This window comes from Oryza glaberrima, chromosome 4, assembly GCF_000147395.1.
Source record: "Oryza glaberrima chromosome 4, OglaRS2, whole genome shotgun sequence".
Taxonomy (NCBI): domain Eukaryota; kingdom Viridiplantae; phylum Streptophyta; class Magnoliopsida; order Poales; family Poaceae; genus Oryza; species Oryza glaberrima.
This window is the reverse complement of record NC_068329.1, coordinates 22,745,718-22,814,875: the sequence shown is the minus strand read 5'-3', so window position 1 is coordinate 22,814,875 and position 69,158 is coordinate 22,745,718. Positions and strand designations below refer to the sequence as shown.

The window sequence follows — 69,158 nt, the reverse complement described above, 5'->3', positions numbered from 1 at the left end:
CATTGCATCCTTATATTTATTTCTTCAATCCACAATTAACTATCTAAACCACTTTTTTATTTTAATTCACACAAATTATTTTCGTTGCTGGTTTTAGTATGAATATTTTGATATATCTCCGCGCAAAAAAGGATTTTGATATAGCTATATGCATGTGCATTGCCATTCGATTCCTTTTCCAATATGTAACAGTAGTCATTGTAAATATACTTTCATATTGTTTCTTTCTGTTGGGGCAAGAACTCTGAAAAATGATATTTGGGGTGGTTGATAAGCTCACCAGGTAAAAAGGTAGAAACCATGTAAAGAAAACTTCCTTCAATTTAGTTTGTATGGGCATTAATAAGTTACCTAAAACAAATACTAAGAATTTTGGGTCAAAAGGTATGCTTTCTCCACATAATTTTGATGTAAGAGTGATATGGTTCAACCCATAACTCTTTTTGATATGGGTGTTCAGTTGCTACTTTTCTTCTTTTTGCAGGAAATTTATTTGCAAAGCACTCAATTTACTGCTCTGCAATTGCTTCACAGGTAACATTCATGCTTTCAAGTATGTACTGTTCATTCATCTATGCACATATAAATGTGAATTTTATACTGCAGAAATAGCTCACCATTCAGTTTCAATAGTTTATGTTAATGTTTCCGTATAACATTGGAACCATGGCCCATGCATCCTTTTATTAGCAATATTAACTGCTCAGATCGGGCCGGGGGGTGTTATCTTCAGAGGGAGGAAAGTGTGAGGAAAAAGTTTTCATGGCATCGTTAGTTGTTCCCCTGAGAAAAACATATGTATCCACCTGGATATTTACAATTTTTTGTTTGCCAGAAAGTAAATGATGAGTATAACCCTAATCCTCTCATTTTAGTCCTCATTTTAGATAAGTATTCCTTATTGAATATAAAACTGAAGTTACACTGATGCATGAATACATAATTATTCTATGGGATTGGTTGTTATTTGTACTACTGAGTACTGACCATTCTCTCATGATATATGAACAGAGCATATGCTCCTAGCAAGAAATGTGGCATGGGTGAGTTTATTGTCTTGCTTTCACCATGTATGGAATGTGGCATGTGAGTTTATACTCTTTCTTTCACCATGTTGACTTTTTGCACATTTATAGAATCTTTTGGTATGATGCTTTTTGTCGATTCACATGTTTTATTAATTATTAACGACCAGCTGCATAGGAAAACTGAAGATGTACATGGTTGAAAAGCCTATAACATTATTACTATGTTCATTTATCTACAATCGTTTGGATTTAAGAGTTTCCAGGATAATTTACTAAGGTGGTTATCTCTGGTAATTAGTTTCTTGTCTTCATCTACTCCTTTTATACCAGGAAAAATAATTATTGGATGATGATAATATACTAAGGCCAACTGCAGATGTTGTGACTAATATTGCACATCTTCAGTGCATGCTTCTCTAGGGTGGACACTGTTTATTCCCGACAGTTTTTAATCACTTAGAAATAGAGTTATGGAATTCAGCAACATGTGTGATTTGATCTGAAAGAATCATCAAAGAGTTCATCTTCGTGTAAGCTTATATTATAAAAGATTTTATGCCAACATTTTATCTTTTCAAAACGTGTCTTGCACGTGCACGATTACTAGTCAATCTTAAAATTGTTAGTTTATTTTCTGAATGTATTCATAGAGATAGGATGCGTGCACATGTGTTCATATGGGTGAGTGTGCGTGTGTTGTTAAACATTGGCGTTTGTACTGTGTTTAAAAAACTGCTAAATTATATTACTATTTTATATACAAATTGTTTAAAAATATCATATAAATCTACTCTTAAGTTTTAAATAATTAAAAACTTAATTAATAATGTGTTAATGATTTTCTCATCTTACCTTAGGCTGAGTTCTTATCTCTAATTTTCCAACTTACCTCCCTCATTTTCCACGCGCACATTTTTCAAACTGCTAAACTGTGCATTTTTAAAAAAAATTTCTATACGAAAGTTACTTTAAAAAATTATATTAATCTATTTTAGTTAATACTTAATTAATCATGTGCTAAATGCTTCTTCGTTTTACGTGTTAGGGAGTAAGGTTCCAAACCCTCACTCCAGAACACAGCCTAATCTTTCAGCTGACACTACATAGAGTGGAGCTTATACTTGTAAGCCAGTAATAGCAGGTAAACCATACCGTCTATTGGATTCAACAACGACGATGTAGTGGCAATTGCTAGCAGAAAGCATCTTCCTTCAGACACGGTTAGTCTCTCGTCCCCTTGAGTCTCACTGTAGTTGAACTGCCTCCACGCAAGTTACTCCCTCCATCCTAAAAATAAATCAACCAGAAGGGAATGTCCAGATTCATTATCTTAAGAGGGATCGGTTAATTTTTTTTAGACGAAGAGAGTAGGCCTTATGACATATTTACATTCGTGTTCCAGCAGACTCATTTCCAATTTCCCAACCAAAAGCATAGTACTAGTACACTGGACTACTTGACGTTCAATTGAAATGCTTAAAAAATCAATAAAAAAGCATTAAGTTTCGATCCACCAATCCACCATACACCTTACCAGTCACCAACTAATCCACCAACACCCGGCCTCACCAAAACCCAGCTGGTCACCCGTCTGCTATTTAAGCGATCTCCCGCACTCCGTTTCCCTCCAAGAAGAGCACACAGCAGCCTCTCTATAGTCTCAGCTCTTCTTCCACCACCACCCAGCTCCTCCTCCTCGTTGTTCGCCACCACCGCTCGGAGAGATGGCGAGCCAGATCGCCGACGCCGCGGGGTTCGTCGCGAGCGACCCGCTGTCGTGGGGCAAGGCGGCGCTGGAGATGACGGGGAGCCACCTGGACGAGGTGAAGCGCATGGTGGCGCAGTCACGGGAGGCCGTGGTGAAGATCGAGGGGTCCAGCCTCCGCGTCGGCCAGGTGGCCGCCGTCTCCGCGGCCAAGGACGCCTCCGGCGTGGTGGTCGAGCTGGACGAGGAGGCCCGCCCCCGCGTCAAGGCCAGCAGCGAGTGGATCCTCAACTGCATCGCCCACGGCGGCGACATCTACGGCGTCACCACCGGCTTCGGCGGCACCTCCCACCGCCGCACCAAGGACGGCCAGGCCCTCCAAGTTGAGCTGCTCAGGTACAGTAAAAAAAATCACTAATCAAAGAGCCATTTTACTGTACGTACGAGTCGTTTTGTTGCTTCCGATGATAATGCCATCATGTGCAACCTCCGTGCGTCGGTGAACGGCCAGTTGTTGCAGTTATCTTGGTGTGCACGTACTACCTCTCGGTCTGATGCAAAGCTGCAGATTTTAGAACTGCGTGCCACTTGTTTTTAGCTGCTGTACTACACTACTACTGCCATGTTAGGTAGTACCACAACAGAGGACATGAATGTTGGAGCAAAATGAAAGATCTCGAATAGTTACTTACTCCCTCTATCCCAAAATACAAGTAGTTTTTGACCTCGGTTCAGTCTTCGAGGTGCTACTTTGACCAACAATATTTACAAAAGTAAGATGTTTTAAATAAAGAGAGTTGCATATTATGATAGCTCGCTTAATGATAAATATAGTAACATCAAATTTACATGATTAATCTTTTTAATTTATTTGCTATTAATGGTTAAAATTTAAAAAGTTTGACTTCGTACTATTCTAAAAATACTTATATTTTGGGACGGATGGAGTAGTAGTAGTAACTGATTAACTCCAATCTTGGACGAACTAACAGGTTAATTTTCAGTAGATATTTGTGAAACGTAATTAGTACATAGTCTTCTTTCACCCACAGTATACTGAGAGGTTGCAAAGCTGAAAGAATTGCTCTGTTTCACGGCCCTGCAGGCATCTCAATGCCGGAATCTTCGGCAACGGCTCCGATGGCAACTCGCTGCCGTCGGAGGTGTCGCGTGCGGCGATGCTTGTGCGCATCAACACCCTGCTCCAGGGCTACTCGGGCATCCGCTTCGAGATCCTCGAGGCGATCACCAAGTTGATCAACACCGGGGTCAGCCCCTGCCTGCCGCTCCGAGGCACCATCACGGCGTCCGGCGACCTCGTGCCGCTGTCCTACATTGCCGGCCTCATCACCGGGCGCCCCAACGCGCAGGCGGTGACCGTCGATGGCAAGAAGGTGGACGCCGCCGAGGCGTTCAAGATCGCCGGCATCCAGGGCGGCTTCTTCAGGCTGGAGCCCAAGGAAGGTCTCGCCATCGTGAACGGCACCTCCGTGGGCTCGGCCCTCGCTGCCATGGTGCTCTTCGACGCGAACGTCCTCGCCGTCCTGTCCGAGGTGCTGTCCGCCGTGTTCTGCGAGGTGATGAACGGCAAGCCCGAGTACACCGACCACCTGACGCACAAGCTGAAGCACCACCCGGGCTCGATCGAGGCCGCCGCCATCATGGAGCACATCCTCGCCGGCAGCGCGTTCATGCCGCACGCGCAGAAGGTGAACGAGGTGGACCCGCTGCTGAAGCCGAAGCAGGACAGGTACGCGCTCCGCACGTCGCCGCAGTGGCTGGGACCCCAGATCGAGGTCATCCGCGCGGCCACCAAGTCGATCGAGCGCGAGGTCAACTCGGTGAACGACAACCCGGTCATCGACGTCCACCGCGGCAAGGCCCTGCACGGCGGCAACTTCCAGGGCACGCCCATCGGCGTGTCCATGGACAACACCCGCCTCGCCATCGCCAACATCGGCAAGCTCATGTTCGCCCAGTTCTCCGAGCTGGTCAACGAGTTCTACAACAACGGGCTCACGTCAAACCTGGCCGGCAGCCGCAACCCGAGCTTGGACTACGGCTTCAAGGGCACCGAGATCGCCATGGCCTCCTACTGCTCGGAGCTCCAGTTCCTCGCCAACCCGGTCACCAACCACGTCCAGAGCGCGGAGCAGCACAACCAGGACGTCAACTCCCTCGGCCTCGTCTCCGCCAGGAAGACCGCCGAGGCGGTGGACATCCTCAAGCTCATGTCCTCCACCTACCTGGTCGCGCTCTGCCAGGCCGTCGACCTGCGCCACCTGGAGGAGAACCTCAAGAGCGCCGTCAAGAACTGCGTGACGACGGTGGCCAAGAAGGTGCTCACCACGGGCCCCGCCGGCGGCCTCCACAGCGCGCGCTTCAGCGAGAAGGCCCTGCTCACCGCCATCGACCGCGAGGCCGTGTACAGCTACGCCGACGACCCGTGCAGCGCCAACTACCCGCTGATGACCAAGATCCGCGCCGTGCTCGTCGAGCACGCCCTCGCCAACGGCCCCGCCGAGAAGGACGACGGCTCCTCCGTGTTCTCCAAGATCACCGCGTTCGAGGAGGAGCTCCGCGAGGCGCTGCCCAGGGAGATGGAGGCGGCGCGCGTGGCGTTCGAGACCGGCACCGCGCCGATCACCAACAGGATCAAGGAGAGCAGGTCGTTCCCGCTGTACCGCTTCGTCCGCGAGGAGCTCGGCTGCGTGTACCTCACCGGAGAGAAGCTCAAGTCCCCCGGCGAGGAGTGCAACAAGGTGTTCCTGGCCATCAGCGAGCGCAAGCTCATCGACCCGATGCTCGAGTGCCTCAAGGAGTGGAACGGCGAGCCCCTGCCCATCTGCTGATCGAACCAGTCCACCCGCGAACGCGACAAGATCCAGGAAGAGACGATACGTGCACCGAAATAAGAAAGGGAGGAATTCAGGATCCTGAAGGCTTCTCGTACGCTCATCAGCAGATTACGTTGTTTCTCCGTCCGTGTTTTTTTTTTCCTTTTTGAGCTTGCTGTATTTATCCGTGTTGTAATCGTGTGAGATTGCTGCTGCAATGCCGTGGCGCCTGCAGCGTTCATGGCCTTGGCTGGCAGCTTTCTGATTCCGTTGTTGTATTTTGCAAGTGAAATATACTAATATAGCGCTATCTTGATTACATGTGTTGAAATTGGTCATCTCAACTCTGAACTGGTTACGTCCACTTCTTTCGAACTGATGACTGATATCGATCGGTTGATGGCGGGAACTGCAACTCTGCAAGAGATAGTTTTGCTGGGTGTTGTCTGTCTGCTGTCCTCTTTCAAGGGTGAGAGTGACAGAAATCTCTCGTGTGCTCATCAGCTCATGCTTGCTGGACCAGTAGCTACTTGGCAGGTGCAGAGCACGATTTGATGCGAAACAGACGGTCAGTACTGTCGATCAGCCAACGCAGATTAAGAGGTCCACTCGTCCTACCTACCACCGGAGATACGAAGTGTTACTGTTACAAAAACAACACGAGGAAATTAGAAAATACGATTTATGTGTACGATCATTGTACGATTGCTAACAGATGGTGGATGTGTGTTAACAACCAAATTTGTTAATATCTTAATATCTTAATATAGAGTAAAAACACGAGATTCATGTGTTTCTTCGTTAGAAACGGCCAGAAAATGCCATGGGATTTGGCTGGCAAATGTTGCATCGTACAAGTATCGTATGCAAATACTATGCATACGATTTATGTGTACTTTTCAAATTAGGGGTTCTTTTAGTCGATGGAGAAATACTTTAGCCTGGGCCCTGGAGAGTTTAAGATGGACCATGACCATTGTTGGGAACCAAGGTCAAGAATAAATTAGGGGATAGGTTTCATTTCCAAAAAGTGAAGTGAACTTGAGATATATTGACAGACACTTGCCACCATTGTTTCAGTAAAAAGTATCATGTCTCTGTTACAGGATTGGGCTGCCTTATACAGCCTCAAGAGGTATACACGGAGTGAAAAAAAATATCCCGAAGAGATCGAAACCATAAGGTATACTCCCTCCATACTTATAAAGGAAGTCGTTTAGGACAGCGACACGGTCTCCAAAACACAACTTTGACTTCTTGTTTCTATAAAAATATTTATTAAAAAGTGATATATGTATATTTGTATGAAAGTATTTTTCAATACAAATCTATTTATATATTTTTTACATTTTCAAACTCAACAACTTGAGAGTTATTTATGATTTATATTCCCAAGGTTTGACTTAAACATTGTCCTAAACGACTTACTTTATGAGTATGGAGGGAGTATTTGTACATTTAGGTGGTCCCTAGGATCGATGGCACCAGCTTGCTAGAATGATTGGAACAGTCCCCTCGATATCTCCTACGAGAATATTCTTACCTAACGGTGCATCCGCTAAGCTTCTTTCTCATTCTTTGTGTACCATTCGCCCCCCTTATGGTATGCTCCAATTATATCCACCCGGCTAGCTAGCTCAAGTACTACTTGCCTAGTTGGCACAATGTCATTCCTGAATGGCTTGATCTTCTTCTAGTTTAACTGTTGGAGAAGTTGAAAAATGTTCACCTTCCGTTAGGATATGCTCAAAGGCTCAAAGTCATGTCTTGGTCGAATAGGAGGTACGGCTCTAGGCCCTACTATAAGAACCGTCGTATAAACAAAAGCTTTCTATGTTATACTCATGCTTTGCAACAGGATTATGAAAAACATGGACGTAAGTTTTTATGGGGTTCAATTTTATCTTCCAGTTTTTTCTAGAGGGTTGATTTTCTCGTGGAAATAATTCTTTTAGGTGGGTGGTTTTTAGGCAGTGTGATTTTTTTACGTGGTGGGAAGGTACAATGACGGTGGAGGGGAAGTGGTAAGGTAGGGTGGATAGGGTTCTGTCCACGTTCACAGTGCTAGATTATGTCTAATCTGGCATAGGGTTCAAAATCTCATTTCGCTATTTGTATCGAGGGTTAGTGATATGACCAATTTTGGTCCCAAATTATTTGAATTTTTAAATAAATTCACAAAAAGATGAAAAAAATAGTTGGGTGAAATAATTTCTAGGGTGGGGGTGGGGTTCCGATAGAACAAGAACTATTCTAATACTATGTTGCTATATTTTGAAACGGGGAAGTAGCTGATAGTTGGAACTATTTTGAAAATTACCGTAGTAACATACTCCTATAGTTTCTTCATCGCACCAATGCGTCATAGCTCATTTGATAATCCAGATGAAAGTCAAATACTTGATACATCTATTGTTTAGTCATGAACCATGTGACTGCATTTATAATAATACTCTTAGGACCAAAGAACCTTGTGTTTCTTTGGTTGGAAGAAATGGACAGACAATTATTATTCGTCCTACGTGCCAAATTGAGAAAAAGAAATGAGCTGCCTGAACATGCATGTACGGCAATATATTACTCCCTCGTTCCCTAAATATTTAACGCCGTTGACTTTTTAAAATATGTTTGACTATTCGTCTTATTCAAAAACTTTTGTGAAATATGTAAAATTATATGTATGCATAAAAGTATATTTAACAATGAATCAAATGATAGAAAAAGAATTAGTAATTACTTAAATTTTTTTAAATAAGATGAACAGTCAAACATATTTAAAAAAATTAACGGTGTCAAATATTTAGGGATGGAGAGAGTATTTGCTTAGCTAAATGGTACCTGCAGATACTCTGCTAGCATCCTATGAGCAGACAGATACTCTGCTCAGGACCATGAATCCATCGCCATGAACATGAGTACATGAGCACACCGAATATTCCCCCAATTCACGACAAAACTGAACCCCGACAAAAAACTCGATCAGTCGAGGCATCAACATGGCGACCGTCCAGCACTCCAGCCTCGCAGGTTAGGTACAGCGTACGTGTGAGATTCTGCTCTCACTTCGTCAAACAATGCAAGACGAGCTAGCGAGATCGTAGCACGATCCATCCTTCGATCTCCTGTCCATGTTCAGCCTCGCGTGCAGCTTTGCATGAGCACTTGAGCGATCGGAGCGAGACTGCCACAGATATGGATGTAGGGTGGTGGTGGACTGGTGGTTGCCGCAAACCATGATGCACCATGTTAATTGCTAAGCTAGGAGTAGATTGGTGCGTGTCTGCTGCTGCTACACCGTGCATGTGGTGCCGTTAGCAGTCAGCCTGTCCATGCATGCAGCGGATCCCGTGATGTCGCCGCAAGCCCCATATCGTGGTTAGTTTCTGTCGAGAATGGAAGTCAAATCTCGCATAGATGCTTAGCGCTTTCAAAGGGAACCGCGGCTTAATTTCTCATCCGTCTGAAACTCTGAATTTCGTTTCGTGTAATGATCAGAGATCTGTTGGGCTCTCTGCATCTCTGTACAGTTGGACGTGCAAACTGGAGCGACAAACGGGATGATTAAAATGCACATTGCAGCAATGCAGCTGGCAAATCATGGTTCAGGATAAATCGATAAAGGCAGATCGAGATGCTGAGATGAATCAGGAGGCGATGCTTCCTGAGCATCCTAAACAAGTAGAAAAGCACGTTGCTGTCATCTACCAAACAAAGCTATTTAAGTTTGCCCCCCTTGACAGTCCAGGGACGGTCGGTCAAGAATTAGATAGTGATGCTTCCGTCCTGCAGAGAAAGGGTTTGGTGAGGAAAGCATCCGTTTGACCTCAGGTTCGGAGGTAGATGGATGTACATATCCTTACCTGTGAACGTTGGTTCCAACTACCACTCCACGTCTCCACTAGTGCAGAGTATAGTGCTATTGTTCAACCGAACTGCCCTTTTTCTAACATGAAAGAGGGACTGCTCAACTGAACTAATACCACCAACGACTGAGCTAGACTGTGTGTGATTGACACCAACATATACTCGATTCCAATAATCCAATTCTCAAGGTTCATACAAACACAGTTGGTCACCGGTTACCACTCCGTCGTCGTTAATCGGGGTTACTACTTAAGTTAATATACTGGCGTGTAATTCTTTTGCGCGTTCACAAAAATACTCGATCTATGATGAGAAGGGCGAAAACCACATATATATTTGTAAACAATTTGAACACTACCTTCTGTTTGATTTTGCTATATATGTATCGATAAATTTTCTCAAAAAAAGATCGTCAAATTTATGTACAACATAATTATAACTTGCACTTATGTTACTAAATTGCAACTTTCACGTACAATTTCAATCAGTTAGATTTTTCCTCAAGATTCGAATAATCATGGAAAGAAAAATAACAACACGCACATGGGGTGAGAGGATTCGGTTCTACGACCTCCATTTCACGAAAATAACATATTATCACTGGTTTTTTAAAAATTACATACACGATACAATATAATTTATACTGTGATTATAATATATTTACAACTAATAAATTTTTAGGAGAAAGTATATGGATAGATAATATAAAATTTATGGATAGATAGTCTCAACTCTTTTTAATTAACTGACCAAACTGATAATAAAACCGATAACCAAACAATTACCCATTTTAAAGTTGGATTAATTGCGTGTGCCAGATTGATTGGAGCCGGAAACGCTGTGGGCCTGCTCGAGCGAGATGCCCGGCACGTGGTGGGCTGAGGTGTTGGGCCGTAGGCACGTGGGCTTCCGTGATAGGCAGGCCGATGCTTCCGTGGCAGCTGCAAAAGATGGATCCCTCGCGAAGTCGATCTGACCTCCTCACTTCCTCAGCCTCCTTCCCTAACTGTTCCACGCAGAAGCAAAGCAACGCCGGTAATCTCTCTCCGCCGCCGCCGCCGCCGCAGCCGCGCCGTTCGCCGGGGATCTAGGGAAGGATGGAGAGCGGAAGCTACGAGGGCGTCCTCCTGGGCATGGGAAACCCCCTCCTCGACATCTCCGCCGTCGTTGACGAGGCCTTCCTCGCCAAGTATGAACCACCCCAACACCCCTCTTCGTGTGCTGTAATGATCTCTCGATTAAAACCTATGGTCTCTGTAGTCTGTATGACTGTACTCTTCTGCCAATTTTTGGTGAAGTAACTGTTATACTCATGCGAGTTTGACAAGTAGAGCCTTTCTCACTGTGAAGAACAGTATGTGTGAGTTTGAGCATGCGGCTGAGTGGACATGGCCCTGTAAACTTGTGCTAAATTAAACATTGAGGACCGGAAAATTCCAGTATTTCAATTGTTCATCCAGTAACTATACCCTTTATATTCATTGGCAAATTTATACATGATGTGTATTCTCGAACAGCTCAGTCCCTGGAAAATGATGATATTTTTCCACTTGGGGCCTTTGGGGGTTTGGATGGGAGGAGGGGGTGATATATGTTCCACGATGACATGTTGCTTCAGTATAGATTCATTAATGGCCTGGAACATGCTCTCTCGTTTGCTTGCGCTGAGTGATAAAAAAAGTAGTTCGCATGATCTAACTGAATGTTTATCTCTGCGCCTTTGAACTCAATAGATATGATATCAAGCCAGGGAATGCAATTCTAGCAGAGGAGAAGCATTTGCCTATGTAAGTTTCTTTCTTCCCCTGAAACCTTGCAACACTGGATATTTTTTTCCAAAATCCTAACATTAACATGCCAAATAGGATGTGCCTTAGTGATTGCTGAATATTGTGGATTTGTGTGTTATGTGCCAGGCACAATGAATTGGCTAGCAAGGTCAATGTTGAATACATCGCTGGAGGTAATATTACCACACCATATACATTAACCTACGACTTCAATGTGACGAATTATTGTTTCATGGTTTATATTTTATTTGAATTTATTGTGTTCGATTCTTTCAGGATCCACTCAAAATTCTATTAGGGTTGCTCAGGTAAGTTCAAAAAATACTGAGTGCTAGCATTGTGTTCTTTATGTTCCCAGAAGTTACTACTAGATCACAGCACTCTTGATTTTATTATTATTATTATTATTTATTGCAGTGGATGCTCCAGATTCCTGGTGCAACAAGTTACATGGGTTGCATTGGGAAGGACAAGTTCGGTGAGGAGATGAAGAAAGACGCACAGGCCGCTGGTGTTAATGCAAGTTATACGTTCCTCTTTATGATTTAAATTTCTTCCATTTTTATGCCTCTTCACTCAGTTGCACCACTGCACATACCGCCTTGACCTTACCATCTTTAAACAGGCCCATTATTATGAGGATGATAATGCTCCTACTGGCACATGTGCTGTCTGCATTGTTGGTGGTGAAAGGTATACTGAGTAAAGCGATATCTAATAGAATCACCTGATAAGTTATTTCGTTTTATCTATTAGTACATTTACTGCTGATATCGTGGCACTTAAATCTCCTAAAGTTGCTGCTCTGATCCTGCCAAAAAGGAACAATTAAATGATTTAGCAGATAAAGATATATAAATGACTTCCTTCTGTCTGTATCAGGTCACTTGTTGCAAACTTGTCTGCAGCGAACTGCTACAGGTCTGAACATCTGAAGAGGCCAGAGAACTGGGCACTTGGTAATAAAAATGAGTCTTGAACTGTTTATTTTGTCAGTCCATCATTGTGTTAGCACTGTCCACTACTTACTGTGCAGTTTATGAGTTTCGTTTGATTGCTTTTCTCACAATAGTAAGGTCATTGATTGCAGTTGAGAAGGCAAAATATATTTACATTGCTGGCTTTTTCCTCACGGTATCCCCAGATTCCATTCAACTTGTTGCTGAGCATGCTGCTGCAACTAACAAGGTAAAATGCTAATTACTAAAAGGAGAATATTTTCTAGCATTGTTAGAGTATAAATGATTAAACTATTTGCAGGTGTTTATGATGAACCTTTCTGCTCCCTTTATATGTGAATTCTTCCGTGATGCCCAAGAGAAGGCTCTTCCGTGAGTACTGGGTTCCACTATATGCTTATTATAAATAACTTTGACATAGAACATTCAACATTGCATTAACAACTGCAGCACATTATTTTTCTAAACCCATGCACTTCATCCATGTTAGAATTTTTCCAATACAGTGCTATGTAAAACATGATTAAAATTCTTTTGATCACCAAACTAGGTATGCTGACTATATTTTCGGAAATGAAACTGAAGCAAGGACCTTTGCTAAAGTTCGTGGTTGGGAGGTAATAGTCACTTATCACCTATTATTCTGTTGTGTGAGTAAAGTATTTATAAATTGTCCATTAAAAAAAAATTGTAGACTGAGAATACTGAGGAGATTGCTTTGAAGATTTCGCAATTGCCTAAGGCTTCAGGGGCACACAAGAGGATTACTGTCATTACTCAAGGTTGTGACCCAGTAGTTGTGGCTGATGATGGAAAGGTAAATATTCCTTTTTTTTCCCCAACAGTACTGTAAACAGATGCCTATCTTTATAAGGAATGTATTCTATGCACATAAGCCTTCACGTGTACATCAACTAATAAATATCATAAAAAAATTCTAGAAAAAATTGTACATGTTCTTTCAATAGTATTACATCTATGTATAAAGTCTCATCTTCAAATTCATCATACATAGAGAGCAACAAAAAGACAAATTTCTGACAGACTTATAGTCTGAAAATTGTTAAGACTATTTTTTGTTATGCCTAAAATATAATGAATTTGAGGTTAATATATTACACATAGGTGTAATACTATTGAAAGTATATATGCACACTTTTTTTTTTAATTTTAGGTGATGTTTTTTAGTTAGTGTGCACGCGAAGCTTTTGTGCAAAGGATATGTTCCCGTCTTTATAAGATATTATGTGATATGCTTTACAGAACATAACATAAGTTCAAACCTGTTCTATTGTATTTGTTTGCCTTTTCTTGGTTAATGAAAGTACTGTAGCTAGTTTTTTTTTTCTTGAAGTTAGAATCCGTAACTGTTGATCTTCTCTGAAGTAGCATTCTTGTAGAGCCAACATTTGTTTCACTTATGGTGTTGTTACAATCTTAGCAACATCTCAAGTGTGTTTGTCATTATTAGTGACATGATATTTGTTGGAGTATACCCAATCTGCAGAAGCCTCGCCTTTTATAATTGTTTATCGGATAACCTTAAATATTTTCTTTTTGCTGCAGGTCAAAACATTCCCTGTTATCCTTTTGCCCAAGGAGAAGCTTGTTGACACCAATGGTGCAGGTAGTCAGTTTAGAAAATTATGATGTAGAAACATCTATATGTCTTGCTTTCACTGGATGCTCTTTGTTGGCTTAAACATTACATATACATCGTTGCTTTAAATGACATAACTGTCAGTAAACATAAATGATTTTTTTTCGTTTATCTAAATTTATGGATTGTTTTGCAGGCGATGCCTTTGTTGGAGGTTTTCTCTCTCAATTGGTTCAGGAGAAGAGCATCGACGAATGTGTCAGAGCTGCTTGTTATGCTGCAAACGTTATCATCCAACGCTCAGGCTGCACTTACCCTGAGAAGCCTGACTTCAACTAGAGCCATATTTCAGCATATTGAGAAAGGAATAACTATAGACGACGAGTGGTTTTTGACATTTCCACCACTACTCAAGGCACATTTCTAGTGCACCCTAGGCATGTTTGGATAGATGAGTATAGTGCCTTATCTCTTTGGCATGGCAGGAAAGTGAACTAAAAATTCTACCGATATGAAAGGATCATGCCCTATCTCAGTCAATGCAGAGCAAGACCTTGGATGTAAAGGCCGATTTAATCCATTATCTAAAAAAAATACAAATCGGGACCCTTCAGCGGCAATTCCACCGTGGCATCTCTCTCTGCATTTACAAATCAAGTTGCTGTGTCTGAATGCATTATAAGTTACCTCCAAAAGGGTCGTATTGTAGCATCATACTACCTCCGGTTCATATTATAAATCGTTTGATTTTTTTTTCTAGTAAAATTTCTTTAAGTTTGATTAACTTTACAGAAAAATATAGTATTATTTTCAACATAAAATAAACATATTATTAAAATATATTCAAAGTTAGATTTAATGAAACTAATTGTGGTCCAATATGATGGCGCCAATGACATTGGCACCGTCCCTTTAGCCCTCCCCGTGGAAGCTTCACTTATATGAAGGGGATGACACTAATTTCATTGGCGTCGAGAATCTATTTGTAAAAGAATTCGGACCTATTTATTATATAAAAAGGATCTATTTGTTATAAAAAAGATATATTTGTAATAAAAATATTTATAAATAAATCCGTTGAGGGACCTATTTATAAATATTTTTATTACAAATAAGTCCTTTTAAAAAATTTCAAATAGGTCTTGGCGTTGTCCCCCCTTCACATTAGTGACTTAGCTTTCACTGGAAGGCTATGGGGATGGCGTAAATGTAATTGGCACCGTTATGTTGAATCACTTATAAAATAAGTTTTCGAAAAGGATAAAAAGGTGAAAAATCCAGTTGGGTCCAACCAATTGCTAGTTCCAACAGGGAAAGGAGTACTGCATCTTCTTCACTCGAGCAAATCTTTACATGCATGCTAATCACACTTTAAGCGAAAAAAAAAAATGCCGGGAGTACCATTCATGGTCCATCTCCATCCTTGAAGAATCCAAATATCCAATACAACAATGGAACCAAAACAAACTGCCAACATTCTAACAAAGCCTAAATGCCCCTGTACACGTGAGAATTCACGCGAATTAATTAATTCTTCCGTTTCCTTGGAGCAACGAGTCCGAAACATCCAATCCTAGGCATGAACAAACGACATGCATCAGCAGGCAGCTAGCTAGCTATCTGCAAAACGAGATCAGCCTCCAGTGCTCCTGCTTGGAGTCGACATGGCAGAGGACGCCGAGGAAGATGTCCTCGTCGCAGGGTATGCACAGCCTCGCGTCGGCGCCGGCGCCGGCGGCGAACTGGTACTCCTCCCTGGCGCGGTCGAGCAGCTCGCGGAACAGCGGGTGGTCGAGGGACGACACCCTGACGACGTAGCGGCGCAGCTCCTCGCCGACGTACACCACCGTGTGGCCCCGGGGCACGTCGCTCGGGATGGCGCCCTCGCCGTCACCGTCGAGAGGAGCCCACTCGCCGGCCGCCGGGGCCGCGGCGGCGGCGGCGGCGCCGAGCTTCTTCCACGAGTGGAGAAAGGCCCTGAGGAATCTCCTCTTTGATCCCCCTCCCTTCATGCTGCTCGAAGAAGCCACGAGAGAATGTGTACGACTACTGTATATGGCAATGTGGTTGCTAATGGAGTAATGGCTATATATACAACAGCAGGGCCTGTATGTTGATCTCGTTGAACTCTTGTGGATTGGCCAATACTCATTTGCGGCTGTCTATGTGTGTAGGTTAGGGTGAGCTGGAAAGTGTGAAATCTTGGTCATGCAGACACATCGATCCGTTTTCTGAAGATAAACTGTGCTTGACACCCACCCAACGGAACACACAGATTTGGTGATTAATTAGCAACAGTTTCTTCTTGCACTAATTCCTTGTGAGGCTGATACTTCAAGTCGGCGATGGCGTGACGGCGATCAAGTTGCACGGGTTTATGGTCAGTGCATGCCAGTACAAGGCCGTGCCGGTGAGCCGGTGCGTGGTACGTACTGGACGGCAAAGGAGTACGGGCTTCTGTGTGCTTTATCGGCTGGGAAAGGAGTACGGGCAAAGGATTCATGCAAGTACAGGAGAAGATTCTCGGCGGCCTCTTCAATTCTCCTTCTCTTTCTATCCAATAATGGAGAGAATAACTAACTCCCCCTCGAAGTTGTCAAAGGAGTTAGTAGAAGAAGATCCTTGCACTCATTGCCTTTTTAAGAAGAAGGGGAGGAAGGATAAGGGTGATGTGCGAGGACAGGAGAAGAGAGGTGAGGCATGGGTCGCGGCCTCATTGGACGGGGTGACGATGGCATTCATTACGTTGAAAGGAAGCTCTGGAACGAACCGAACGGTGCTCCTCCTCGCTCTCTGGAGCAGTGGAGCCAGCCACCGACGGCCGATCGCGCGGTCGTCAGCTTCTGCTTGGGCGGCTGCACCGGCGAGGCGGCGGCAGAACGGTCGTCCTAAACCTTCTCCCGTCAGATGTAGAGGGACCCAGATGCTCGATCGTCATCTGGCTCGGCGTAAAGGAGAATCCACAGCCCGTTTGATCCTGGCTGATGGCCTTGTTCGGCCTGCTAGTCGGTCCAGTTGCGTGGAGCCCATTTAAGTCTCCGTCCGGTGTGGAGCCGAGAGCCCGGGCCCGCCTGGTCTTTGCATATACTACTAGGAAAAAGTACACCGGAGGTCCCTCAGCTTGTCATCGAGTTACAAAATCGTCCTCCAACCACAAAACCAGATATCTGTCATCTCTTTACTAATCGAAACCGGACACAGTAGATCCTTAAGTGGTATTGACCCTGATTTATCCTACGTGGCGCTGAGTCAAACGTGGGACCCACGTGGGCCCCACATGTCGGGATGGCACGTCATCCTCTCCCTTTCTCCTCTCTCTCTCTCCTCTCTCTCTCCTCTTCTCTGGGCAACCGGCCGGCGGCTGGGGAGGAGGCCCGGCCGGGGCGAGGCGGGAGAGGAGGAGGGTGGCGCCGCGACGGCGGCCGCAGTGGGGAAAGCTTCCGCCGGCGACGCCATCGCCGGACGCGTCGAGGCGGTCCGTGGACAGCCGCACCGTGCCGGAACTCACCACGCTGCCGCCGATACGTGAGCGGTCGCTCCCGTATATACCACTGATACGAATCCGCGTGCTCCGCTCGCCGGAGTCCACGGGGAGATCGGAGCCTGCAAAGCAAGCAACCGCCGCCGGCGACGACGACGACGTTGACGGCGACGAGGAGACGATGAGCTACCAGAAAGTGCCGCCTCCTCAGGATGGCTACCCTCCTCCAGGCAATTCCCCCTTCCCTCCTCCCTCGGATCCATCCCTCATCGTGTTCGTCTCGTCTGGTTGCTCGCCGGACCGGGAAGATCAGACCGCGGCGGCGGCGGCGGCAGGGTCTTTCTTGATCTCAACCTGTTCAGGATCCCCATTCTGTTCTGGGTTGATTTGGATGCGTGTCCGAAATCTGAATCTGTGACGGCGCAGCATCGGCTGTCGCCGAATTCCTGCACGATGATCTGATCGATTCTTAGGGTCGTTCTTCCGTGATTTTTCTGATCGATTCTTGGGTTGTTTGTTTCTGTGGATGAGCTGCTGTCCCCGCTGTTGCTCCTGCTGTTGTCCCCGATGAGCTGCTGTCCTCAGCTGATGCTCCAATTGAATTTTCTCCTTCAAATTCAGCAAGGGATTTAGATCCATCTCAAATATCAACACTGTATTGCCAAAGCTTCCTATTGGACAATAGTGAAAACGGAGAGCTCATTGAGATGTACCCTGACAGATGTGGAAGTTCGGAACAATCTCCAGATGTACCAGAAGCTTTAACTTGTCTAATGGCCAGCAGTGATGAGATTCAGTACCGGGCTGCTCCTGCTCGCGATGTGGAAGCTCGGAACAATCTCCCCGCTGCTGCTCCTGCTCGCGATGTAGTACCGGGCGGCGGGCGGCGGGCGGGTCTCTCGTCGCTACTCATGGCGCCTCTGGTAGGGGAGCACAGCGGCGGCGGCGGCTGGTACGACCAGAGGCGGGACGGCTCCTCGCCGTGGAGCGTCGCGTTGGCTAGGTGGTGAGGTGCAGCTGCTCACCGTCGACCATCGCCTGGAGGAGAATACCGAGGAGTGGGAGCGGGTTACCGCCAGCGGTGGGGAGATCGGCCGGCTCAATCTATTCGGCGGCTAGGAGGTACCTATTCGGCCACCGCGGCCGCCGTCGTCGCGGCGCGGCCCTCCCCCACTCCCGCCTCGCCCTGGCGGCCTCCTCCCAGCCGCCGGCCGACTTGCCTAGAGGAGAGCTGAAGAGAAGAGTGTGAAAGAGAGAGAAGAGGAAGGGAGAGAGATGACGTGGCATCCTGACATGTGGGTCCCACGTAGGTCCCACGCTGACTAAGATGCCACGTGGGACAAAACGGGTCAATACCACCGAAGGACCTACTATGACCGGTTTTGATCAGTTAAGGGACACCAGATATCTGGTTTTGCGGTTGTGGGACGATTTTGTAACTCGATGACAAGTTGAGGAACCTTCGGTGCACTTTTTCCTATACTACTACCAGTTAAGGAATAAGTTCATTTTCACTCCCTTAACTACTGACCGAATCTGATTCATACTCCTGAACCGCAATATCGGATATTTCGACCCCTCAACTATTAAAACCGGCGCAATTTGATTCCCTTAGCGGTTTTGGAAGGCGGTTTCGCTAACGTGGCATCTACGTGTCCACGTGAAGTTGACGTGGGGTTGATGTCACTGCTCCGAGGTTGATGTCGCCGCCGGCTGCAACGTCGAGGCCGAGATCGGCCACATCGAGGCAGAGAACCTGTACCTCTCCTCCCGGCTCCACCACCGCGCCATCACCCCGTTACTACCGCCGCTGGGGAGGAGCCCACCACTGGGTTCGCCGTAACCGCCGCCGATAAGGTTGGAGGAGGCGCCGGCCACTGCCGCTTCGGAGGAGCCCGCCGCTGGGGAAGAACGCCACCGCCGATGGGGTTGGAGGAAGCGCTAGCTGCCGATGTTCCGGCCCGCCACCACCGGCGATGAGGTTGGAGGAGGTGTCAGCTACTGCCGCTCCGGAGGAGCCCGTCACTAGAGAAGAACACCGCCGCCGATGGGGTTGGAGGAAGCGTTGGCCGCCGATGCTCCAACCCGCCGCTAGGGAGGAGGCGCCGGCCGCCGCCGCTCCGGGCCACCGTTGGGGTTCGCCGCCACCGCCGCCGATGAGGTTGAAGGAGGCCCCAACCGCTGCCGCTCCGGAGGAGCCCGCCGCTAGGGAAGAACGCCGCCGCCGATGGGGTTGGAGGAAGCGTTGGCCGCCGATGCTCCGGCCTTCCGCTAGGGAGGAGCCCACCGCCACTGGGAAGGAGGCGCCGGCCGCCGCCGCTCCGGTCCTCATCCGCCGCCGCCACTGCCGAACTGGCCACCATAAATGGGGAGAGAAAGAGAGATAAGGGAGAGAGAAGGGAGGAAGAAAGAAAGAGGATAGACATGTGGTCCCACATGTCAGTGGGTCCCCACGTTATTTTTGTGTGAATGACAGATGGGTCTCGCATATATTTTTTTATTCTAGTACACATAAGCGCCACGTCAGTAAAATCGCCTTCCAAAACTGCTAAGGGAGTCAAATTGTGCCGGTTTTATAGTTGAGGGGTCGAAATATCTGGTATTATGGTCCGGGGATACGAATCAAATTCGGGCACTAGTTAAGGGAGTCAAAGTGAACTTATTCCACCAGTTAACCAGCCGGAATAAGTTCACTTTAGGGCCCTCTATTTGTCGGTCAGTCCGATTTTCATCCCTTGACCGCAAAACCGGGTACGACCCGTCCCCCAACTTATGAAGATTGGGCAAACGAGGTCCCTCAGCAATATAGAGGGCACTTTTGGCCACCGTGACGCCTACGTGGCTTTTTTGACTAGGTCTTCGTCCCACGTGGCATTGATGTGGCGCTTACGTGACAATTCTATCCCTCCATACTGCCGAGGGACCTTGTTTACGCGGTTTTTGTAAGTTAGGGGACGGGTCTTACTTGGTTTTGCGGTCAAGCTGGGATGAAAAATCGGACTAACCGACAAATAGAGGGACCTAAAGTGAACTTATTCCTAACCAGTCTGACTGAGTGCACGTGCACCCAGGAATTTAAGGTGTTCGGCTGTTCGCTGCCAGCAAGCAACAGATGCAGGAAAACCGGTTCGTGCCCCTCGGCTGGAGATAGCGACCAGAAGGGGGTTCATCTTACGTTACGGACTCCCTCGGTTTAAAAATAAATTAATTTTGATAGAGATATAACACTAATACCATTAATCTCTAGACAGTTTTATCTAAATATGTTGTATTAAATTATTTCATATTCTTGGTTTATTTTAGGATGAAGAAATCAACATATACACCTTTCACAATTGACTTGGTCGTTATAGTAAGTAATTCCAAATTATATTCCAACTGTGTCATTTTCAACTGCACCGAAGCATGCATTCTACTCCCTACGGATTAATAATACTTATCGTTTTTTAAAAGGTGAGGTCAAACTTTGATTATGAATCATTTTCAAAATATTTGTCAGATATGGTGACTACATGTATTGATTAGTCTTAAAAAAATATTTTAATAAAATCATATATTTGTTAACACTTTTATATATATTATAATAAAAAAATAATGGTTAAAATTGTTTTTTAAGACCACGCCCTTATATAAAACGATAAGTATTATTAATTTGAAAGGAGTGACTCGTGTTTTTAAGAGCATTCCAAATTACATCATAGGTTTGATAATTACTCCTAATTGATGACGAGGGAATTTGAAATCGAACAAGTGGTGACCGCGAGAGGAGAAGAATGATTACACATCTAGGTCGTCTACACGTGGGCGGAAAATCTACTGGAGAACAGATCAATATCAATAGGAAGGGTGTGTTTGGCAAATGGGATATAAGGGCACTCCCAACCCTCCACCTAGGATGATATCTATGGCATTAACTACATTGTCATGTAGGATTTTTAGCTTATGTAGTTATGTGACACTATATTAATTAAGAGAGAGAGTGAAGAGAGGAAGAAACTAGGGGCCTATTTGGCACAGCTCCAGCTCCAGCTCCATCTCTCCTGGAGCTGGAGTTCAGCCAAACAGTTTCAGCTCCATCTAAAACAGGAGCGCAGCTGAGTGGAGCTCTCTCACAAAATGAACTAGAAAGGTGGAGCTGGGTTTAGGCAGCTCTACAATTCCACTCCAGACCCAACTCCTAGAGCTAAATTTAGGAGTTGGAGCTCTACCAAACAGGCCCTAGGTCTCATGCAAGACACAGCTTCAACACGAAAACCTACGCACTAGACACTATCAAGTTTTGCATTGGGAGAGAATAATGTCTTCATAATAGATGAAGAATAAATATGATTGGTAGATAAGAGAGATGATGTATTTATTAATGGCCCACTTTAAGAAACCATGGGTTGTAGAGTGTAGTTTCTATTGTGATGTCTTATTGACATGACAACATAGACACTGCTTATGGACATTATGGGTTGGGACTGCCCTGAGAGGTGGAATTGAAAAAGGAAAATGAAAGAATGGCTAGTATTAAATGAGGTGTGAAGAATGGATGGCTATGATGCAAGCCCTTTGGAGGATGGGATTTTATTTTCCAATCCCATTTACCAAACAAGCCATGAGTTCTAGGGTCGCTAACCAAATGTCAAATCTAAAACTTAATAACTCACGTGGGTTATGCATATATATTCCTACTTGTGTACAGCCATGCCATCCAGCCAGCGTCGATGACCTGCTTAATTATCACATATCCTCTCCATCTTAAAATAAGTTAATTTTTATGGCTAAAAAATTATCCTAAAATTTATCTTTAAGGTTCTTTAATTAGGACACTGAATAAGATCGATATCGTTTGTCTTGATAGGATCATATTATCTACTTCAGTATCATAGGATATTATGACACGTATCGGAATACTGACAATCTTATATAGCACAATTAGATTTAAAAATGTATAGTATTTCTTTTTTAAAAAAAAGAATCAACACGAGATTGTGCTATTTCATTATATATAATGGAAGGAAAATACAAACTCTGGGGGTAAGAACAAAAAAACTATACAGAGCGATAAGGATATCGGGAGGAGCTTCTGAAGCTTTTTCACTCCTGCCAGTGCCCAAGTTCTGTGTATAGTACTTCTATAACTGAAGAACATATATCATTGATAATGCAATTGATAAATAAGTACTACTTCTAAAATATAGAGTATATGCTCAGTGGCTCCCAACCGCATGCGCCTCCTACCAACTTTTGACCCCGGCGCCTTAATTTGTGTTGTTTGTGCGGACTAGGGATGGCAACGGGGCTGCACCCGTCGGGTTTTGCCATCCCGTCCCCGCCCTCGCAGCAACATAATTTTCCTGGCTTCATCCCCATCCCCGCACACGGGGGAGGGTTTTACCCCGTCCCCACCCCCGTACGGGTACGGGGCACCCGTCGGGTGCCAATACCCGATAATTTGGGGAGCAGCAGCTAGCAAGCATGGAGTCCAATTTGGGGTAGGAAAAGGAAAATCAACCGGAGAAAACAACAGATTTTAAAAAGATTTAAGATACACATGCACAGATCTATTTGATTCATTCCCAGTAGAGAGCTATAGATGCATAGTCCAAAGAAATACAAGGAAATGAAGAAGGCAAGCTAGCAGGAGGCTGTTGCGCCATGGAGCTTTTTCTTTGTCACACAGGACAAGCAAGACTAGCAGGTGTGCGGTAGAGCCGACCTCGCTACTGCAGTGCTGTGGGGGTGGGCTGCTTGGAGCCTAGGAGCCTTGGATGCGGCAACGGCGGCGCTGGCGCAACGCTTGTGCTCTGCTTCAAGCCTTGGATGCAGTGACGGTGGCGCGACACTTCCACCGCTTGGAGGCGTGGCGCTGGTTCTATTTCGAGGACGGCGACGTCGTGGATTTGTCGGTGCAGCACGGAGGGGACGAGAAGGCGGCGCCGGGAACCGGAGGACCGTGTGTGTTTTATTTATTAAAACGTCAATTTTATTATTTTTTTTGTTAGTACGCTTTTTAAAAATATTAAATGGTAAGTTTTATTTTTTTAATAAATAAATAGATAATTTAAAACCGTCTCGTTCTATATAGGTGCATCCATTAAGCTGAGCTGGACTGCTCAAAAGAACACACTCTAAACTGTTAGATATAATTCCCCAATAAAATAATAAAATATGTTATGTAACAGATCGCTCTAACAGTTAATCCATCCTCTAAATTATGCTTTTCTGTTGCAAAAGTTGATGTTAATTAGTAGGGGAGGGGGGGGGGGAGGGGGCTGGGGTCACGTCTCCTCCCCCTGTCCCATCTATATCAGTTTCAATCCTACGGAGTAATTAATAAAGTCATGACCAGTTCATCAATGGCCCTTTGAGCTGACTTCTCCACCCGAGAAGTAGGGTTCATTCCAATTTTGACACTTGGATTCAGTAATAAGGGCACCCGCAATTGTTATCTATAAGCTCTCTATAAGATATCCATATCAGCATATTTTTCTACTTGGAAGAGATTAAATGAAAAGAGAGAGTGAAGCTATCTAATAACTTGGATATAGTCTATAGAGAAAAACGAGGCAATGGATGAGAGAGCTATAGATACCCATATAGACATACTATTGAGGTGGTTTACTATTAATCTAATCTATTACTGAGATGTACATGTTTTATAAAAAGCACCTTACTTTACCATTGCGGGTGCTCTAAGTATTCTATTCACATCATAGTTGTTGATGATGTGGACACCTTAAGGACGATGTTGAGGTTTTATTTTTTCTATCGATTGCATGGTAGACGTACGCACATCACTACCCATTTCATTTTGTGCAAAGTAGACGTTACTCTAATAGACATCACTTCTAATAACCTTAAGGAAATTTGACTATATGTCACCCTTTGGACGTGTGATTTAGGATTTGCCACTCCCTAGAAGTTAATTCATTTTTCTACCACTATTTAGAGATGGGCTTGTTCTAAGAACTGTCACTCTAGAGCTAAATAATCATAAGATAAATGTTTTGTATTTTTTAATTATAGTGGCTAAGACTAAAGGAAGAGTCCACATGGTTATAATTTACTAGCTACCTCTGTCACAAAATATAGCAATTTTTGATATAATCTATTTGAAGACGCAGTTATACATATTCATAGATAGAAATGCTTATATTTTAGTACATATAGAGTACCAACTATTAGTTTTGAATTTCAAGCTGAAATTAATTACTAAGCCCATGTTATTTTCTGTTTCTAAATTTTTATTTTCACGATTCTCAATCTTCCAAATGATGTGTTTTCCTGAAAATAATTTCTCCATAAAATTTTGTTGGAGTACTCTTTGAAAGCAAGTCTTCAACTTTACAATAGTTTTCAATTATATATCTTCAAATAACTATAAAAATATAAGATAATTCATGAATGCATCAAATTTAATTATCTCAAAGGGGCCTAAGTTCAGAGCTCAAGATGAGTACAACGTGATACTCCCTATGTTTCATATTATAAGTCGTTTGACCTTTTTCTAGTCAAATTGTTTTAAGCTTGATCAAGTTTATAGAAAAATATAGTAGATTTTTTAACGCAAAACAAACATATTGTCAAAATATATTCAATGCTAAATTTAATGAAACTACTTTAATATTTGAAATGTTGCTAAACTTTCTATAAACTTAGTCAAACTTAACAAATTTATAATATGAAATGGATAGAGTATTTATTAAAAAGTTAAACGACTTATAATATGAACCAGAAGGAACATTTATTAGTACATTTGTGTTATAAAAGTGTTTGATATAGCCTGGTTATGCCTATGGTGGAGCATACCTAATGTGATTTAGGTGGTCTAGAGTTAGTGGGTCGAGCTGCACACTCTAACAAGTTGGAAAAGAAAAACAAAACTCAAGTGTTCGTGGTATCTCCAGCTGTATGATGTTTTATTTAACACAAACTCTTGATACATTTTATGATCATGATTAATTGATAATCCAATCCATCTAATCAATGATCAGGACTTTCTGCATTAAGTGAACGTTATCCCTGATTGTCTAGTTAATTAGTATAAGTAGAGATACATAACAACTTCTTAAATGTGAAACATGCACCTCATATATCGGTGTGCCCCTCCTTAACCTACACTAAAAAAGACACTCTAAATTAAAATAAATTCTAATTACACTAAATTCATATTAAAATCAAACTTCTTATGTGCCTATAAGGAAATTGCTATGCATACAACTCAACCATCCAACCCACGTATGATCGAATTCGATCAAAGGCTGCAGCCTCTACAGTGTATATGAACGTACTCTTATTTGATCGATTTATGGTTATATATCTCTACAGTTGTACATGAGTTGTAAAGCTGGATCGTACGTGTAGCAGTACTCTGTGTATAATTGTTATGCTCCGGCGAAAAAGAATATGCACTTACGACCACACCTCTGCCCAAATTTCATAATATTACTCTATTTACGTTACGTCGCTGACTTGGTGAGTGATTCAAAATTCCAACCTGCACGTTTACGCGGTAATATATGGTGACGCATTCAGCTTGCATATCCAACGGATTGTGATTGGAGTGAATTTTCCGCGGCGACCAAAGCAAAGTAGACGACCGATCAGGTCCAGGCGTCCAGGAAAGGATAGTTATGACATTGTTCGGGGTCGCTGATATGCTACAGTTTCCAACTACTTGCACGTTGCACCTCTGCTTGTAGAGCTCTTCGTCCATTCTCAAACCACGATCTCACTTGTATGTACTGAGAACAACTCATCATTTATTAATTTTAATTTTGAACAACTCGTTATTTATTAATTTAAATTTTTAAAAATTAGCAAATCACATAAAACTAATTACTCCCTCCGTCTTAAAATGTAACAATTTTTTGCTATGAATCTGGACACCTCATAGCCAAAAATTGTTATATTTTGGGGTGTCCAGATTCATAGCCAAAAAATATTACATTTTAGGACGGAGGTAGTAAGACTGTAGAGTTGCATCAAAATTTTAGGGTTGATCTACACAATCTCGAAGAAAAAAGGAAAGTACTTGCGTCAGGGAAAGAAAAATGATGCTCGACGACTTAGACCTTAAAGCCAACCCACCAATCTCGGTGGACCTTGTTGGTCACTTAGTCGTCTTATGAACTGCGGTGCGGGACATCCAACTAAACGAGCATCCTGATCAAATTATCTGGAAGTTCAAAAGCCAAGGCCAATACTCAGCATCGTTGGCTTACCAGGCATAGTGCCTTGGGGGCACCAAACACGATTTTCAACTCGCTCATTCGAAAAGTTTGGGCGCCGGGAAATGCAAATTTCATGCATGGCTAGTCATCCGAAATAGGGTTTGGACCTCCGACCGGCTCATGATTAGAGGATGGAAAAATAACGAGCTTTGCCCCCTATGCCGTAGAGAAGGCGAAACAACTCTACATTTTATTGTCAGTTACAGATACACAAAAAGAATATGGAGTATGGTAGCTGCCTGGGTGGCTTACCAACAGCTTGACCCTAGACAATAGGAGGTGACCTAGATCGTAAAAGACTGGTGGGAAGCTCTAGCAAATACAGCGGGAGTTCCAAAAAAGGAACTGCGTACTCTCATCCTCCTTGTCGTTTTGGAGATCTAGAAAGAGATGAATCAATGAATCTTCGAGCATAATGAGGTGCGAACATGGGAAATGGCAGGAGCAAATCGTTTACATGATCTTTTGTCTCACATTGTATAGTGTTTAGAGCTTCTCTTTTCTTGTCCTTAGGGGCTGCATTTTTCTCCCTCTATATTTAATAAAAAGGCACAGTCTCATGCTGTTTTCCCTTAAAAAAATTAGGGTTGATTTCAGGATTTTCACAAATGCCTACGGTTGTGATTTTTTTTAATAAATTTTTTTTGCAACTCTAAAAGGTGAATCATATGTTGTCATACCCACCATGATTTAATCATGGTGTTCATAAATATTATGACCATACAAGTACGATTTTAAAGGAATTTAGTGAAATCAGGCATATGCTGCTAGTTTCTATTTCTTTGAGCATATAGCGTGTGTTAGGGGGTAGGGCCGGCTCAGGAGCAGGGCAACGGCCTAGGGCCCAGCCAAAATAGGGGCCCCGATCCATGTATATACCCTGTATAGGTATTTAGCCCAATAGCTTAGAATTGATCCTTCTTACTAGATCAGGTGATGATCCAATCCATCGATCCTTCTCACTTATTAGAATTGATCTGTCCTTCTAATTTATTTTTTGTTCCCCTTTAAATTACCTGGATTAGGGACTTAGGGTTCTACCGTTTTGGGTTCAACCGTTCAAGGGATCAATATAAGTATACAACCATTCAGTGCACCATAAGTCCATATATAAGCTAATTAAATTAAGGTATACAGTGGATTAGTTTTCATTAGGCCTAGGCCCTTGATTATATAGATTTTTTCCTCATTGATTTTAGGTCATAGTACTTTGTTTCTACTGTGTTTTTTTTAAAGTTGTCAATCATACTATCGATATTATTTATTGAGAACAAATTACTATATTGCAACTTGCAAACTGCTTGATTTATTATTTACTATATTAGAAATGTTTATTTCTGTCACTATAGTATAGGTGCTTTATAGAGTATATATTACAAGTTAAAAAAAAAATAGCCTAAAGCCCTAAACTCCTGAAGGGACTATAGTGTGAAGTTCGCTAGGGCCCTCGAAAATGTTGAGCCGGCCCTGTTAGGGGGCGTGTTGAAGTGGTGTTGCCATGTTCAACTTTCCGAGGTCACATGACTAATGTAGATTATCCAATTCTAACTAAATTATATCGTATTAATTAGTGTTGAATGTATAGTGATATGTGTGCTCGTCCACGTCTGCCATGTAATAAAAAAATTCAGCCCACCCCTACTTTACGAAAAAGTGTAGATTTAACTGAAACTCTATATTATGTGATTGTTTGTTGATTTCTCCTGTCGAGAAATTTCTTAAGATTTGGAGTTTTCTTCGAAATTAAAGGTACTGTAGGTTTTTTCTGCAAGACTTGCCCGTGAATTTTATCGATTTATTTTCCCCCCTTTTTGCGAGGAAGACTTGACCTCGTGCTGTTATGTTGTCCTGCGTCTTGGACGACTCGTTCCTAACATCCAGTTTATCCCATGCTATATATACACACAGCGGCGTCTGCCTATTCTTTGTATAGATAGTATCTAAAGGCCCACTGCTCTAATCGTCTTAGGAAACGCGGTTCTTCGGGTGAAACTAAACTCTGCAAGGTACTTCTATTCAACGAGAACTAAACCCCCTCGCTTCGCTATTTCAGTTGAACTTTTTTTTTTGACATATTTCAGTTGAACTTTACTGAACTTCAGTTTGTTTTTCTAAATCAACTCTCTGTTGATTTATCCATTTATCTGCAATTTTGCATATGTAATAAAAGTATTGCGTTTTAGATGCTACAAAAAGGTGAAGAATAGTCCCACACATTCACCAAACAGTTAATTGTTTAAGGACATATAACTGCTAGTGGAGATCCAAGCTAGTTATCATTCTTTTGCTAAACAAATCGTATACGTACGTATATATGCTGGTACTTGCAAGGAAGTGTTCAAAAAACAAAACTTAATGTTGACAAAAACCAAACCTACCTCACACACAAACATATTTATTCAGTTATATACTAATAACCAATCCATCATATACCCTGTTGATATATCATACAAGAAAATTAGCGTGCCGACTGGCGCACATCATTTTATTAATTACCCGTTAATATTGTTTAGTGAGCTGATAATATAATAACTACTAAACTTAATACTAAGTTGATGTTGGATGTTTCTTACTTACGAATGGATGTAGATGTTATTAGAAGAAAGCGAATCCTTTTATATTAACAAAAACTATAGAGAAGGGGTCGCTTGAGCTAGCTAGCGGCTCAACGTTCCCCGCATTATTACATTAATTTATCATTTGCTATATCCAACTCATGTTTGATTTTTGAAAGTTAAATTTCCAAAATAGCCTCAATTGAGCACTACAATTAGCAACTTGTGACAATGCTTTGTGAATAGGATCAAAGGAATTTGACTTGTGACAGTGTACTTTGTAACTTGTAGGATTCAAGACTTTGGTAAGGACTAAGGAAGTTGAAACTTGTTAGCACTGTCATAGCCTATTTTATAAACCATAACCAAAATCAAATTTTAGAATATTAGAGTTGATTTTGTGTTTTTTTTCGTTCCCTTTTATTTTTAGCCTCGGCGGCCTTTTGATCTGATTAGATTAGAGATATGAAAAGTTTTACCGTTAAATTGTTTTGTTTGCTTTTCTTTATATTTTACAGATTTGTTAATCTTACGTGAATAATTATTTATGTGCGGTATTGACATCCTTTATTATGCGTGAGTGACACTATTAAATTATTTTCCCCACGTTTCAAATTCATCGTTGTATATATCTTCACATACATATATCGTTTTAACTGTTTTTAACAATACTTTTTCTTAGCAAAATATAATAATTGTAAGCCTATGTAGGATTGTATCATACTAGAAATTTAGGGTGAGTTGGCACGCTTAGTTTTTAGCCCATGGATATTGTTAATGTGTTACCTAGAGTATAGAATATGATAAAAACTTTGTAATGAGTATTAAACTCTAGCTTAGTGTGTAGCAAATCATATTATTCTAAAAACCTTCAAATTAAATGACAGCATTTTATTAAGAAAAAAATATCTTTTGATATGTGATATTTTATTTTGAAATGAACTTGTATAAAGAATTAGATTATGAATGTGATTTTAACGTTCAAGATTGGATTTTTTTTTTTGAAAAAAGTACGAATTACCCCCCTGAACTATCGCGGTCGGCCGAATTACCCCCCTAAACCCAAAAACCAGACATTATTCACCCTAAACTTTCAATACCAGACGAATTACCCCCCTCGATCCAATCCAGAGTGGTTTTGGCCTACGTAGCGTACGCGTGACAATCCAGTCAGCATTTTCTTTTTTTTAATGGTAGGGACCACCTGTCATATATATACTCCCTCATCTCCACTTTCCCCTTTTCCCCACTTCCTCTCTCTCTCGGCGCACACGGCGGCGCGTGGCGGCGGTCGGTCGACGCGCACGGCGGCGTGCTGGGGCGGGTGGTGGGCGGCGGCACGCGGCCCACTGCAGCGGCACGCAACGCTGGTCGGCAGCGGGTGGTCGTGAGGTGACGCGGGAAGACGGCGCGGGCGCGCTCCTAGTGCGGAAGGGCGTCGCTCGGCCGTGCGGCGGTGGAAGGCGAGCGTCGCGTGGCGCGGCCGGGCGTCGGTGCAGTCGGCGGTGGCGATGCGCGGCGGATGGTGCGGTGGCTGGCGACGGACGACCTTGTGTCGGTCGACGCGGCAGACGGCGAGGCTCCTGTGGCGCTAGGCGCGGACGCACGGCGACGAGCACTGACTGCCTCCCCGCTTTTCCCCTTTTTATTTCATATTCTTTTTCTGGTTCTTGTTCCTTTCCTTCCCCGGCTTGACGGTGGTGGTGCCGCCGGATGGCGCTTGGCACGGCCGTGCATCGGCGAGGCGTGGTTGAGCGACGGCAAGACGCAGCCAGGACGGCATGCGGTGCGGCAGCCGGACGGCATGCACAGCGGTCATGTCTATGCAGCGGACCAAAATGACGGCTTGTGCTGCTGCTCATTGGTTCTTTCGTTTTTTTTCCACTTTTTCTTGTTTCTTCTACTTCTGCTCGTTTTCTTCATTCTCTCTGGGTAGCGCTCCACAGTATGGTGGCGCGGCTGCTAGTGCCGTGGTCGTGCAGGCGGGCGGGCACATGGCGGGGGGCCGCCGTGGACGCAGGCTACGACCATCTCGCGGGGGGCACATGGAGGGGCTGCCGTCGACGCAGCCTCCGTGTCCAGCACTGCCGCGGCCTCCGCGTCCCTCGCCGCCGCCGGCTCTTCCCACGCCACTGCCGCCGCCGCGGCCTCCGTGTCCAGCGCGACGACGACGACGCTGTAGCCGCCGCGCTGTGTCCTCGCCGAGAGAGGGAGAGAGAGAGCGAGAAGGGGAAGAGAAGAGAGAGTATATGACAGGTGGGCCCCAGCATGTTTAAAAAAAAGAAAATACTGACTGTGTTGCCACGTGTACGCCACGTAGGATAAAACCGCTCTTGATTGGGTCGAGGGGGTAATTCATCCTGTATTGAAGGTTTAGGGTGAGTTATATCTGGTTTCCGGGTTTAGGGGGGAAATTCGGCTGACCATGATACTTCAGGGGGTAATTCATACTTTTTCTTTTTTTTTACTTGTGAGGTGTATAAAGGTATTTATTTTGGCTCTAAAAGAACTTATTTATTTTCATTTCTTTTGAACTTGGTCCTCGTGATTTATTTAGCTAAAGAGAGATAGATGGTTTGTTGTTGGGCTCAGCCAAGCTGACCCAACCCAACCTGGTTTGCTTGACATTTGTGTACCTCAGGCCAATAGACATGAGTAGGCTACGGGCAGATGTGTGCACGTACCACGACGATAGGCCTCTCGGAGTAAGCAAACGACATATCTGCAAACAAAAATTAATTATAAATAAAACTTTTATATACATGTTCTTAGCGATCTAAAAGCAAATGCTAAAAATAAACTTCGATAAAAGATAATCAACTTTAAATTTAAGATTAAAAATTTAAATTTTGATACATAAGCATAAGCGAAAATATGAGGCCCTACGCCTATTTGTGCAGGACCCAGTTGGATACGTGGCCCATCCGCTCGCGCGCTAGCCACTAGCTTCTGATTTTTTCTTCTCTTGATATCTCCCGAGTTCTCAGAAGAAAATTATGTAAGACCTCCATCCTTAACAATCCAGAAAGACCCCGTTTCTCGATTGCCACGTGTCCAGCTGTCCACACGAATCTTAAAGCACCCATCTTATACCTCTAGCTCAAATGCCCAAAATTTCCCATCCTCTCTCCTCTCCACTCCCCCACCTTTCCCTTCTTCCCTTCTCCTTGGCTGGAGCCCCATCTCTAGCGCGAACACATGCTCCACCGTTGCATCCTCCGCTCCTCGGATGGAGCCCCATTTCCGACGCGAGAACACGCTCCCTCGCCTCCTCCTCCTCTTTCCTGTTTTTAGCGCAGGATGCAACGTGTGTTTTTTTTTTTTTGGCAACCGATCAATTTTTCTTATGTATTTGTTTCGGAACCTAATTAACCTAGCGTAGCGACATGCAAAATTTCTTGTAGCTGATACTGTCTGAATTCTAAAGCTACATGTGCTGAATTTTGAAGCAGACAAACAACATATCTGCAGCTTTGATCATCAGGCACCTAAATGCTCTAACTTTTCAGGGGAAACGAGAACAAATTAACAAACACAAACAATTTGACTGGAATTTACAAGTTCATGTAGATTTGCGAATTGTGTTAAGTTCACAAGTTCATTGTAAATTTGCAAACTGCGTTACTTTCATAGATAAGTTGGAATTCCATATATAATCTACTTAATATTGTCTGTTCACCCATTACAACGCACGAGCATTTATGCTAGTATAGTAAAACATGCTTATATTTTAGAATGGAGCCAGTACTTTCTAGTACCTTGATATACCCTTATTTTAAGGTTTCAAGAGTTATCATAAATTAATTTAGTGGTAAAAATATAATGGTGTACTTCTTAATTAACACCATATTCAGAAAAGGCTCATATATACTTCTCAATACCTGTTGAAGACTGTAGAAAAATACCTGCAGCTTCTCATCAATGACCCTAAAATGCTCCTAAATTAACATATGCGTATTTATAGCTCTATACTTCATCTTTGGACACTACAATGGTTATGGCCTCTTTTTTTTTTTTTTGAAAGAAAGGCAAGAGGATTTGCCATGGTTATGGCATTGGTACTTTCATCAAGGAAGTCTAGATCTACTGAAGTGAGAGGCCATATTCTATATCATGTCGTTTGCATGCAACAAAATATATTTTACCACTCAGCATAAAATTTATGTTTTATGTTACAATTATCATGGTTTCCAATTCTACAGCTCGCGTGCATTATGAAGGCGATCCTGCAGCTTGGCCTTATCCTTGTACTTTCTGCGGCACAATATGCCCCTGCAACTAAAGTCCCTAGATCTGATTGCCAAAAGCAGTGTGGCCATGTTGACATGGAGTACCCATTTGGCATCGGCGCTGATTGCTCACTCAATCCAGCTTTCGACATCAACTGCACGAATTCGAACAACCAAAATGGTGTGTTCAAGCCATTCGTTGGTGACTTTGAGCTGCTCAATATCTCCTTGACTCATGGCACCATTCGGGTGCTCATGGACATCCCGACATACTGCTACAACACGTCTACTCAGGATATGGAGAATAGTACTGTTATTGGGTTCAATGGCACAGATACTCCCTACCGGCTTTCAGACGTCCACAACAAGTTCACTGTCGTCGGGTGCAGCACCCTTGCTTACATCAAAGACGACGGTGACAAAGGCTATCAGAGCGGATGTGTCTCAACGTGTAACGACGCCTCTGACTTAGAGGACGGTGCCTGTTCCGGCATGGGCTGCTGCCAGACCGCGATACCAAACGGAATGTACTACTATGAAGTTGGCTTCGACAGTAGATTCAACACAAGTCAAACCTGGAGGTCCACCGGCCGTTGTAGCTATGCCACGCTGATGGAGGCAACTGAATTCAACTTCAGCACCGCGTACATAAACTCCACCAAGTTAATTGATACATATGCCGGGGGAGCACCCATGGTGCTTGACTGGGCTTTGCGAGATGTGGAATCATGCGTGACCGCCAAACGGAATGAGACGGGCAATTATGCTTGTCTTAGTCGTAACAGCGTGTGTGTGAATTCCATCAATGGCGAAGGGTATTTCTGCAACTGCTCTCATGGGTACGAAGGTAACCCTTATCTTCCGGATCCAGATGGATGCCACGGTAAGTAGATTTTTTATTTTTTTATTCTTTTTGCATAAAACGCCCAAGAAATTGTTCGTTCAGAGAGAATAGACTATTACTTCAAGCTCTTAGTTGTGTGCTTATGCCCATTTTTATATATGCTGCAGATACCAATGAATGTTATCACAACCCATGCCCTTCAGGTGGCGTTTGTCATAACACGGTAGGAGGATACTATTGTTCTTGTCGGGCAGGAAGAAAGTTTTCCCAGGAAACAAATGCATGCAACCCTGATATCGGCCTAATAATAGGTAACACCTTGAGATCACTAGCTATCGTTAAAATTCTAATCATATTTGTGTACTTGTATGATCTACAAGAAGTAAGAAGACCCAAATGAATGTAAAATCAGATGACACGTTTTAAGTGAAAAAAACACTACTCCCTCCGTTTCAGGTTATAAGACTTTCTAGGATTGTCCACATTCATATATATATATATATATATATATATATATATTAATGAATCTAGGCACATATATATATCTAGATTCATTAACATATATATGAATATGAGCAATGCTAGAAAGTCTTATAATATGAAACGGAGGAAGTAGTTGTTGCACTCCGTCTCCATTTCTCTCAAAAGGAAAAAGAAAAACTGAAGGCAGCATTACTCTTATTAATTTGGTCATGTTGTTGTGCAGGAGTTGTTGTTGGTTTTTTTGTTCTGATGATCATTGCCTTCTGCGGACATATGATTATTCAAAGGAGAAAACTCAACAAAATTAAGCAAGAATACTTTCGTCAACATGGGGGGTTGCTTTTGTTTGAGAGTATGAAATCAGAAAAGGGTCTTGCTTTTACAGTATTTACAGAAGTTGAACTCATACACGCCACAAACAATTTTGACAAGAGCAGAATAATTGGACAAGGAGGCCACGGAACGGTTTATAAAGGGATAATTAAGGACAACATGACAGTTGCAATTAAGAGATGTGCACTAATTGATGAGAGGCAAAAGAAGGAATTTGGCCAAGAGATGCTCATATTATCCCAAATCAATCACAAGAACATTGTAAAACTCTTAGGTTGTTGCCTTGAGGTAGAAGTTCCTATGCTAGTCTATGAGTTCATCCCAAATGGAACATTATTTGAGCTTATCCATGGAAAGAACAGAGGGTTGCAAATCTCTTTCAATACCCTCTTGAGGATTGCTCATGAAGCGGCTGAAGGGCTTCACTTCCTACATTCATATGCATCTCCACCAATTCTCCATGGTGATGTGAAAACCGCCAACATACTTCTTGATGAGAACTACATGGCCAAAGTGACAGACTTTGGAGCATCCATACTAGCTCCATCCGACAAAGAGCAGTTTGTCACAATTGTTCAAGGTACCTGTGGCTATCTCGATCCTGAATACATGCAAACGTGCCAATTGACCGACAAGAGCGATGTATATAGCTTCGGTGTTATCATTCTAGAGATACTCACCGGACAAATGCCACTGAAACTCGAAGGGCCTGCGATACAAAAAAGCTTGTCGTCGGTTTTCCTATCTGCCATGAAGGAGAACAATCTTGACTCGGTGTTGCTGAGCCATATAAAAGGCCAAGAGACCATGGAACTAATCAGGGGACTTGCTGAGCTAGCCAAACAATGCCTTGATATGTGCGGCACCAACAGGCCATCGATGAAAGAAATCACCGACGAGCTGGGCCGATTGAGGAAGCTCTCTCTGCATCCTTGGGTCCAAGTCGATACAGAGATGGAAACAGAGAGCCTTCTTAGCGGACCATCTACAATCTATAGTGGTCTTGAGATTGAAGCAAGTAGTACCGGCTATCTTGGGGATGAACGTGAGAACCTACCGATGAACCCAGGAAGTACCTATTATGCGAGGTGATTAAAAGGCTAAAGCATGTAAAATAGCACTCCATTAATAACTTGTGTGCCATGCTAGGGCGCTAGGCGCTTAGGCCAATTTGTAGAACATGTTCAAATATTCCATTTCCTCTCTTTCTGAACCTGCTTAGTGGTTACATGTGTATGTATTTTCTGCTCAGCACGGCAGCATACATTCGATGCAACCACTACACCAACTTGTAATTGTTCTGTTTTGCAATCGCTTCCTGTGATTTTGAGACCAGTAAAATTTCAGCAAACAGGCATCGTTTCGGCCCGGCCGCGTGACATCGGGACCTCTGATTCGTGGCCCAATCAAATGAACATGAGGCCCAACTTACTAAACCAGCTCGGGCGATCAGGTCAGGCAGGCCCTGTTAAATTCCTCCTCTTCTATAGATCTATTCAGATGGGCCGGTAGAGTTAGCGTCCCCTCGTCCCCGGCGAATCGACCACACCACCACATCTATCGGTATCGGGGCGCCGAGCTGCCCCCGCCGATCGATCCGCACGACGCGGTCGTCGTCGCTCGCCGCACCCGCGCGCGCGGGCGTTTCTCCACGACTCCACGGCCACGCGCCCTTCTCAATCGCGGTGTCGTTGGTAGCCGCCGTGGGCCGTGGCGCCAGATCGGCGACCCACCGAACCGAGCGAAACGAGCGTAGCGATCGAGCGCGAGGGAGGCCGGGCGGATGAGCCGCTAAGATCGCCACGTCGAGCCGTCCGTGTACTGTGGGTTGCGGCGGCTAGCTAGTGCTAACGACGGGCCGGGGTGTGGGGCTGCATTGGTTGCGCAGCAACAGAACGACCGTTGCTGGGTCGAGGGCACGGGGTGGTTTTGGTGGTTGCCGATTGCCCGGTTGTCACGTAGGCCGACCGGTACGCGGCCAAACGTATCAGACGCGCGGCTGAAGCTGCCGGCCGGCCTATCGATCGTCGGTTGGCGCGTCGTCGTCAAAGGATGTTTGATTGGACACCGCGCATGTTGGCTTCCCATTCGTGCACCTCGTCCTAATTAAGACCCTACAAAATAACCTGTCCTAATCAATCCCCAGCTAAGTACTGGGAGCGCTATATGATGCGGTCTAATACTATAAGTAACCCAGTGCTCAAGCAGGTACAGAGTACTAACAAAGTATTGCATGCAAATGGTGGAAAAGTTAGGGGGGGCACACTAGGATTGATGTGGTGCGGATATGGGCCTAGCTAGCAATACTCCGACAAACCATAAACATGTGGAGTGGTAGTGGGCACTGAGAATGAATGATCATTAACAACTGACGTGACATTGACCGGTTTTAGTTTCACCTGTATGGGCACAAAATGAGCCAAGATATGGACATAAAAGATTTGAGTTTCCTACTCTAGTGTCCATCCTTGCTTGTTAAAGAAACCGCAGATACGACCTAAAAACGGTGTTGGGTCCCAATCGATCATGGGATTCATTCACCTAATCTGTACCTGATAGTAGGTTTTTCTTAGTCGTGGAGACCAAACTTCATCTTTGTTAATTGCTGATAAGAACGGTTTGTTTCCTGATCTGATAAATGGTAGACATGCCTTTTTTTGGAAAAAGTAGTCCTTAATTTCTTCGTCGTGTGTTGTCTAGATCAGATGCGTAGCATTTTCCATCAGATATTACTGCTCTGTGCTTGATGACTGCCAGGCCATCTGGCCCATCTTCTCCTATATCTAACGCGTCCAAATGGCCGTTCTATCGTGTTGCTTTGTACGACGATGGCATTTGGTTTCCGACAGTAAGCCGTCGATCCTCGTGTGACACTGACGGCGGCGAGGGCCTGCTGATCAAACAGAAGAAGCATCGTATATACTCCTATGTGATTAGTATCCCGGAGAAGCAACTTGTCAGACTACGAGTGTACTCCTAGTTGAGAAGGCGGCCGGCGGTCGGGGCAGACGAGACACGCACCGCCACGACACCATGCGCTCGTGTAGTCCTCCTGATCCAGAGGCCAAAAATTGGCGGTAGCCGAATGCTGGCCAGATAGGGTCACGTCATCACGTGGTCCTGTAGAGACTGCTTTGTTCTGGAGCCGTTTCCTCCCTGTACGTCGTTTCGTGCCCACAGATACGTGCACTTGCATTGCAACCCTTGGGGACTATATGGTCCCGGGCCATATGTACGTGTACGCAACCACAAGCCGTGAGACGAGCTTTGTTGTGATAACGTGAGAGGGCGAGGCAGCTAAGGTGGGTCAAGGGAAGACAGTAGTAGCGCCGGACAGACAGCACCGTACACGGTACACCGGTCTCTGTCCTGGACCGGGGGAGTCCACAAGCAACGACGCCACCTCACCTCACGAGCGCAGGCGGTCCACACAACTCACCACGTGACATGTCTGCCTCTCTTTTGTTGTTACCTGGGCCTTTTTGATCCTCTACTCCTGAGCCCCCACACACACACACTGCTGTCACTAGCACCTCGAAATCAATTAACCAAAGCATCTCGTATTATTACAGCAATTTAGGTACTCCTAAGGCATTCACACTGCGTCCGGTCCTCGTGCCGTGACCAAGGGAAAAAGACAAAGTAGACATGTGTAGGCTGAGCAGCGGAGAAAGCAGGGAACAGATCTTCACAGTGCTCCAGAGTGTGCTTACGGTGCCTCACCCCACGCACTCACTCAGAATTAGACTGAAGAACGAGTGACCAAAATTGAACACACGAACTTCAGGTAGGTATGACAGTAGCAAACGTGGCACATAATATTTGTTGAGGAACTATAAGGCTGAATGCCAACTCAACCCACTGTAAATGCCTCTGTTTGGCAAAGATTCCCTTCGCTCCTGCTGCCTGCTGCTGCTGGGCAGAAAAGAGCAGTAACCTATCATCAGGAATCTCTCGAACCGGACGCCGACGGCAGAGAGTGGAGCTCGAATCCTCCTGCCAATTTTGTTGGCAGATTCTTGCTTGCAAACCAAGCGAGGACAGAAAAAAGCGCTCGCTGGAGACGGGAACAATGCGGAGCAGATTACCCAAGCCGGAGGGGATAAACCGAGGATATGCTTGTGTGTGGCGCCGCTAAAACCGAGTTCCATATTCAGAGCATCATATCGCAGGTGAGGCACAGAATTCTTCCAAGGGAGAGAAGCGACGAGTTGATAAGGCAAAGGTTATAACGTGAGAGTGTTCGATAATGCCACACCGGATCGCTATCGCCCCCTCCTTATCACTTCGTTTTCTGCCCTTGCTTATAGGAGAAGAAGAACTGGAATCGATCGACAGTGGAGAAAAAGGGCTGTACTTTACGAAGATGGTCTGATCCGTCGCTGTAGGTGAAAATCACAGTTTCTCTGGGCTTAATTCCGCGTGTCAGTTCCGGCCTCATCCCTCGTACTATGGTTGTATTATCTCGGTGAAGACAAACAAACTTCCAGAATGCAGTCCTCACAGAACAGCAAACGGATAGAACTAGCTAGCTCGAGAGTTTTATCTATGGATCAAAGTAGCTCCGGTAGAAGATAAGGTGGGTCCTGTAATCTAACCCGGGGGTTAACAAAAATGTCATGGTTTATGTATCCACAAAGAACACATACAGAGAATCCACTGTGGTATGGAGAACCACAGAGGGTGAGAGAGAGCACAATGCAGAAAGCTATCAGCAATCTCAACTTGCAAAGTGCAAACAACCATCATAAAACTGGCTAAAACTAAAAACCGTAAAAAACCCATCAAAAGATTGGAGAGACCACTCTCATTTTTATTAACGATCTTAATTATACAAGCAGGGTTAGTATTCACAGCAGCACTCCCATTACACAAGCAAGCGTTCTTCTCTCAGGCAAAAAGCGGCAACTAAAAAGGGCTTAAGAAAGAGAGAAAAAAACACAGAGGCTAGCGACCTCCTCCTCCTCCTCACCACTCCTGGCTGGATGTATACAGTGTTACTACTCTCCACTCTCTACTTCTTCTACCAATGCATCTTCCTCTCTCGTAGGCGTACTCGCATTTACAAAGGCGTATACACAAGAAGCCGTATTATTTGGAAATCTGATACGGATTCTTCAGGTCGGCTGCACATCGCGTGCTCCTCCTCCGCTCACGATCCACGGGTGCCCTGCATTATGCAATTCAAAACAAGATTTAGTAAAATTATAGGCAGACAGAGACAACTAAGTCCAGAGAAATAATCATGCGTTTTGGAGAAAGAATTTATCAGGTGTTAATGTACAAGGTGAAGAAGAGAAATCTGTTTTGATGGTGTGACGCTTACTCAGGACTTGCTCGGCGGAGAACCTCCTGTAGACGTCGCGGCACATCATCCGCCGCATCAGGTCCTTGGCAGCCGGCGACACGCCGGAGAACAGCCTCGGCGGGAACCTCAGGTTGCCCCGCAGGACGGCGGCGAACACGTCGGAGGCCGTCTCGCCGCCGAACGGGAGCGCGCCGCCGGTGAGGAGCACGTACATGACCACCCCGGCGCTCCACACGTCGGCCTTCTCCCCGTACTCGCCCCCGGCGACCACCTCGGGCGCGACGTAGTGCGGCGTCCCCACGAGCCCCTCGGCGCTGATCCCGTCGCCGACCCACGCGGCGGAGCCGAAGTCGGCGAGGCGCACCCGCGGCGGCCCGTCCCCGGTGGCGTCGAGGAGGACGTTGTCGGGCTTGACGTCGCGGTGCGCGACGCCGCGGCGGTGGCAGAGCGCGAGGGCCTCGGCGATCTGCGCGACGACGGCGGCGGCGTCGGGCTCCGGCACGGGCTGGCCGCAGCGGAGGCGGACCCAGTCGAGGAGGTCGGGCCCCGTGCAGAGGTCCATGACCGTGTGCGTCCAGTCGTCGTCCTCGTAGACGGCGTGCACCTGCACGACGCCCGGGTTGCCCGCGGCGGCGAGCCGGGCCAGCTTGGGCTCGAGCGCGGCGAGCGAGCGGTCCAGGTCGTCGGAGAGGCGGGAGCGGTCGACCGACTTGACGGCGTAGGCCTCGCCGGTGGAGCGGGAGGCGCAGCGGTGGACGACGCCGAAGCGGCCGCGCCCAATCTCCTCGCCGATCTCGAAGTCGCGCTTCAGTTCCTCACTCATAGCACAGGCGGTTGGTCTTTTGCCTCGCGATCTTTTCGGAAAAACAGTTTGATCTGAGAGAGGTGCTCACCTATTTAACGAGCGCCCGACTTTCCGGCTCCCGCCGAATATTCGGATGCCACTGCGACCCAGTTACGCATAGGTCTGTCCTAAATTATTTTTGTATGGGTTTTATTTTTGTATGGGTTTGGTAGTGGATATTTGGATTCATATTAGTGTCCGAACGGGACATAGGTTAAAGCAATCTGATTTCGAAACAAACTCATATCCCCTTCCTTTCATATTATAATTCGCTTTTACTAATAAACTTGTTTAAATTTAGTTAAGTTTATTGAAAATTTAGTAACATCTATATCTGCCAACCCGAAAAAACCCAATTTTGATCGTTAACAATATCACAAAATTAGTTTTATTAAAACTCACATTTAATATATTTGATAATGTTTATTTTGTGTTGAAAATATTACTAAGTTTCTACAAATTTAATTAGACTTAAATAAGCTTGATTATAAAAAATGATTTCTGATATGAAAAGTAAAAACTCGCGGAAAATATTTCTATTTGGTGCGCGAGGAACAATTCAAATGTGGGTTAATAATAATTCAGTGCTAGGTTACCGTGGCCCACGGCGCCACCGTGCCACACACACCGGTACCACGTGGAACAAGGTCACTGAATCCAGGCGACACCTATCCCGTTAAGCACGCACTATTATACTACACCCGGATCCGTTCCTGTGTTAAGTGCCCGTGTGTCGATCTGGTCCGTCGGCCAGGCCACCTGGAGAGGTGCGACGCAAACCACCTCGACGGCTGCAGTACCACCAAACAGTACACCCGGCCCCGGCCGTCCTGGTAGAACGGAGCTCGGGTCATGCTCTTTCAGGGGAGGATTTCGGGTCCGTTCACTTTTTTTTTTGAATGCTATTTTTTAATGCAGGTCCGTTTACTTTGATGTTATTTTTAACCATATTATTTTTGGTAAAATTATTAAAAAGAATATTTACGTTTAGCTTGTTGTTAAATTTGATAAATATATAAAAAATCATGCTATCTTGCTAAAATTTTAAGATTGACAAAATTTAATAAGATTATTTTGTCTGCAATGTGAACATGCCCTTTATCTGACGAGGAGAGAGGAGAGCGAACCGAGGCTCGTACAGTCGAACTCCGTGACTACGTGGCCGTCTCGGCATGGCTCCATGCCGTCGTGTAACGGAGGGGGACCATACCATTTCAGATAAGATAACGTGGTTATATAATAAGCTGCATTGTCCTTCTTCCTGGGCCTCCAACGCATCTATCAGACTACTAGTGCTATCACCGAATATTTGCTCGAGCACTTGCAGAGAATCTGAAATTGTTTATTTGCTCTTAACTATTTCTGCTAAATATACTAGCAAGTGGCTCTCTGCTGCTCTTAGATTTAATCTGTGGCTTCTACAACTATCTGGATTTGGAATATAAGTAGATACGGAGACCATTTTCCAATCTCGGTATAATGCTCTTGGTCCATTGTCACTAGTGTTTTGATACCGTATATGCCGTTTACTGTCCATTTTGGCTAAAGAAAAGGTTCAGTCTTTTTTTTTTCAGTTTCTATGCTCCAGAAATACAGTATTGGTGATCTATTTCTGGACTGCTGGTAAGTGGTAACTGGTAAGTTTGCCCTCCGCACAGGAGCAAGTGCAATGGAAGGGTCTGGTCACTCAATACGTGATAATCATCGCCATGTTTAAAATATAGTAGATAACTGCCATCACAGTAACATAGGTGTCGCTCCTCCAAAAAAAAAAAAGAGCTCGTGTTGCTGCTCCAAAACAAAAATGAGTTGAGAAGAACAGAATACAATAATAACAGTGAGTGCTTATATACAAGATTTACAATACGTGTTTGCAAGTTTCATGTCATTTGTGGTGGATGAACATCATTGGAACCTATTTACCCTTCATTGACATCAAAAAATGGAATCGCTGTGTATACCATCATTCGTTTTTTTTTTTTTTTGTGTAAAAGACATAGGATACAACATGGATGGTACATATGGTACATGAACTAAATGAATTGCGTAGGAGCAGGGTTAACGACTAAAACAAGAAGCAGATGCTTCTACTTCTGGACACATTTCTATCTCTCTGCCCCTTGTAAAAGGCAGAGATAGCAAGATGCTCTGAAGCGTATGTCATAAAAGATGCAAGCACAACACCACCAGCAACCATCAATCCTAGCCTGACATAGAAAACACATAAACTTATTAGATATTGGTGGTGGAAAAAAACTAAAGATTTTCTGCATAAGATCCTTTACATCAGCAACTGTCAAATGAATTAGAAATATAATGCAGCTTATGTACAAATGCTACACAAATATATCAATTATGAATGGAATAAATTACTCGCCTAAAACTTCCCATAACTATCATCAAGTTCACAATAAAAACGCATATCACGCATACAAGCAACACCTCCCCCCCCCCCCCCCAAAAAAAAAAAGGTACACGCAGAAACCATTCCCTTTCCTGCAGCCCTTATAGGAGCCTGTTTTTACTTATATGTTCAAGATTTCTAACTAGTACAGCCTACTTTGTCAACCTACTTTCTTCATACTAAAGGGGGATAAATAACAGACAAGTTAGGTTTCTTACTTCGCAAATAATGCAGTCACACCCAAGAGAGTCGGTAACAATACAGTGACAATAGCTATAATTGCCATCCCTGTCCAGTAAAATGTTGCATCTATGTCACAGTCAGACATATTATGGTGCCGGCCTGCAATAGACCAAATTGTTGGTTACCATGAAAAAAGAAATTCTGCAAAAATCTATAAAGTTAACACACCTGTAACCATGTGGTTTTCTGATGAATCAAAACGACTATGTCCCACATGATTTGCATCAAGACTTCCCCATCGATAGACAAAACGGAGATAACTCCCAAATAACAAGAAGAATGATACAAAGGTCCACTCGAACATCAGCAGCAAGCCTGTCCATGGCATAATCTGCTTTGGGATGATAGCAAAAGCAAATGCAAAAGATACGCCAGCAGACATAAAGCAGGCTAGCACAGTGAGTGCCCCAAAATAAGAAGGTAACTTTGAGTGCATCCCATTGGAGAACTGTGGATGTTTTGAGAAAACATTAGGCCGACAATTTATAAACATCACTACATTTTTGTAGAAGGTAATACATAGTAAGAAATACAGTAAGTCAACAACCATGACTAAAATTTCATATAGAACATGATATCCTCTTGATCCAGTTTAGTCCACGAATGACACTTCATCAATATTTCTAGGAACTATAGGACGACTTTAAGCAGATATTCAAAATGATAAACCATAGTATATTTTATTTCCATATCTCTTTGTTCTTAAAGGTGATAGAAACTTGTCTAATAAGCAACACTCAATAACATGTAAATGTAAGGTTCAAATGTATAACCTTAAATAACAGTAATAGAGAGAGTTACTTTGGATGCTTAAAATTTTACTATTTAGTTGTTGAAGAGGGGCAGATGACTAACTCTTTGATTTGAATTGGCAAATGCAGATGATGAAACACCCATAACCGAGTACGATGGAAATGCCTCTTCAGACTTGTATTTGTAGCGATCTCTTCTAGCAAATGCACATAGAGACCTTATATTTAACAGCTCCTTGTTAGTCTGTATTTAACACCACGGAATTGAAACATACAACATTACATGTTTGTGCATACAAAATTGAAAATTGCTAGCTGAAAGGAAAGTGTTTTTACCTGAAAACATGATTGATAATAACCAAATGAGAGTAGTAAAACAGGAAGGATGAACAAAACTTTGACCACAAGCTGATCATGAGGGCTTCTCCCCCCACCAGTTCCTGGGAGAGACTCTTCAAGTGTTTGCCTAACATCCTGCAATCATGGAGAGCATAATTTTATTCCTAGTCACACTGATTTATTTTTGCTGAAAAATAGCATACGAAGGTAATGGCAGACATACGAAATGGCACATTACCTGCCACACTCCCACAGGTTTAACAAGCCAAGCTGTCCACCAGTCCCAGGGTTTAAGGGGACCCAACGTGTAGTGAATGACTCTAAGCTCCTTTTCATCAACCATCCACTGCAGCAGAAGTTTAGAAAATATAAGGTCCAGATCCAAGCACCATGCTACATATGTCGTGTAAAGAATCATTTTGAAGGATATCTAATAGGTTCGGTTTTCTACTCACGTGAGCAAGAGGCAATAAATTAGCATGAAACACAAGTAGAAATAACTTGGTTTGCTGTATAAAAGCCCTTCTTAAATTCAAAATATCAACTAGTGTCTGTGTGGTCTGAGACAACCAATTAAAACATAATGTACACTGAAATTTGGTTGCATACTTGTATAACACAGTAAGACCATTTAGTTCTGTGAGAACAAGATATAAACTAACATGGAACACCATGTCTCGTGATAGGGTGGCACAAGTCTCAGTCTCCTGGTGAATATAACAAGGTTCGTCATTGTAGTGCTCCTTGAATGGTCTGTTCCTGAGGCATACTCTAACTAGCTTTCAGATAATGTCTGGACAAAACATCAATTTAAGCTCTCACAATTCCCCTTTCTCTTGAACTTTTTCTTGCAACAAGTTTATAGAACAAGTCTTAATTAACAAAGATAATAGAATTGTAATAATCAACCCACATGATGCTGCTGAAGTGAACAGATTTGTCAAATACCAGCTTAGTTCTGACAAGTAAATCAAGTATGTGTGGAATGCAGTGGTTCAATTAATCAATTACAGAAGTACAATATTCAGGCATTATTGAAATTAAAGTGGCAATGCTTCCAACATAAGTATTACCTTGTTGGCTAGCATGTAAAGTCCAACATCAGCATTATATAAGGTAGAAAGGCGCTGAGTCTCAGGTTCAGGTGTATAAGGCTTGTCTGGCTCATAAACATGTGAGTTGGCGAAATCAGCATAATATGAATTCAGAAAGCCTTGGTCACCTGCATGAATATCCAAAATTGGATTCAGAAATAAGTATTTAAAATCACTAACAAGGAAAAAGGCAGTAGAGTCTCAGCCTGTCCTCCTAAGTAAGAACATGATCCAAGCAAAAGTAATTAACCATTAGAAAAACCAAGTTCTCCAGAGCATACAACCAAGTCTAAAATGCCAAACAGTACTATTATTTTTAAAAAGAGACCAGACAGTTATATTGCTGAGAAGTTTGAATGCTGCAGAATACACTCACAGAAGTTATTAAAAAAAACCCCAACCATACGTAACATATAAAAACAAATGGAGTGTTGAAAAAATAATCCTGTAAAGACTCAAAGCAGATGTATTGTTTTCCAATTTCAACATAGCGAACTAGGGCATAGTATTGAAGGGAAGGGATCTAGCAATATCCTCATTAATTAGGTATGACTGGGATTTGGGTCCAGGAATGATCAATTAAAAGTAGTCCACCAACAGATTCTGCAGCATCTTTTTGGCCAAGGAAATAAAGGAAGATAGGAGGGGCTTGGAAACAGCATTTGTACAAATTACAATAGCATATGGGTGAAGGAGCTGTTAATGCATCTAAAAGTGATGATGTGTGGCCAAGGGCTGCAAATGACATTTGTCAACAGAGCGACACTGACAGAGAATCTTAGTGGTTTTGGCACTGGAAGCCTACGGAAGGCTTTGTAAATGCATTGAAAGGCTAATAAGTCACCAAGTCACCATGAAGCTGGCCTCAACAGGTTAACAGCCCCATCTTTTCGCTTATGCTTATGCTTATCAGCCAAAATTTGAATTTTCAACCTTAAATTTGAAGTTGATTTTAAGGTTTTTTCATCGAAGTTTATTTTTCAACCTTTGCTTTTAGATCGTTAAGAGCACGTATATAAAAGTTTTATTCACAAATTATTTTTCGTTTGCAAATATGCCGTTTTGCTTATTCTGTGAATAAGCCAAACAATGGGAGCCTAAGAAATCTGCGAGGCAGTGTTACATATACAAGGGCAGATATATCGGAGTCAGACTTGGATATTCACAGTTCAGTAAAAAAAATTGGACACGTGAAATACTGCTCGAAATTGGACGGTGCTGGAATCCAACTGATATTCAGGGTGTCTGATTCAGCAAAAACAATTTAGACATAGGTTCCCCACGCTGGTGTCTGAATAACACTGCTGAAGGTTGGATAAATTCAGGTGAATTTGCAAGATAATGGTGTGCATGCGTAGAACTGTAGACAGTTTTACAATGGCTTACTATACAAGCACTCTACAGAATTACAACCTGAGGCATATAAGTATAATCCGGTTAAAATTAGATAGGAGTATGACTAATCTTAGTTTGTATTAGAAATGAATCATAAGAAATAAGTGCACTGACCTCCGGTGTAAGAAGGCAAAGTGTCTATTTGGCGCATCATATCCTTGAAAACAGTTTCAGATGGTTCTACAACCATCACTCCAGAATTCATTCTTTCAGAATGCTTCAGGTTGCCACAGAACTTCCCACACTTGAAAAGATCCTCAATACTTTTCACGACCACAGTATCAGCATCGAGATAAACGACTGGGAAAACCAAAAAAAAAAACTTTTAAAACAATGAACAAAAATGAAATGAAATGGAGGAACAACATACTTTAATAGAATGGAAATGTTAATTGAAACATACCTTTTCTATAGCTTGTCATGTTGAATATCTTAAGCTTGGTGTAGACGCCCCAAAATCTCTTTGGCCTCACTTGGTTAGGATTGGCCAGTAACGTTATATGACTCACAATCCAACCATCTGCCTGAAATTAGTGTAAGGCCAGATTAACTAACTGATTAGACTAGTAAAAAAAATCTGAGGATGTAGCTAGTCATCGCACATCCTGATGTTTACTGCATGCAAAATGGTACTAAATGTAATATTAGTTTGCACATTGTGTTACATATTGGGTAAATAATGAGTGGCATATTCTAGTAGATAATTCTTCTACATGAGCAATTCTTAATCGTGGTAAATTTTGCACAGTGGAGATCGGATCGAGCACAGTGAGCCATCAACTCTCTATTCTAAATATCCAGACCTTGCACAAAAAGGTGTTTCGCGGAGCTACCACTACCAGTAATTCACTCAAGCACTCAAATCTCCGGCAAAATCGTTACGCATACCTGGAGGAGCTTCCGCGAGTAGTCGGAGACGCCGTCGGAGACGAGCACGACCAGGTCCCGGCGCGTGCCCGTGTCGCGGATGGACTTGCCCAGGACGCGCACGCCGAGGACGAACTCGTCCCCGTACAGCAGCGTGACGTAGGCCTCCTCCGTCGCCGCCGCCGCCGCCACCCCGCCGAGCAGCGCCGCCGCGGCGAGGGCGGCCACGAGGGCCAGGGCCAGCCTGGCCGGCGTCGGCGACCTCATCGAGGAGGCCACGGGATCTCCTCCGATCTCTCTCACCCACGCCGCGCCAGCGGAGGAAGACGAGGCAGGCCGGATTTCCGAGCGCTCGCCCGTGGAGATCAGCTTTTGCTCGGTCAATGAAGTCGTCGACCCAATTTGGACTTCTCAGGCGGCGCCGCGCGGCCCATTCGATGGGGACGGGACGCATCGGATCGGACGGACGAGAAGAGCTCGGCGCCCGTCGGGTCATCGCGATCGTGTGGCTTCCGGCGCTGGAATTTCTCATGGACCGGGCCTGGTGAGGCCCACTCCGCTCACCGCCGCCTAATCCAGAAACGAGCGAAGAAAAAAAAGAGGAGCAAAAATTCCGGTGGAAACACGTCCGTCGCCCGTGACGAGGTGGAAACCCAAAACCTCGTCGGCGGCTTCCCCAATCCCCTCCCTCCGCCGCCGCCGTCTCGGTCTCGCCGGATAAGGAGGAGGAGGAGAGGAGATCGCCGGCGAGTCCCTCCCGAATGAACATACTCGTAAGCTCTCCTCCCATCTGCTACGGCGCGTCGAGGTGAGAGACCTCATCCTCTGTGCGCGAATCTTCCGCAGGAGAGGATACGCGGAGGCGGCGACAGGGCGGCCGTGGGGGAGGGGCCGCGGGAGCCGGAGCCATGGGTGGAGATTTCGGAGTCCGTCTCTCGGCTCTGCAGCTTCGACGCCGGCAGAGTCTCTGTAATCCTTCTCCTTTCTCCATTTCAATGTTGATTATGCTGAACTTAACACGTTATGGCTTTATTCACCTACTGCAATCTTCGCCCAAGTGATAGTACTAGTATATTTTGATACTAACGCGAATGAACTAATAGCTGAATTGTTTCAGAGAAGTCTATTTTGTATGAATAGTAGGCAATTGGTTTCATTGGTCAAATCATGCAACATGTCGGAAGTCTGAACCATATTTATGCATGCTTGTTCTAACACTACAAGTCTACTACGGGTCCATTAACCTTGGTATATATTGTTGAGCTCCTGCGCAAGCAAGCAATCCTGTTTTCCCTAGTTATACACTTCATAAATTTTCTATTATGAGCTTTCGCTACCGGCAAAGTACCTCTAAATGTTTTGTTGGATTAAACAGAAGGGCTAAAATTTTTCTTAATGGAAGGGATAAAATGCAGAAATATATCCTGTTTTTGTCAATTTGTGTCTTAACTCATATCTCGTTCTAGGTAAAAGTTATCCAAGATTCGAGACCAATACATGATAAGATGATCGATTCTTTCTTGAACAAATTTTTTCCATCAGGCTATCCATACAGGTATAAGTTTCCTGAAATTGTATTCTCGATGCTTCTGGGTGACATTCTTTGATAAGTTTTGGCTTCCAATCCGTGCAGTGTGAATGAGGGTTACCTAACTTACACCAAATTCCGAGCGCTCCAGCATTTTTCTAGTGCTATGCTGCATGTGCTATCAACCCAGGTCAGTTACTCCTACTGCTACTGTATTTTGTTGAGTAGCATAAAGCATCAATAGATAAGTCATGTGTTGAAATGTTGATTCCATGAGTTTTTAGGCAGTTTCTGCATCTGGTTGAAATTAACTGGGCTATTTTACCTCCACCTTCTTTCTTGAACAAAAAAGTGCCTTTCAACTGACTGCCCATATGGGCTGTCGCTCAGTCTTTGTTGTTTGCTGCAGGTTTGCGACCTACCCCTGCACAAGCAACTGCTGTAAGTTGGGTAAGTACATGATGATAAAGATGCTAAAAATTCAAATAGGCAATACTACCATGCATTGGCTGATTTTCTATGTTCATTTCAGATTCTAAAAGATGGAATGCAGCACGCAGGAAAGCTCATATGTAGTGGCATGGGGGCAAGAATGGATTCAGAGCCAAAGAGTTGGAGGATACTTGGTATGTAGTAATGACATGAATTTGTATCACCCCTTTTCTGATATTTATGCTCATTTACGTCTTTATATTTTTTTTCGAGATGCTACCAACCATGCTATGCAATTAATGCCTATTTATGTGTTTTTTCAGCTGATGTTCTCTATGATTTTGGTACTGCCTTAGAAGTCATTTCACCTTTGTGCCCACAACTTTTTCTTGAAGTAGCAGGCTTCGGAAACTTTGCAAAGGTGCAATTTTAACTTTCATGATGCATTGCTGATGGCATGAATATCAAAATAGTACAAGTTAGTTCAGGTTTTGTGGGGGAAAAAAGAACTACCTTTTGTACCTACGTTGTATGAAATAAACAAATTGAACGATAACAGAAATTGATAATCTACTTGAGCAGTTTATTTTGAATGCCTGAAGGTCAGCTACAAAAATATTGTTTGCCGTTGCAGGGAATGGCTGTTGTTGCAGCAAGAGCGACAAGGCTACCAATCTATTCTTCTTTTGCCAAGGAAGGTAACCTTAGTGACTTATTTGCTAAAGGGGAAGCCATCTCAACACTTTTCAATGTCATGGGAATAGGTGCTGGCATTGGATTAGCATCTACGGTGTGCTCAACAACTCAAGGGAAGGTATGTCACAACAAGGGTGCATCTCTTCAGTTACTTTAGCTTGTATCATTTGATTAGGCAAATGCAGAGTGAGAAATGTCATTAAAAAATGATGCAATTTAGGTTTTCAGAGCAATATGGCATGAAAAATCTTCTTTCCTATGCTAAATAAACTTGTCAAAGATATTTGTTTCAACTGTATACTCCAGAGATATTTTACCTAGCATTACCAGGTTCATTAGTTGTTTTTCCAGAATGGATCATAGGTTGTAGGGCTGCCATGGTCCCCAATAGGCATATACTACCAGAACAGCCTGTTAGGCCATGCGATATAGTACACTTATGCTGATTACTGCCCCCCCCCCCCGGGGGGGGGGCCCTTTTTTGTTTGTCAACACATGAGGGTTTTGGGCTCACGTGGCGACAGAACCACCAGTTAGTCTTTCCTCACCTTCTTCCTCTCCCCTCTGTTAAGCATCCTGCAAGCTAGCCGACTTAAATAAAGTATGTTCACTATTACTCGAGCTTGGTGGGATCTCATGGTGGAGGCAGATCTGGGTGCTCACGAGGTGGCTGGATGTTTCAAACTCTGGCGTCGCACCCCTGCAGCCACTGTCGCGTTGCTTCGGCCTGCTATCCACGCCCTGTGGGGTTGCTGCCATGCTCCAGTCCGACCCATGACTAAAACGAGCAAACCAGCAAGCATACCAAACCGAGGGAAGTGAAGTGTGTCGTCCATCGTCTGCGCCACCACTCGCCAGTCAGCCTTAGCAGCAGTGTAGGGAATTTTCTATTGGAACCAAGTATTAGGTAAAAAATAGATGTGGCTTTATTTGGAGTAAATAACCAGGCAGCAAGTGCCATCCGCCAAAACCTGCCCATTAACAACGAAGGAACTAGGAGTAGCAATTTTAATGAGGAGCAATTTATGTGGTCATTTCTTCATCACTACAGCATACTACAGAAGGAATGGCCATGCAGAAATAGAGATAACGACCAAGCCCTTTTTCCATTTGTTGTTAATATTTTGGTTTATAGTTGTGCTGCGGTTTTCCACAAGCTCGGAGGATGCCCAGGAGATGTGGTGGCTGCAATGCTTGCCTGCTCCGGCCCTGACCAGCAGAGAGACAAGGGAGAACTAGGAGGAAGAAGGTGAATAGGGACTGACATATGGGTCCCACAAGAGTAAACCACACCGGATTTGAAGGGGGGGGGGGGGTAATTCGTACGGTTTGATAAGTTGAAGGGTGTAAAACGTCCGGTATTATAGTTGAGGGGGTAAATCGGACTTAACCCTTCAATTTAATATCTTATGTTGCTGTAGCATAAATTTTAAGTTTAATGTCATGCTTCTCAATCCGAATATTTTCTCAGTTAATTGCAGGCCCATTGCTTTCTGTTGTACATATATATGGAGTTGTGCAAGAGATGAGGGCAACTCCTGTAAACACACTTAATCCGCAAAGAACAGCAATGATTGTTGCTGATTTTATCAAGGTCCATTTAATTAACTTGTAAGTTGTTTCATTCTTTCCAATTACGATCCTAATGTTTTGCTTGCACTGCAGAGTGGAAAGGTTTCCAGCCCAGCTGAGCTAAGATATCGAGAAGATCTTCTTTTTCCTAACCGATTAATAGAAGAAGCAGGAAGTGTGAAAATTGGACAACCAGTCCGCAGAGTTCTTAGCCCACAGCGTATCGAACAGCTGAAAGCAACTTTCTCAAAGGAGAAATTTTTGCTTAGTCGAAAAGACAACAGTGCATACATGGTTCTTGAGCAGAGTGCAACGGGAGAAGATGCACTGAGGGGATGGCTAGTTGCTGCCTTTGCTTCAGAAATGGAAAGATCAGGTGTTGGTTCAGGTGATACAGTTCTAAATGTAGCCTACGAGAGGATGGAGAATGTGTTCCCCATGTTTGTGGCAGAAGTTAAGAGTAGAGGCTGGTACACAGATCAATTTTTAGACGGAAATCGGAGTCGAATTGCATATGCAAATCCCATCAGCGGTAGTGCTTTATGACAACAATTTTCGGAGTTGAAGAGATGAGCAGATAACTTATTTTTCACTTTGCATTGTTTGTAAAACATTTGTTTTAATGAAATAGGCCCATCGTGTCCTGAGTATAGACATGGTAAATGTATCACTGAATCGAGTGAATGCTTTCTGACGGCCAGAATTTAAATCGATAGCAACCGCTAGTTCAAAGAGGATACATCTTTTTGACCATTTATGCTCCTTAATCCATTGCAAAACTCACCAGGCTACCGGTTCATTCATTGTCTTAATCATTAACAGGGTCATGTACTGCGATTCAGATGGACTGATACGGCATTAGTCAAGATGCTCCCGTGCAACCATGAAGCCATCGGCACCGCTACACAGCTATTTGGAGCCTATCGCGGTCAGTTTCTGAACCCTGGAAATCGAGTTAAGCTTTGCTAGTAGTAATCTGAGTGAATCACGTCGTCGACTCGTCGTCAGTTCCAGTATGGGAAGCGCGCAGCCGACGCCGCTGTTCGTCTCAGAATTCTCGCGAAACAGGCCAAAGATTCTTCAGAGCAAAGACCGATCGGATCGATGCCTGCGCAGGACGGTAAAAAAAAGAACAACACGAAAAGGCTAGCCAGCGAAATCACCGTGGCTCGCACGGCTACTACTTGGACCGATTTTACCCGGCTCTTCTTTGATACTGTACGTAGATGACGTGATGCCCTTGGCTTGGCACGTTTGTGCTTTACGTTCGATGCGACTGTAGACGGTCATCGCCTGAAAGGGACCAAAAACGAAAGCTCATCTCGGCTAGCTAAACTAGTCATCTACAGGACAACGATGTGGATTAGTAGCAAATGATTCAGCAAAAAAATAAAGAGAGTCTACTTAAGAACAACGCAACTGACCTAACCAGCAGCGGTCGTGGCACGGAACGGTCGTGCAAGGAGAAATTTTTGCCTGCCAAGTGGATGGAAAAGCAAACCAAAGCATAGTAGCATCATAGCATGTAGAGGAATTCAAGAGAAGTGGTAACCAACACTCGGGCAAAGGTAATTAACATTAGCTCGCTCGTGCAGTCAACACTCAACAGAGATACGGACACTGCTCTGACCGGACGAATGAGAAGAACCGTGCCGGGATAAAATGGGCAAAGCGATGTCTGATTAATGGAAGTAGAGGACAAAATCGGGGAGTGCTTAGATCGATCGTGCAGGTTTATCTTCTTAATTAATCGGTTTACTTTTGCGTGCAGCCGCCAAAACGTGCATGAACTTGGACACATGAATAGCTGTGATCTGACGCCAGGCGTAGATTGCAGTATCCATTTCTATAATGCATAGAAGCACATAGCTTAGACGCTCCAATTAATTTAGTAGTATATTTAAGCCTGTTTACTCTCAACTTTCGTCGCAGTCGTCTATACAGATATGGATACCGACGCGAAGAACAGAGTGCGCCGTAAATCCAAAATGCCGGAAAGAGTGCATAGCAGTAGTATATTCGGCACTAGCACTCTCGCTCTCGCCTTTCACAGCTTTCTCACATTTGGAACAGAAGACGGATCGAGGAGACGATCGAAAGGCGCGGCTTGGAAGAGCTGGCCCGCGCTGTGGGGTGCGTACGCGCGCGTGACGATCGCAACGCGTTCGTCCGGGCGAGTCGAACGCAGACCGGCCGGGCGGCTGCTAAATTGAAGAGAGGAAGAGTCAGGCTACGCGTGCGTGCGTACGTACACACACACGCTACGTACGTAGTCGGTCGTCCATGCTGTTTGTCTAGCCGTTCATGACTGTTTGGTGTTGAGCTAGGTCGGAAATCCTTCACCACTGACACTTAAAAGTAACGACAAATTAACGTATAATTAATTAAGTATTAACTTAAAGAATATTTTTAAAAACGGATTAATATATTTTTACAGCTACTCTTCCGTATAAGTTTTTCTTTTAAAATAAAAACACATAGTTTAGTATATAGCACTTGAGAAAATATGCGCGCTGAAAATAAATGGGTGAAAGTTACGAAGAGGGAGTGTAGAACATACCTTAAGAGACGAAAAATGAACCGCACGGGACTGCTACACCTAACACCTCTCATGTTCGAGTGGTATGATACTAAGGAGGTATCATATTTTGATACCTACAGCATCAGATCTAGTCTTACATGAACCGCTTGATGCTTGATACCTGGTAGGTATCAACTAATATCTTATCGGTATCAACCAATATCGCCAGGTACCAATTGATACCTCATTGGTACTGACCAATACTTATTGATACCAGACCTAACTACTATGCCTGGTCTACGCTAGGGCAAGGTAAATTAATCAACCACACATTCGCTAGTACGTGCCACCACCCTATTTCATCATGTATGAGCATGTATGGCGTAAACTTTCACTGATACAGTATTTCGATCCGTACTCTCTTTGTCTTAAAAAAAATCCAATCCAAAAGACGTGTAGACTTTTTTTTTATGGAGGAAGCATCTGTTTTGAGTAGTAATATTAATTTTTCGTGTAAGAACAGGTTTAATAGTAGGCTATAAGCTTATATGGAGGAGAGAATAAAAAACAAGAAGTATTAGCTCTTACATTATGTAAGAGTTAGCTCTACACATGTTCAAAAGTAAATGCATTAATTACATAAGTAATAAAAAAAGAGAAGAAAAATAAAGGCAACTTATATATATTTGATCTATTATATATGTTAATTCTAATACTTCCTCCGTTTCTAAATGTTTGACTCGTTGACTTTTTAGCACATGTTTGACCGTTCGTCTTATTCAAAAAATTTTATGAAATATGCCAAACTATATGTATACATGAAAGTATATTTAACAATGAATCAAATGATAGAAAAAAAATTAATAATTACTTAATTCTTTTGAATAAGACAAATGATCAAACATGTTTAAAAAAAGTTAACGGTGTCAAATATTTAAAAACAAAGAGAGTATTATTTTAGATAAGTTTATAGCTAGTAGTTGACTCTACTATTAAACTTGCTATTAGAGGAGTGTGTATGGAATTCTTGCAAAAGATCCTGCCATTCTTGCAAAAGTGGGTATGCGGCCTCAGAAATGTGAAAGACAGAGCAACGGTACATAGGCTAGATATATATACGGAGTATTGTGTTGACCGTGTGAACATGGGGGATTTAGCCTAACAACAAAAACATGTCTCATCACATGCTTTAACCTCAGTCGATCGAAAGTATACCTCCCCTGAAATTGTCGTGCACAAACGTACTCCCTCCGTTCCATAATATAAAGGATTTTGACATTTTACTTGCATTATTTAACTATTCATCTTATTTAAAAAGTTATTATTTATTTTATTTGTGACTTACTTTGTTATCCACAATACCTTTTAAGCATAATTTTATAAGATAAGTGATCAAATGTTGCAACTAAAAAGTTAAAATTATATTATAGAACAGAGGTAGTATATATATACTGCACACGCGCCCTAGCTAGACTACATATGATCCTCTCTAGTCTGAACACGCATGCTAGCTTTGGCTATTTCTCACGGCCATCTTTGTTTAATGATCCAATAAATTGTACTAAATTTATTATTGACACATTGACATAGTGGGCTTAGTGGCACGTACGTACGTGCAGTCCAACCAACGACCGAATTGAACGAGAGGGCCGGACGAAGTCCAGCCACGAGTTGATCGGCGCGCGTTGAAACTAATTAACCTCCGTGTGTTTGGACTCTCCGTGATTGATCGATGATCGTTCGATGGCGACGTGCACGCTCGGTACAGCCGGTTAATTAATCAGTTTAACTAATCCCGTCCATGACATGTCTTAAAAAAATACTACCTCTATTTCTTAATATATAATTAACAAATCAACGTTTAACCATTTAACTTATTCAAAATTTTTATATAAATATAAAAATATTTAAATCATGTTTAAAGAACATTTGATGATAAATCAAGTCACAATAAAATAAATAATAATTATATAGATTTTTTTAATAAGAGGAAAGGTCAAACGTGTCCTAAAGATCTATTGTGTTATATGTTAAAAAACGGAGAGAGTATAATTAAGCGGAGGTGTTGGACTATATGGCACAATGTAATGTTGAAGTCCCGACGATATCGACGTCCGATCGATCGATATGATCCGGTGTTACGAACTTACGATCGATTTAGTGCTGACTGATATCCACGACGAGTAACAGAGTAATATAAGGCTTCAGGCGACGGACCGACGGCCATGATCGATGGCCGATGGGTCAATATCGCGATGTCTGAATGCTAGCTACGTGGTTCCTTTTCCTTTCCACCTGATGCACGCACTTCCTTGTGCGTGTGTCCGTGCTTCAGATGTGTAAAAATATCGTCCTGTCTCGACGCGCGCTTAACGCTTCCTCTATTTAGCTGCGACAATCATTTTCATACCACTAGCTTCCAGTTCCAGGGGGTGCTTAGTGGATGCTTAATATTGTTTACTCCTCAATAATGTGAAGTGTCGACATGCAGCTGACTTTTAACATGTACATGTAGATCGATCGTTTTGCTTGCACATTGTATCTAGTCCAATAAATTGATTTAGCCCCAAACATCACATCACCTAAAAGACTGATATCCAGCTCCATATAATCCAACAATGCATGCATACATCAAATGTTGATTGAACACGGTATCTGCTTTACATCTAAACCTGAACTAATTATCCCATCCAAACTAAGGTTTAGTTCTTTCGCATGTACTGTACCATGAAAGTAAACTCTAGGATGACGTACGGAGTATGAACAAATTAACGGAATACGTACGACGCCCTATAGTACAGACACATTTGTACGTAATCCCTTCGTTCTAAAATAAATTAACATCATACTAAAATGTGACACATCCCAATACAACAAATTTTATATCCAGATTCATTATAATAGGTTAATGATGTTGGTTTATTGAAAGACCGAGGAATACAAATGCACAACCGTGTACTATGTAGGTCTTGTTTGGCACAGCTCTAACTCCCAACTCCAACTTACCTGAAGCCGGAGTTATGCTAAACGGTTCAGATCCTTCGTTTTTAGGAGTAGAGTTAGCAAAGCTACTCCTAAAAATAAACTACGGGGGTGGAGCTGGGTTTTTGCTGCTCCACAGCTTAACTCTAACCTAAAAAAAATCCAATACCCTTTACTTTTTCAACATATTTACACAAAAATACCACCGAACTACCACAAACTCACCTCTCACCTCTCTCTCTCTCCCGTAATCCTCACCTCTCCCACACAGATAGTGCGCAGGCGGCAGGGTAGATGCCTTGGGGGGGCACGGCTGGCGGCGGGGTCGACAACTTGGGGGCGCGTGGCGGCGACAAGCGGCGACATGCGTCACATGCGGGGACGGTGCACGGCAGCGGCGAGCGGCGCGTGCAGGGACGACATGCGAGCGGCGCGCGGCGAGTGGGGATGGCACGCGGCTGGTGGGGGGATAGCGCGAGGCGGCACACGCGGGGACAACAACTAGGGCTTCATATTAGGGATTTTTTTTAAAAAAAAACTTTTTTTCCATTTCAGATCTAGAGTTGAATGCTAGCCAAATACTTTTCAACTTGTCTCCAACTCTCACACTCACAGGAGGCAGCTCCCACTGGAGTGGGAGTTTTGAGTTAGGAGTTAGAGTTTGTAGCCCTATAAAACACAGCCGTAGCATGTACCTAATAGGCTAGGTTGACGGGCCCCACATGCCTAGTTGCAGAGAACGTACTGAATGTAGCAAAGCATCCCCTATGGCTAGCAAGCGTTCGGATTGGCCCATAATAGCGGCTGGCTGGCCTCATTGGGCCCACGTGTGAATAATCGTTGACCATTTGACCGTAGACGAAGCAGCCAACGACCTTCCCCTCTCTAGTCTCCATAGACGCACATGTGGCGACGACATTTTGATTTCACCACGTGACCAAGTTAGTGCCATGTGTACAGTCCTTACTCCCCTCCGTTCTAAAATAAACGCGGTTATGAGTTTTCGGGTCCAACTTTGATCGTCCGTCTTATTTATTTTTTAAAAAAAATAAAAATTATAAGTCATGCACAAAATATTATTTATGTTTTATAATCTTATAACAATAAAAATACTAATCATAGAAAAAAATAAATAAGACGGACGATCAAAATTAGACACAGAAACTCATCTCTGTATTTATTTCGGGTTATTTCGGGATGGAGGGAGTACTCCATATATCTTGAATTCTTAATTGGTTTTTTAGCACGGCTTACTGAAAGAACTTCCTGCAAACTGTCGGCTCCCAGCACTGCACGCATCATTTTGCCGTTGCAACTGGCGACTGACGCTGTGACGCATGTGAAATGTGCGCTACTACTACTCCGTATTGAGTATGTTTTTCTTCGATTTTACTGTCGATCATATCGATCTGCCGCGTGCCCGCTGGTCGATCGTCCAGGTCCACGGGAACACGACACACAAACTACCGATAGAACTGGGTCACTGCAGTGCAGCATCCCGGTCGTTTTTACAGGCCGCACACGTGTGTTGGGTGTGATATTGGTCACAGATCGCAATAGGTAGCTGAATTGTCTCTTTTTTTTTAAAAAAAAAAGCTGAATTGATTGTTGAGCTGTTCCAACTAGGTAATATATCTACATGTTTACTCCATGCGAGTCTTCATTAGAATTTTTATTTGTAAGTGCTTCCTGGGGTACTCTTCTGTATAATAGTTTTGTTTTGAGCGAGTTTCTAAACTCCTGATGCGCCACGTAACCAATCCAACTACATGGGGGTATCGCACACTAGTGGAGGTGACATCACAGATGGATCGCCTCGAAGAAAAAATGTGCACCCAATCAACTAGATGCGCCACGGAAATAGCTGCAAATCTAGCTAAAGCCCCTTTAAACCCCCCCCCCCCCCCCCCAATAAAAAAAATGAAAGAGAAAAGCACATCAAACTCTGGCCACTATGAGCTTGTTAAAATAGTTTTCACGTCAGTGTACCAGACGGATCAGTAACCAAAATTAATCGATCAGCAACCACATCAAACTTTGGCCAGAAGAAGGTACAGATCGACCTCCGTGTTAAACTCACGAATTAAGACGCCGCGGCCGCGGGAACCGTGCATGATGCCGCGGCGTACTACGTTCGACGCGGCGTGGCGGCGCGAGGTGCTCGGGTTCGACACGCCTTGCTGAGACAGTGAGATGCACGTACTGAACTCGCGTACGACGAAACGAAACGAAGCCGTCGCGGAGAACAGAGGGGAAAAGTTGTGCGCGCGCTTGAGAATTCTGTCCGGAACGCGTCTAAATTTTCCACTTGATGAGAGCACCGCGCGGCGCGCGCGCCACCGGCGCCGGCGCCCGGAACAAGTCGTTTACGTGACATGCGTGCACAGACTTCATACACCGCGATCAGACATTGACACTTCTTCCCACATCTGACTATGGGAAGAAGTAGTATGAGACATCCAGCAAGCCAGGTGAGGTGAACCTATATTTTTTTCTTGCTCTAACTTTCTTGCCTCACGAATGATAATGGATGATTTTCTTGGGGTCACTTGATATTTGGGATCAGATCAATAAGCTGTGCGATCACGGCTGTGGCATGTTCAATGGGACTTTGATGTGTCTACTTAGTACAAGAAAAAGTATCTCAAGATACCGGTATCTTACAGCATCAAATCGTTTTCGATCGTTAAATCTAATAATGTCCATCCTATCTAGCTAGATCCAAAGATCAGAAACGATTTGATACCGTGACGTTTTTTTTTGTTGAACCGGATCAAATCTCTTATTTGCGTGGCTTGCTCGCTCCTTAGCTCCTATTTCTCTGTGTATATTTTTATATAACATATTCTAAAAGTAAAACTAGAATTGATATACAACCGATCACTCTTGTTTTCATAGGTGCAATTATGCTTTGTTTAGAACTATAAAAATCATAGTTATATTCGAAAGCTACCAAGACGATCTAATTTCTCTCATTTCTCATACTCCATTAACTAGTTATTTTTAAGTCTTCCAGAGCAAATTGTACAGTACCTTTTCTATACCTCTTACTAATTTTTCTTATTTATATAGTTACAGCCCACTAAGTGCAGTTACTCCTGTAAAAGAGTCACCACTCACCGCGTTGAGCCACGTCACTGTCAATTTGTCATCCACTGGATTTCATATGGACGTTTAACAGTTCATTTTAGATTCCGTTACTCATTTGATTGCTACCCACGTATATATACTTAGCACGTTTCACTACTTGGAAAAAAATGTTTTTCCAAGACGGTTCAAATATATTTTCGCAGACGTCAAAACCTTCTACCTGTATCCAAACAATTATAAAAATCCCTAATTTTTACAGGTGGACCATTTTCGCAGACAGCAGTTCGAATCTTCTCAGGCGCTGCAGGCACTATAGTAGCCCACGCCTGCGAAAATACCCCCGACGCCAAAAAAATTCCCGCCAACCCCACCCCTCCCTAGGGTTTCAAATCACAAATCTCATCCAGAAAACAAAATACAATCACAGACATTGTAAACTTGCAACACAAAAGCATTTGATTCAAATCCACAGCAAATTAACATCAATGAACAAGTAAACTTAAAAAAATGACGTCGTCGTCGCCGGCGAACTCCTCCGTTACATGCGGTGGCTGCCGCCACCTCCCTCCCCCCATCCGGCTGGATTTGGGAGGGGAGGGTTGGGGCCGCGAGCCAGCGAAACGGACGGTGCTAGTCGTTGTCATCGTCGCGTGGTAGGGCCGTCGTCGTACTACGGTAGTCTTCGTCGTTGCGGCCGACGTCCTCCGTCGCGCCGCCGCCGATGCCCCTCCCCTCCGTCTGCGCTGCCGCCGACCCATCCATCTGCGCCGTCGCTGACACCCCTCCCCTCCGCCGGATCTGCGAGGAGAGGGGCAACGACGCGGCCGACGGTAGTTGTCGTCGTCGTCTCACTCGCGTAGGCGTCGTCCCCTTTACCCGCGCCGCCGCTGCCGCCCTCCGCCCACGCCTCCGCCGACGCCCCTCCCCTCGGCCGGAAGGAAGGAAGGGGAGGGGAGGGAGCCGGAGGGAAACGAGAGAGAGAGAGGAGGGAATGAGTGTGGTGGGGAGAGGAGAAGATAAGATATGACTTAGATTTTTTTTTATGTAGGCATGATTTTTGCAGGTGGACCACATAAGATTCCACCTGCAAAAATCATATTTTTTTTAGGTGGACCTCTTAAGTGGTCCGCCGGAAAAAAATGATTTTCACAGGCAGATGACAAAAATCCACCTCGGTTCATATTTTCGTAGGCGGATATTTGGCTCTGAGGGTCATGCCTGTCTGGAAAAATAAAAGGCCAACATCGCTAAAAAAATTGTTTTTCTAGTAGTGTTTGTTGAGAAATACGCACAACCTTTAGCATGCTCCCACATTCCAACATAAATAGTATTATATTTGTTGCCTAAAAAAATATATATATTTGTTATATTTCTTAAACAAACAACTATAAGACATGATTTTGTACTAACAAACTTCACCTTCAGAGCCCCACATAAAATTTTATAAACCCGGCAAAAAAAACTTCTACTTAAAAGTATTATCTATAAATTCACGCATCAACGTACAGTGCATCACATAGTATATTAGATCTGGTGGTCAGGCTGTTTATTATTTAATGAATATGCATTAATCCTCACAACCCATAACCGTTCATTAATGGAAGAGGAAAGAACAATACTTTAAGAATTAAGAGTTGGCGAATCTAATTATTGGGTGGTTCTCCGTTCTTTTTTCCCCCAAGAATTAGACGTACACAACTCACACATCAAAATCCAGTTTAAAGCTCATTTCATACACATTATTGTTTTTATATCAATTAGTTCAATTCCTATAAAACTCCTCTCTCATAATCATATGTTCCAAAAGAGACCTGAATAATCTGCCTCTTAACCATTGTTGGATAAACTACCAAACTAATAATACTATATCACTAAAGGAAAAAAAATGTATGGGAATAATGTTAGAAAATGGAAATGATAAATGGAAACAAAAACGAAAATGACATTGTTGTTGTTTTCGTATTTTACTGTATTTTTACGAAGATTACTTTTTTATAGTATGGTGATTACCATATTTCTAAATACCATAATATCTATGATCAATGTATTTATTTGATCCGTAGCTTTAGAGGTCCGTCAACCTCTCAACCAAATCCTTAACTTGAGTTCATAGCTAAAAGAGAGACAATTTGTAATCTACCTAGTGCAAGCTTAAATTTATTTGGTATATTATATAGTTATGTAAGCTAAATATGTGATTTTGCAGTCCATTTTTTCAAACATTTATTATCAGTTTCCAATCGATGTCGAGATGTTTCCGTGTGTATTCAATTTTCGATATTGTTTTTGGTTTAACATTTATATCCAATTTCTAGAAAATATATGGTTACTAAAATGGTTGAAGTTGTTTTTCGACTTTTTTTTTATCGCATAGAGGAACCAGTTCATGTAACTTACCGCTCTCTATGTCCATGTCAACTATCCATGTTAGATAGCAGCGTATGTTAGAGAAGTTCCTTTTATGCATAGGCCGTGTTTAGTTCAGCACAAAGTTTGGATTTTGGTTGAAATTGAAGATAATGTGACTGAAAAGTTATATGTGTATGACAAGTTGATATGATGAAAATGACTGAAGATTAGATCCAAACTTTGGATCTAAACACAGCCATAGATGGTGTGCAGTGTGCACACGCATGTGCGAGTGCGAGCGTGTCTTTTTGCAGTTAAAAGTACATTATAGGTCCTAATCATATAGTCACCCTATCAAAGAAAGAAGCTCTTTAAGGTGGTGAAAAAATAATGCGAGGAAAAAAACAGAGAGAAATTTATTTACCCCCCTTGCAGAGCTGCCACCTTTCCACGAAGTTGCCAAAATTGACCCATTGGAGCACGTTTTTGCCAAGGCGCCCCCCTCTCGGCCACACCACGATAAATACCCCCCGGACGCCTCCCCGTTCCAACCTTACTCTGCAGCCTCGGAGCAGCCGCCTCCCTTCCAAGAACACACAACGCAAGAGGAGCAGAGCAGTTCAGATCAGAGCAGGGAAGGAGCAAGCACAATGGGGAGGGCTCCGTGCTGCGAGAAGATGGGGATCAAGAAGGGTCCATGGACGCCGGAGGAGGACAAGGTCCTCGTCGCCCACATCCAGCGCCACGGCCACGGCAACTGGCGCGCCCTGCCCAAGCAAGCCGGTGAGTGACAGCGGCTCGTGTTCGGTTCAGGTCGTGTACGTTTGGCGGCGCCGGTGAAGCAAAGCTAAAATGAGTTTTGATGTCGCAGGGCTGCTGCGTTGCGGCAAGAGCTGCCGGCTCCGGTGGATCAACTACCTGCGGCCGGACATCAAGCGGGGCAACTTCTCCAAGGAGGAGGAGGACACCATCATCCATCTCCACGAGCTGCTTGGCAACAGGTACACACGCTGCTCTGCTCCTCCTTAATTGCAGACTTATCTGATCTGATCCCCCCAAATTTCGCTGCTCCTGGTTTGGAGCAATGATTGTTGCTTGCTTATGTGCTTCAAATGCTATGAGAGGGAGGTTTATTCCTTTTTTATTTATTTAGTTATTATTAGTTATTTATTACCATTGTGGAGGGGCATATACTGATATGTTATCCTCCTGGGCCACCTGCTCTCGATGCAAATAGAGAGAAAATATATTGCTAGTCGTAGGCCACTTTTCTGTAGCTAATTACATCACTGATGATGCGCGAGATGTGCTAAAAGATTCCATCTTGTTTGGCTCTTCCAGTGACCCCCCTTGAATTCAGCGCTGCAAAAACATGCGCTTTGCATTAAACAACCGCATGTGATCCCGACGAGGGAATCAAATCACGCGATGATAGCAAAGCTCTAAATCAAAATGAAGTCATCTGAAATAGCCAAACAATTTTATTTTTTTTTTGACAAAATGAAACATGAACTTGGGCACTGATCCGCTCTGAATTCTGTGCTACGCAGGTGGTCCGCAATTGCCGCCAGGTTGCCCGGGAGGACGGACAACGAGATCAAGAACGTGTGGCACACCCACCTCAAGAAGCGCCTCGATGCGCCGGCTCAGGGCGGTCATGTCGCGGCGAGCGGCGGCAAGAAGCACAAGAAGCCGAAGAGCGCGAAGAAGCCAGCCGCCGCCGCCGCCGCGCCGCCGGCGTCGCCCGAGCGGTCCGCCTCGTCGTCGGTGACGGAGTCCTCGATGGCCTCGTCGGTGGCGGAGGAGCACGGCAACGCCGGGATCAGCTCGGCGTCCGCGTCCGTGTGCGCCAAGGAGGAGAGCTCCTTCACCTCGGCTTCCGAGGAGTTCCAGATCGACGACAGCTTCTGGTCGGAGACGCTGTCGATGCCGCTGGACGGGTACGACGTGTCCATGGAGCCCGGCGACGCGTTCGTCGCGCCGCCATCCGCCGACGACATGGACTACTGGCTCGGAGTGTTCATGGAGTCCGGCGAAGCGCAAGACTTGCCGCAGATCTAGAGAAAGAGAGAGAATTTTACCGTTTCTTCGGTTAATTGATTTGTTTTTTCTCTCTCTGCCGTCATCTTGCACCGGAGGGACATAGCTAACAGACAAGAGTGTCCATGAGCGAATCATCAAGCAGGAAGAACGCGAATCATGCGATGCGATGCGATGAGATGCACCCAGTAGCTTTGATAGTTAATTTTCTTTTTTTACCTCCTTCCTGTATGTATAGAAACAGAAGAGATCAGTGATCGAAACCTGAGATCCTTTCTCACAATGTGCAAACTGGATCATCAGAAAACGGGCTCTGCGTTTCTCATTTGATTAATTAAATTCAACTTGCACGCTAATCCTACTAGTGTTCTGTTCTTTATTTTCCCAGAGGGTACAGTCACTCGTGTTCGGTTACGAAATCACATCATCACGTACTGAAACCAGTGTACGGGTTCTTGTCTCGTGATCTGTTCCTCTCCTGTGCACGCATGACGCAGTTGAGACGAAACGCTAGCCACTTGTTTATAAGAAAAATGAAATCCTGGGAAAAAAAAAACCCTGTGTAAAGGGACCGCTAAACTGAAATAAGATTTCTTTCGCGTAGTTTACAGTTAAGCAATGGCACTGGTAGATCTGGCTGTCCTCTCAATGATTCTGCATCTCCTTTATTTGATCTTGGAAAAAAAAGTAAACGAAGAACATGCAGTGTGCTGTTTCACACGAACATGTATGTGATGACGTTTTTCTGTTCCAGCCTGTGTAATTTATGTTTAAGCTGTGGAAACAGTATTCAACTATACAGGCAAGCGCATGCGTTTGTTTATGTGGGAGTTCAGATACTGTATTGTCGATTGTATCTTTTGAGCTGTTCCAGATGAGTAATATACACTGCTCATTATCACCGACAGTTTGATGAGCATCACAGCAGTTTGTCCATAGACAATTATCTTGATATTAAAAAAGCTACTTCCTAGATAAGAGATTCTCATTGTTCTAAAAGGATTTGTGAAAACTTCCCAATTGTTTGTCAAGTCCAAGGAGTTGCCCGGGTCGACAAATAGAGTGAAGAGGATGGATTTTACCCATTTGGTCCAGGGTTCATCTATAATGAGAAGACAGTGTGGGCAAAATGTATCACTTGGTGTACTTAATGGTTTTGTGGGAACTTCCATTTGGAACGAGACCTTGTCTAAATTGATAAAGCACATTTGCCAATTAACTCTCAACAGTTTTTATTATTCTTAGTTAAATGTATATTCCATTGAGCAGGTTTTGTGCATGTTTTTCTTGTTTTCTTAATTCTGTTCACATTATCTTCAAGACTTCAACCCTTCATGGTGGAATCCCAATTATTGGTCTATGCAACATTCCAACTCATCTGGTTCAAAATTTGGTACTGATAGATCAGACTCACTTTACCATAGTAGTAGTTCATGGCCATAGGTTCAGGCCAAATACCATTTTCAATACTAGTGGAGGTGGCTGCTATTAGCTCAATTATATTCTTTCGCAAGTTTTGTCCCTGCATGAATGTATCTATACACGTTTTTCAGATTATTTTGGTCCTAGTTTCCACCCGGACCAAAAGGGCAAAGAAAAGTTGTCTTTTATTATACAAATCATCTCAACATAAAGAACTCACACGCTTGCTTACACGTAGTACTGATTATAAAATGCAGACGTGTGTGCAAGGACTGTTTTCAAAACAAATTAATGCATACAGAAATGAATAGCAATGAGAGTTTATTTATGTTATCTCGAGTCTGAAGTCAAAAGTAGCGATACACATTTTGTAAAGTGAAGGTCTTGGATGAATATCTGTCATTTTGTAAAGTGAAGATCGACTCATCCAGGTTAATGAGATGATGCAGGAAGCTTGAGAAGTGAACATTTCACAGCAATAACTGAAATCAGCTTCATAATGTAGGATAGAGATACATTTGTCATTTTTTAGATAATGGGAGCAGAAGTTACAGCCAACATTTGTCATCACAGCACATGTTTGTGCTAGTGCAGATTTGATTAATCCAAAACAATGAAATGATTGCACCACTAAGCCTACTAGCTAAATAATGTGGCCTCAATGCAAGCAGCCATCACCTTTTCAGAATAAGACTACTGATCCTTTGGTCTTTTGATTTATTAATTCTTTCTTCCTTCTTGCATTAGAATCATGCAACGCCTAGACCTGTTAGTTAATTTGTCCATTTATCTGGTATGATCAATTGAGTGTTTTAGTGTTACTTAAGTCGAGTCATCCTGAAGTCACAAGGGTACTAAACTTTCTCTCTTCTTAAAATATCATCCCCTTTTGTAAGGAAATAAAAAACGATTCTAATTAAGTGACTGAAAACGACACCTGAGTATATGTATTGTTCAGTGTGTTCCTACTGGTTTGAAATGCAAGCATTAGTGCATTACCTAATGTGATGTTATTTAAATTGACGTGCATGTGATTGATTTGGAGGGAAGTGTGAGGAACAGAGTGAGAGATGGGCCAGATCCCCCGTACAGATTTCTCCTTTTAATAAAGGAAAAATTGCTCTTTTGCCACATAGTTGAAGAACGTCCTCTCTTTTGCCACAAAGTTTAGTGACTTTGCTAAATGTCACATAGTTGAGTTCAAATCGTTAACTCTGAAGGAATAGTCACAACACCGAGGTCTATATGCCTAGCAGCTAGCTTGTCAATTTCTGAAATGGAACACAAAACTATATTTTAGGAGTTTCTCTGAACTGTTGCCACAAAATAATTTCTCGATACCATTATGTTAAAAAAAAAGATTAATTGGTCCCTTCTAGCCCATTGTCAAACAAACACGCCACTGATTGACATCATACAGGAATGAACAAATGGCAATTGAGCTGCGAAGCAGCTCGTGGACGACACTGACTTCAACTTGTAAGCTTGCAACGACTTGTCAATGTGTCTTCTTTAGTCGACGGATATAATCTAGCCTGTCATGTCTGATGGGGATGTACATATGGACTAAAGGAGTTTCAGGTCATAGTTGCTAAGCTCTATGCACAAGACATCGCCGACGAATGTGATTTCCAGATCTCCATGTTTCTGACGAAAAGCCCCCCCTCTTCTGCATCAAGAAATTATTTCGAGCTGAATTATATTTGGATCGTTGCAGAACGGTGAACAGTACCTTACTAATTTATGATGCCGTAGAATCACGGCAGGTCCTTGATATCCCGACTGCTGTCTCGACATGATTTGTTATTTAGTATTCAGGTAAGAATTTTGTCAGGTACAGTTCCGAGAACTTCACGTCGAGATGCTCCGTATTTCTGCCTGAAAAAAGGAATAAATTGACTTCATGTTCAGAGTGTGTGTCTATCACGAAAGCACAGACTGGCAGAAACCATACTGCAATTTGATACTGCCAGTTCCAGGCAACAATTGTCGGCGATCCCAGAGCTCCATAGTGTAAAAGACTTTGGTTTAAGGTCTCCTAGTATTCTATTTGCAGAAGGAAAGAACGAAACTGCTCACATATGTTTGGTCATTTTCGCAATGTTTAACTTTAATCAATGCCTCTTTTTTCCTGGTTTTTCTTCTTGCGTGTCTGTTGGTTCAGTGTAAACGCATTATCAGTAGCCTTTTCTTCTGTTTATATCTCTATATAGACATGACACCCAACATGTCGATATCTCTCTCTTTTTTGCAAGTTAAAACATCTCCTTCTGAAACTTCCTTGAACTATTAAAGTATTCAGCGTCACAACCATAGGACAGATGGCTTGACTGGCTGATGGTGCCATTACA

General features: G+C 43.6%; 9 protein-coding genes across 9 annotated transcripts; 5 read left to right on the top strand and 4 right to left on the bottom strand.

The window, feature by feature from the left end:
* Positions 1–2,649: 2,649 nt before the first annotated feature.
* On the top strand, positions 2,650–5,723 carry LOC127770505 (phenylalanine ammonia-lyase-like). Its single transcript, XM_052296244.1, has 2 exons — positions 2,650–3,129; positions 3,839–5,723. The coding sequence occupies exons 1-2, from the start codon at positions 2,753–2,755 to the stop codon at positions 5,583–5,585; spliced, it is 2,124 nt and encodes a 707-aa protein (XP_052152204.1). The 5' UTR covers positions 2,650–2,752; the 3' UTR covers positions 5,586–5,723.
* Positions 5,724–10,414: 4,691 nt separating this feature from the next.
* On the top strand, positions 10,415–14,503 carry LOC127769624 (adenosine kinase 2-like). The gene is made up of 13 exons (XM_052295224.1): positions 10,415–10,623; positions 11,168–11,221; positions 11,351–11,397; positions 11,501–11,532; positions 11,642–11,743; positions 11,850–11,917; positions 12,107–12,183; positions 12,315–12,412; positions 12,485–12,555; positions 12,734–12,800; positions 12,878–13,000; positions 13,750–13,810; positions 13,980–14,503. Exons 1-13 carry the CDS (start codon positions 10,532–10,534, stop codon positions 14,120–14,122), a joined length of 1,035 nt encoding a protein of 344 aa, XP_052151184.1. The 5' UTR covers positions 10,415–10,531; the 3' UTR covers positions 14,123–14,503.
* Positions 14,504–15,091: 588 nt separating this feature from the next.
* Positions 15,092–15,795, bottom strand: LOC127772152 (auxin-induced protein X10A-like). The gene has a single exon (XM_052298140.1). The coding sequence runs from the start codon at positions 15,793–15,795 to the stop codon at positions 15,400–15,402; it is 396 nt and encodes a 131-aa protein (XP_052154100.1). The 3' UTR covers positions 15,092–15,399.
* A 14,106-nt stretch (positions 15,796–29,901) lies between these two features.
* On the bottom strand, positions 29,902–30,905 carry LOC127770899 (uncharacterized). Its single transcript, XM_052296675.1, has 2 exons — positions 30,407–30,905; positions 29,902–29,909 (listed from the first exon to the last, which is right to left on the bottom strand). The coding sequence occupies exons 1-2, from the start codon at positions 30,900–30,902 to the stop codon at positions 29,902–29,904; spliced, it is 504 nt and encodes a 167-aa protein (XP_052152635.1). The 5' UTR covers positions 30,903–30,905.
* A 2,349-nt stretch (positions 30,906–33,254) lies between these two features.
* Positions 33,255–36,100, top strand: LOC127771738 (wall-associated receptor kinase 2-like). The gene is made up of 3 exons (XM_052297664.1): positions 33,255–34,152; positions 34,281–34,424; positions 34,820–36,100. The coding sequence occupies exons 1-3, from the start codon at positions 33,255–33,257 to the stop codon at positions 36,019–36,021; spliced, it is 2,244 nt and encodes a 747-aa protein (XP_052153624.1). The 3' UTR covers positions 36,022–36,100.
* A 3,613-nt stretch (positions 36,101–39,713) lies between these two features.
* On the bottom strand, positions 39,714–41,087 carry LOC127769856 (phosphoenolpyruvate carboxylase kinase 2-like). The gene is made up of 2 exons (XM_052295516.1): positions 40,256–41,087; positions 39,714–40,099 (listed from the first exon to the last, which is right to left on the bottom strand). The coding sequence occupies exons 1-2, from the start codon at positions 41,058–41,060 to the stop codon at positions 40,047–40,049; spliced, it is 858 nt and encodes a 285-aa protein (XP_052151476.1). The 5' UTR covers positions 41,061–41,087; the 3' UTR covers positions 39,714–40,046.
* A 1,799-nt stretch (positions 41,088–42,886) lies between these two features.
* Positions 42,887–48,550, bottom strand: LOC127770563 (inositol phosphorylceramide glucuronosyltransferase 1-like). The gene is made up of 10 exons (XM_052296327.1): positions 48,197–48,550; positions 47,712–47,832; positions 47,423–47,608; positions 45,893–46,041; positions 45,058–45,165; positions 44,817–44,954; positions 44,584–44,724; positions 43,897–44,176; positions 43,704–43,827; positions 42,887–43,288 (listed from the first exon to the last, which is right to left on the bottom strand). The coding sequence occupies exons 1-10, from the start codon at positions 48,440–48,442 to the stop codon at positions 43,147–43,149; spliced, it is 1,635 nt and encodes a 544-aa protein (XP_052152287.1). The 5' UTR covers positions 48,443–48,550; the 3' UTR covers positions 42,887–43,146.
* Positions 48,551–48,749: 199 nt separating this feature from the next.
* LOC127770564 (protein root UVB sensitive 2, chloroplastic) lies at positions 48,750–53,137 on the top strand. Its single transcript, XM_052296328.1, has 10 exons — positions 48,750–48,948; positions 49,022–49,144; positions 49,642–49,730; positions 49,809–49,893; positions 50,094–50,153; positions 50,236–50,329; positions 50,459–50,556; positions 50,770–50,949; positions 52,303–52,425; positions 52,497–53,137. Exons 1-10 carry the CDS (start codon positions 48,937–48,939, stop codon positions 52,947–52,949), a joined length of 1,317 nt encoding a protein of 438 aa, XP_052152288.1. The 5' UTR covers positions 48,750–48,936; the 3' UTR covers positions 52,950–53,137.
* A 10,756-nt stretch (positions 53,138–63,893) lies between these two features.
* Positions 63,894–65,741, top strand: LOC127770591 (transcription factor MYB4). The gene is made up of 3 exons (XM_052296366.1): positions 63,894–64,128; positions 64,217–64,346; positions 64,896–65,741. The coding sequence occupies exons 1-3, from the start codon at positions 63,996–63,998 to the stop codon at positions 65,404–65,406; spliced, it is 774 nt and encodes a 257-aa protein (XP_052152326.1). The 5' UTR covers positions 63,894–63,995; the 3' UTR covers positions 65,407–65,741.
* The last annotated feature ends 3,417 nt before the right edge of the window (positions 65,742–69,158 follow it).

What these genes read in the sequence shown, in the direction of transcription:
- LOC127770564 (XM_052296328.1), top strand. An exon ending in TGCATGTGCTATCAACCCAG is followed by an intron (nt 49,894 to 50,093) that starts GTCAGTTACTCC and finishes GCTGTCGCTCAG; the next exon opens with TCTTTGTTGTTTGCTGCAGG. An exon ending in GCTCAACAACTCAAGGGAAG is followed by an intron (nt 50,950 to 52,302) that starts GTATGTCACAAC and finishes ATATTTTCTCAG; the next exon opens with TTAATTGCAGGCCCATTGCT.
- LOC127771738 (XM_052297664.1), top strand. Translation starts at nt 33,255, where the DNA reads ATGAAGGCGATCCTGCAGCTTGGCCTTATCCTTGTACTTTCTGCGGCA. An exon ending in GGATCCAGATGGATGCCACG is followed by an intron (nt 34,153 to 34,280) that starts GTAAGTAGATTT and finishes TATATGCTGCAG; the next exon opens with ATACCAATGAATGTTATCAC. An exon ending in TGATATCGGCCTAATAATAG is followed by an intron (nt 34,425 to 34,819) that starts GTAACACCTTGA and finishes GTTGTTGTGCAG; the next exon opens with GAGTTGTTGTTGGTTTTTTT.
- LOC127769856 (XM_052295516.1), bottom strand. Translation starts at nt 41,060, where the DNA reads ATGAGTGAGGAACTGAAGCGCGACTTCGAGATCGGCGAGGAGATTGGG. An exon ending in CTCCGCCGAGCAAGTCCTGA is followed by an intron (nt 40,100 to 40,255) that starts GTAAGCGTCACA and finishes TGCATAATGCAG; the next exon opens with GGCACCCGTGGATCGTGAGC.
- LOC127770591 (XM_052296366.1), top strand. Translation starts at nt 63,996, where the DNA reads ATGGGGAGGGCTCCGTGCTGCGAGAAGATGGGGATCAAGAAGGGTCCA. An exon ending in CGCCCTGCCCAAGCAAGCCG is followed by an intron (nt 64,129 to 64,216) that starts GTGAGTGACAGC and finishes TTGATGTCGCAG; the next exon opens with GGCTGCTGCGTTGCGGCAAG. An exon ending in CACGAGCTGCTTGGCAACAG is followed by an intron (nt 64,347 to 64,895) that starts GTACACACGCTG and finishes TGTGCTACGCAG; the next exon opens with GTGGTCCGCAATTGCCGCCA.
- LOC127770563 (XM_052296327.1), bottom strand. Translation starts at nt 48,442, where the DNA reads ATGAGGTCGCCGACGCCGGCCAGGCTGGCCCTGGCCCTCGTGGCCGCC. An exon ending in AGAAAACCACATGGTTACAG is followed by an intron (nt 43,828 to 43,896) that starts GTGTGTTAACTT and finishes GGTCTATTGCAG; the next exon opens with GCCGGCACCATAATATGTCT. An exon ending in GTGACTGCATTATTTGCGAA is followed by an intron (nt 43,289 to 43,703) that starts GTAAGAAACCTA and finishes TTTCTATGTCAG; the next exon opens with GCTAGGATTGATGGTTGCTG.
- LOC127770899 (XM_052296675.1), bottom strand. Translation starts at nt 30,902, where the DNA reads ATGAGCAGCAGCACAAGCCGTCATTTTGGTCCGCTGCATAGACATGAC.
- LOC127772152 (XM_052298140.1), bottom strand. Translation starts at nt 15,795, where the DNA reads ATGAAGGGAGGGGGATCAAAGAGGAGATTCCTCAGGGCCTTTCTCCAC.
- LOC127770505 (XM_052296244.1), top strand. Translation starts at nt 2,753, where the DNA reads ATGGCGAGCCAGATCGCCGACGCCGCGGGGTTCGTCGCGAGCGACCCG. An exon ending in CTCCAAGTTGAGCTGCTCAG is followed by an intron (nt 3,130 to 3,838) that starts GTACAGTAAAAA and finishes ACGGCCCTGCAG; the next exon opens with GCATCTCAATGCCGGAATCT.
- LOC127769624 (XM_052295224.1), top strand. Translation starts at nt 10,532, where the DNA reads ATGGAGAGCGGAAGCTACGAGGGCGTCCTCCTGGGCATGGGAAACCCC. An exon ending in TGCATTGTTGGTGGTGAAAG is followed by an intron (nt 11,918 to 12,106) that starts GTATACTGAGTA and finishes TGTCTGTATCAG; the next exon opens with GTCACTTGTTGCAAACTTGT. An exon ending in TTGTGGCTGATGATGGAAAG is followed by an intron (nt 13,001 to 13,749) that starts GTAAATATTCCT and finishes TTTTTGCTGCAG; the next exon opens with GTCAAAACATTCCCTGTTAT.